At 37.1% G+C, this 69,262-nt stretch overlaps 1 protein-coding gene and 1 long non-coding RNA gene across 2 annotated transcripts in view; both read left to right on the plus strand.

The window, feature by feature from the left end:
* LOC309635301 overlaps positions 1 to 5,379 on the plus strand; it is a 24,127-nt gene extending 18,748 nt beyond the window's left edge. Inside the window, exon 2 of the long non-coding RNA XR_014248745.1 lies at positions 1 to 5,379. This exon is cut by the window's left edge and continues 10,465 nt beyond it. This is a non-coding gene — a long non-coding RNA (uncharacterized lncRNA).
* A 19,568-nt stretch (positions 5,380 to 24,947) lies between these two features.
* TMEM244 (transmembrane protein 244) lies at positions 24,948 to 48,715 on the plus strand (the record flags this gene model as incomplete). Its single annotated transcript, XM_082406077.1, has 6 exons — positions 24,948 to 25,213; positions 38,484 to 38,606; positions 40,783 to 40,856; positions 44,038 to 44,163; positions 45,792 to 45,836; positions 47,636 to 48,715. The coding sequence occupies 6 exons, from the start codon at positions 24,948 to 24,950 to the stop codon at positions 47,728 to 47,730; spliced, it is 729 nt and encodes a 242-aa protein (XP_082262203.1). The 3' UTR covers positions 47,731 to 48,715.
* Positions 48,716 to 69,262: the final 20,547 nt, after the last annotated feature.

The following is a 69,262-nucleotide window of genomic DNA, read 5'->3' on the forward strand; positions in this document are numbered from 1 at the left end:
AAGTAAAAGTGCAACCATATACCCTTTATATATACATATACATACATGCATTTGTACACATATACACATACAAATACATATGCATATACATTTTGTCTTACAAATGTAATAACTATATATAAATATCTATATGTAAACATCTATATAAAATATACTTTATAGGCCTCTAAGAAGCTTAATCATCTGTGTGGAAAAATCTAGCTCTAACTAGTATATACAGTTATAGTCATTGACATATCATGGTTTTATTTTATGAAACACTTCATCATAAATTAGTCCCTTCCATATTGAGGGAAGATTTCCCACATTGGTGACTCATGCTACTTTGGTTTTATAACCTTTTGAGTAATATGATAATAGTAATGCTTAATTTGTATGTGCCTCTACAGACCTCTAAAAATCACCTAGGCAGTGTGGAACAGCAAATAGAGGCTTTTGAATTTTAATTCCAGCTATACTACTTCTGAAGTATGTGCATTTGGGTAAGTGCTAAGCTTTCATCTCTCTCTGTGTAAAGTATCTACCTTAAAACAGCCATTTTGAGGATTAAAGCAGGTAATCAACCAAAGAACCATACTATGCTCTCAAATGTTAGAGGTATTTCTATCCTCCTGCTTTTCTTCTCAATGACAATGAAAGTGTTAGGAACTAGGCACTGACATTCAATTAAGTTAAACCATGAATTTATATATTTTGGCCTATTTTTATTGATTAGCAAAGTGAAGCTAAGATCGGTTGCCCAATTAGATGGTCTGTGTTGAAGTCAAGACTTGAATTCGTGTTGACTGTCGAGGGTCTTCTGTGCTGTATACTCTGACATTCAGCCTTCCCTGTGAGGAGAGGCGAGGAGAGGATGAAAGCAAGGAGCATTTTGAGCCTTGACATCTCACAACATCTTTGGGGGTAGATCATATTGTGTAGATGATAAAAGCGAGGCACACAGAAGTCAAGTTAACTTGCCCGAGGTTATAACAAAGTTGGAAAGCATGAGTGGATAAAATTGGAAAGCCGGTATTTTATATTCCAGAACTCTCTGTGGCTTCCTGTTATTGTTGTGACTTGTTTGACTTCCTATGGTTTGTATGCTGTAGCGATTTGCAACAATCCAGGGAAGATAAATTGAAGGCCTATCTGTGCCAACCTCCAAATATTTCAATTCAACCAACATTTCCTGAGCCCAAACAGCAAATGTTAACTCTCATTGTTTCCTCCATTCTACTCAATGCTCCCCTGCTCCCCTTACTCTTCTTCCTGATTACTGAAAATCTACCACTGGAAATTTAAACTTTGGATTAATGGTTAGCTCCTTGTTAAAATGCAGACATTTTTTCCCACATCAGTATCTATTTTTTTTTCCCACTGTATCAGTAATTTGTGCCTTAAAGTGAATTAGCTTGCCAGATCCTTGCCTGCATTTTTATAATGACAAGAAAGGAATGCCACAGGCCAGTAAAAAATGAAAAGGAAGGTTGTGGAAACACTGTACAGGTCTGCCTCAAAGGACACCCTGACTTGATTCTCTGCTCAAGTAGGCCTGTGTAGTTCCATAAAACATTTCGGGAAAGGATGTGGTGTGTGTACTTGGTAGAACATTGTGCAGTTGTTAAAATCATATTTTCAAAGAAAATTTAATGAAATGATAGAACACTCCTAATTATATCATTAACTGAAAAGAATAGAAACAAAAAATTGTGTTTACCACATGATCGTAATTTTGTAACATATGTGCATGTGTGTGCACATGTGTGTCTGGGCATGTGAGTGTGTGTGAACGTGTGTGTGTGTGAGTGTTAGTATTTTGGCTGAGTCAGAGATGAGACGATGTGAGCTTGGCTTGCAGTGTTCAACACACCACCACCTGGCAGAAGTCCTCTGTGAGTTCAGGGCAAACCAGTCTTCTGCCTGTCATGAAATCTTCCAGGAGCTGTTGCTGATGAAATAGAAATAAAAGAACTCGAAACTGTACAGATGGGTGAAGATTAAAGGGCTCTGAGACCATCTACCTCCTTTCCATATCCCAGAGGTAAACTCAACATTTCTTGGGGTGGCTTCCAGAAATGTATCCTCATGCAAGTATGGATCCCACCCCTATCATTTTTTTTAGATATATGGAATTATACTGTTCTGCATCATTTTACTTTCTACTCCATGGACTCATGGACTTTAATTTTTCATATCAGTATTTGTTTTATTTCACAAAAATTTATATAATGCTTTCTATGTGCCAAGCCGTCACCTAAGCACTTTGCAAACATTGAATCATTTAATCCTCATAACAACCTATGAGATGGGTACTGTTCTTGTGTCCATTTCACAGACAAGCAAAGTGAGACATATAGAGATTATGATACCTGCTATAGATAACTTCAGCTGTAAGTGGTGGGGCCAGGTTTCAAACCCAGGTATGGTTCCAGAGTCTGCACTGAGGCTCCAGAATCTATTTCTAATCACTAAGCTAAGCCTCTGTTTGGTATGCACAGTGTATATAAATCTTGGTGTATATATAGACGTCATCCTTCTTAACAACTGGGTGATATTTCATTGCATGAACAACCACAATCTATAAATCTAATCTCCTATTTATAAGTACTTGAGTTGTTTTCAGATTTTTATTATTATAAAAAGTGTTACCAAAAAATCGTTGCATTTATCATCTATCTCTGTATAAACATGCAACATAGCCTCAGGATAAATCGTTGGCAGTGATGTTGCAAAATCAAAAGGCAAATTGTTTAAACATTTGATAAATAATGCCAAATTATTTCAGAAAAATTTGTTATCAATCTTTCTCTTATTAACAGTCTATGAGGGACTTCCCTGGTGGCGCGGTGGTTAAGAATCCGCCTGCCAATGCAGGGGACACGGGTTTGAGCCCTGGTCCAGGAAGATCCCACATGCTGTGAAGTAACTAAGCCCGTGCGCCACAACTACTGAGCCTGCGCTCTAGAGCTTGAGAGCCACAACTACTCAGCCCGTGTGCCACAACTACTGAAGCCCGCATGCCTAGAGCCTGTGCTCCGCAACAAAGAGAAGCCACCGCACCACAACGAATAGTCCCCACGTGACGCAACTAGAGAAAGCCCGCGTGCAGCAACGAAAACCCAACACAGCCAAAAATAAATAAATAAATTTATTAAAAAAAAAAAGTCCATGAGAATGCTTATTTTCTTCACACCCAAATGCTTTGGTTGCCAGTTTATCAACAAGGAAGGGTGGAAGCTGAGATTGGTTTCTCACTATTTGTACTTGCATTTTAAAAATTACAAGTGAGCTGGGCATATTTTGTATGTTTATTGAACAGATAATATTTTTATTTCTATGAACTGCCTTTTATGCATTTTATCCTTTGCCAATTTCTCCAGTAAGTTCTTTTCTTATTGAGTATCAACTGCTTTTTGTTTTTGAAGGCTATTAGCCTTTGTCTGTCATACATAGTGCATATATATTTACCCAGGTTGGAGGAAATCAGTGTCAGCCAAGTGAACATTGTGGAATCAGTAGTTTGAACACTTCCAGCAACATGGCATCAAGATGGGCAGTAACACATGATGAAGAAGTCATGGTGGCCCCCAGCATGTAAAAAGTGCAGAGCTGAATATGTGCAGCAAGGCATCATGCCCAACCCTCCCAGAAGTTCCCAGAGGGGCTATGTCAGAGGTTCATCTCAGGAAAAGATTGAGCTTCCAACTAATCAAGTATATTGAAAGAGGTTTAAGTACACTGAACCTAGAAGGGTTTCTAATAAATGTGAAACTTGTTCTCAATGGTAGCACAGAGCAGTGGCAAGACACATACTTTCAAGTCAGTCTGCCTAGACTGAAACAAGAGCTTAAATATTATTAGCTCTGGGCCAGTTATATAGTCTCTCTGTGTCTCAGTTTCTTCACTCATGGTTGGTGGGCGGAGGGTAGTTCCCACCCCTAGATGTGAAGATGATGTGATAGTGTATGGGAACTGCCCAGGTCAGGGCCTGTATCTTGGGAGTACTCAGTAAAGGACGGCAGATGGCAGCAGGGGAGGCCAAGAGGTCCATCTGATGCATATTCTTCATGGACACAAGATATTAAGGAGAATGACACCAAAAGGTTAACAGCAGGTGTCTCCGGCTAGTGGGATTGTAGGAATTCCATTTTCTTTTTTTAACTTGTCTGCATTTTCATTAATGAATAAACATATACTTTTATCATCTGCATAAAATATTACTTTTAATAACCTTTTCCCTCCCAGTAGACTTTGTTTATTGACCTCAATCAACTCTGATTCCTACCATGTTCCTCAGATTTATCAATCATATCTTGCTAGCTAGCTGCCTCTCCAGCCATGACCTTTGTCTACAAATAATTTATTAAATTCTAAACTGAAAACAGGTCCAGGGGAGGAAAAAAGAGAATACAATGAAAAATACATGTAAGTATGTCCTAAGATCCAACAGAGCTGTTATATTTTGAGAACAGTTTTGGCTCTGAGCTTCCAGGAAGACAAAGCAAAAAAAGAAAAAAAAGATTTTATTGTCTTTAGAGGAGAAAAAAAAAAGTTCCCTGGGGAACTTCTCCCAGTTGAAGAGGCAGTAGGAGATAAAGCAGTCACTATTTTCAGAAATGGCAGTTCATACTAGTATTTCTTGAAATGTCTCTCAGTGAAAAGCAAAGTAACAACAAAACCCAGTTAAGACAATTTTGTAAGTCAATAAAATAGCATGGCCCAAGAACATGGCTTTTGGATGGTCAGAAATGATTTGAATTAGACTATATAGTGACATGGAGACATTGCTTGTCCTTCAAAGAAACCCACGTAATTAGCATATTGCAACTCCTTCACCATAATGCTTTCATCTTTCTACTCTTGAGATATTGGCTTGAACCATAAATTTCATATATGTATGAATTATCTTGAGAACAAAATTATATTTTCTATTTTTGTTTTGTTATACCACACATAATACATTCAGCAATTTATATCTCACTAACTGCTTTGATCCAGCATCATATATATATTCCTTTTCATCTTTAGCTGTCGATATATGAATTTCAAACAGTTTATTTTTAAATTTAGTTTGGAAGGAATCAATTTGACGGTTTGAATCACATAAAGCTTTATGAGAAAATGTTACAGGTAAGGTCCTTTTATTGCATGAAATTCAGAAACGCTTTACTATCAAAAATTGGGATTGAAATGTTCCTGTAACTTATGTCTTTTAATCACTTTGCATATTTAGAAAACACTTCAAATTGATGAGATGCTGTCCTCATCAGATGTTTGATGTTAAAATTTAGTTATTGCTCTGATTTCCCTACATTGTGTGTTTTAAATCTGAAATTTAAAATAATCCCCAAGTTTACTTAGATATGATAAGAAGGGAGTTAAAAATACACAGAATCACCTCTTTTTACTTTCAGTTTGAAGCAAATAATCATAAATTACAGCTATTTCAGTAATGCACCTCAATAATGAACATTACAATATTTTGAAGAAAAATCTATTCTTCCCTAACCAAGTCGGGGCAGGGAGGATTGATTTTTTTCCAGGAATGGTTTTATTTCTTTCTCTTGTTGATATAAATCCAAGAAAAACCACAACTTCCGAAAATACCCCAAATTTGGGAGAGTGACAGATTTATCTTTTTATCTCTGGTATAATTAGATACATAATGATAGAAGATAGATAGATATATAGAGGTGAAAGAAAGATGAAAGACAGAAAGAAAGAAAGATAGAAAGAAAGAAAGAAAGAAAGAAAGAAAGAAAGAAAGGAAGGAGAAAGAAAAAATAGATTTCTTTTGTATCTATTTTATTAGTTGTCACTCTTTCATCAACTCGAATAATGGAGCCTTTTAACGCCTTATATTATGGTTTTCTTTTTTTCCAAATAGGTCTTTAATCTGCTCTCTAAGATGTAGAAAGAAAGTTACAACAATGTACTACACCTAGTAAATACTTATTAGGTTTGTTAGTGCCTTGTATTGTTTTAACATATTTCCTCTTGACGTGGAAGACTATTCCACCATCAAAATACTATAACCTGTGCAGGGCCATATCTGAATTTATATTGACAGCTTGTTATTTAATTTGACTTTTATCATATGAGAACTGAAGTAATTTAAGATGTGGCATTAAATTTTGGATACTAATACAAATTCTTTTTACATTAATAAAATTTCTTTTTACACTAAAGCCTTGCTTCTTAGTCCAAGTGCCCTCTGAGAACAGCTGAGGGACCCCTTCAGGGTGAATCATGTTGTAATGAGGCTTCTCTGCCTTTCTGACAACTAACCTCCCTTGGAGGCTGACCCAAATGTAGTCACACAATGTTAAATTTCACTGTAGTAGACTGTGTAGTCTAAATTGTTATTAACAAAATGTCTGATATGAATCAAAGTAATTTTTTAAAACTAAGGTACAAATTTTAGGCTCTCATGAAATTTGAAGCATATTTTAAAAGCTAATTGAATAGTTATATCATTAATACAAGCAACTTTTTCAGTGTTTTTCTGAAAGCAGCTCTGAAACAAAACAAAGATGAAATGAAGGCCTCTCTACGTAGAAAATGTTAGAAAATGAAGCAAATTTAACGAGACATAAACAAATCATTACTGCTAGTAAAGATACCAAGCTAGACTAAATAGCGCTCAAATAGATGCAATAAAAACATTAGTCCAAATAATTCCTAAACTAGATGAATTGAAGGGTCTTATATAATAAATTTCTACCACACTATGATGAGTATATACTATTGACAGCTAACGGTTAGTGGGTGCTTGCCAGATGACACACAAGAACCGTATCATTGAATTCTCACATAAACTCTAGGAGGTAGATGCTATTATATTCATGTTTTACGGGTGAGGAGACTGACATACAGAGAGGGTAAGTAAATTTCCCAAAGTCATGTGGTTATTAAGTGGTATACAGCCAGGATTTGAACCTGTAATCAGGCATCGTCGTCAAATATCTTAATCACCATATAGGCTAACCTGGCTCCTATCTATATTAATTAGTGGTATTTGTTTGCTGTAAACATAAGTTACTACATGACAAACTAAGTAACTGTGGACCAGAAAGGTTAAGGGAATCATCCCAAGTCTTTTGATTAGTTAGTAGCAAAGCCAAGCATCCTGGTTTCCCTGTTCAGTGTGTTCCTCAAAACTGTGCTGCCTCCCAGTTATATGATATGTGAAGAAAGCAAGAAAGTAAATTTAGAAAGATAATCTGTAAAAATGACCACAGAATAATTAAACATCACCAAAGTGATTCAATCGTTTCAATTTACATTGCCTGTCTGGGTGCTTCCCCATGCCCCCCAATCCGCACCCTGGTTTTCTATTCATCAGGGCATTTTTAAAAGTCTCAAGATCTGACTGAATTTCTTAGACATGTGTAATTCTGCCACAGTCCTGAGTTATGGCCATGGAGCAGACACAGTTGCAGCTCACTCGTGAATGATTTTATTAGAAGCGTGTTATTGTTTGGATCATAGATTAAGAAGGTAGGAGGAACCTTCTGAGCTATTCATCTGACATCTTTTATTAATTTTAAATTAACCTAGAAATTAAAGTGAGTTGCTTTTATTAGAAAGAAAAATTGGTTTGGTAATTATCTGAATAGTCACTGGCTTGTGTTTTATTCTCAGATCATGGCTTGAGTTGCTTATATAACCTTCAGAAAGTCAATAAATCTCTCCCGGTCTAAAGATAAAAATTATGAAGCTTAATTTCATCCTGCTTTCTGCCACTTAGCACTGCCCAACAGTTCTCCTGTGTGTAATGTGTTCCCCTTATCAGATGATATGGGATAAGCAGAGATATCTGAGGAAGCATGATTGCACACAAGTTTAGCTGGGCTTTCCCCTTTCCACCCCAAATTCTAGGCCTTGGGTACTGTCCCTTTAAGACCCAGTGAGGCACAATTACAAAGAATGGGGCTGAGACCTTGAAAAAAGACCCACCTTGCTACACTGCTGGTTATCAGTCACATAATCTTTCTATGATTATATGATTATGCTCTAGATTTAAATGTGCAAACCCATAGGCCTAGCAATTCCACTTTTAGTAAGTCACCATATACAAAGATTTATTCACAATCATAAAAGATTTCAAATCACAGCACCACTTAAAATAGTACAAGAGCAACAATTCCAACCAAATCTGTATATGGTAAAAGTCTAGCAATAAAGGATTTAAGTAAAATGATACTTCCATACTATGCAGTATTTTATAGCCATTTTAAATATAGAATAGTTGTTGGCACATGAAAATGGCAATAAATAGTTCACAAAATATCATCTCTATTTTTAAAAATGTTATATTAATACTCTGAAATTTAATGAAGATTATAGTTGAGGGGTAAAATTATTGGTAGATTTTACTTCCTTCTTTGTGAATTTCCATATTCCCTTAATTTTCCTAAATGAATTTGACATATTTCCTACTCTTACCTCTAAGTACTAACTGAGTTACCACGAAATTCGGTTCATTTCTTGTCTAGATTCCCATCCTGGCCAGGTGCTACTGCCATGACATCTGTAATAGGTAATGGTGACCCATCGCTCTTTCCTGGTCTCAGTTTGGCCTGTTTTGTTTGGGTTTGGTTTTGGTTGCCATTGTTTTGTCAATGTTCTCTTGGTAAGGTCAACGGGAAGGCCTGATTGAAACCTTTTTTCCTTTCAGTAACTCTTGAGCATCTTACTCACCACTGTGAGTTAAGTGATTAATAATTTATCCAAAGCAAAACTTTGGAGTAACAGAAAACAGGAGAAATCTTTCTCAATCAATATTACTAACATTATGTATGTCAGAGTACATCATGTCACAGGGATGATCAGGCCTGTGAATGAATATTTATATAAACATTGACAAAGAAAGTGGTGTGTATAATATGATGACTTTCTCCAAAGTCTCCTTCTTACATAATAAATGTGCTCCCCAAACTAAGCAAGCATAAACAACAAATTGTGACCTTGTAATTGCAAGAAGGGACAAAAAGCTTCTTACAAGACAAATATCCATTTGTAAAGTTGCTAACTGATAATTTTAAGTCTCACATATACTAAACATTTAATGTCTTAGAGAAGGGTACAGGAGAGCTCTCTTGGAGGAAACTGTTTATCTGAATAGCTTCAGTTTTGCATGGGTTCAGTTTCATGCAATCAGGTTTCACTTCCTGTAAGAGATTGTTATTTTTTAACCCATGATGAAAAAACTATGTCAGTTTATATCATAGCAATTTGTTCAAGCTAGCCTAATTTAATTAACATATCAGACCTGATCACACCTGGGGTTTTTATGCAGAACTTCAGATCGTCCAGGAATGTCATTGCTATGTGCAAACATAAATGTCCTGTGTAGGCACAAAACTTTCTATGTAAATTTGTATATATTCAACTGTGCTCAAGAGCTATTATGATTGAATTTCACAAGAACACCAGGCTGGAAATGCAAATACAGAACTTGTGGACTTATTTATGGAACACCTGTCTGCAACGTGGCTGTCTCCAACAGTATTATTGAATGGTCCTTTCCATAAATTTTGAATATGCTCAATTCTGTAAGATAGTATCTATTATAAATCCAGTAGTAGTTTGGGCTCATGTATTTCCAGGTAGTTTTCAAATGCTTCAAATTTGGTAAAACTCAAAAGAACTTCACCAAACATCCCCTACTCCCACCCATCTGGAAATACTCTTACCTCGAAGGGTAACTGAATCCTTCTACAGACACTTGCTAAATTTGTAATCAAGTTATCAGGGTGTTGTTTTATCTGCACTATTTAACTTCTAAGAAGCTGCAGAACTTATTTCTCAAACTGCTGTTGCTGTTTCTCCTCCTCTCTTTCTTTCAAATTACTGGAAAGATGTTCTCCCCAGTGCTAGGCAAAGCAAAATCTGGAGAGATCTGGAAAGTTTGCTTTATTCCAAACTTAGATTCCATGAGGCTTTGAATGGGCCTAAATTTGGTCAAACCTGTTCTCTCATTCCTACCGTCAGCTTGTTTCAGAGTCATCTGGACTTGATTTTCAGAGAAGAACCTGGAGATCAAAATTCAGCTGCACAACTTATGGTCAACCCAGTGCTTTACAGGGTTGTGCATATGCATGTGGGGTGTGTGTGTGTGTGTGTGTGTGTGTGTGTGTGCGTATACATGCGAGGATGTGTCTTTAAATCAAAAGCAAACTATACATTAAAACTAGTGATTACTCAAATCAAGTTTTAAGGCTCCTATCCCACCTTCCTTACTAACTCTGGGTTTGCCCTGGAAGGAACAGTGGAAAACTGTCAGGAAATGGGTCTAAATGTTCCAGAATTTTTTTTGGAACTATTTTTTAAGGCAGCAATCTATGCAGAGTCATTCCTTTCTGTAATTTCTTGGTCAAAGCACCAATACCTTTACTGGCCTAAGTTACTTTTGAAAAGAGGATGACAAAAATCATTTTTTCACAGCTGCTTTTGCAGTACTATGTATATAGCAGTTATTCAAGAAAGTTTAGTAAAATGAATGCTTGGCTAAATGAATGAATGATCTTGTCTAAAAAGATACTTGGAATTCGTTATGATTAGTACAATTTTGTATTCTTGTATATAATTAGACATTTTCATTTTAAAAATAAAATTATATTTAAAATTTTAAAAAATTATACAAAATATTTTTCAAATTATATTATTGATTGCTACAAGTGATTCATTTTCCTTAACTTTAGTCATAGAAAAATTTTTTTTTGGTCCTTGGGCATCATCTAAGCCTATTATCTACCCAAAATGCTAATATTTAATGATATTTGCATTAGCAAGCCTCCAAAATGGCCCACAATCATCCACATCCCCTGGTATTCACATCCTTCGGTCATCTTCTCTTACAATGAATCCAGGCTGGCCCTGTTTCACCAACAGAGTTCAGAAGTGACAGTGTATAACTCTCAAGGTTGTCTGATCTCTTGGATCACTCACTCTGGGGGAAGCTAGCCACATATTATGAGGACACCAAAGCAGCCCTGTGGAGAGGCCCATATGGAGAGGAACTAAAGCACCTGATCAACTTGTCACACCTGTGAGGGAGCCACCTTGGAAGTAGGTCCTCAAGCCACAGTCAAGCCTTCAGATGACTGTTGCCCCAATCTGACTCCAGTTACAAAAGAGCTCTAAGTGAGATCTAACCAACAGTGCCTTTCTTGAATTACTGACCTAGAATTTGTGAGCATAATAAATCATTATTTTATGCCATTAACTTTTGTGGTAATCTGTTATACTGTCATAGTAACTGGAACAATATTTAAATGTATACATATTCAGCAAATTTATAGATTTAATTCTCACTTTTAAGAGTATAGAAAATCAATAGAAATTCCAAGATCAAGCACGCACTTTAATCTTTCAACAACCTTCTATCAAATTTCTCTTCTTAGAAAAGTTTCTATAGGAAATGTATTCAATTCTGGACCATTTAAGTTCCTGGATGGGCTTTTCTAACCTTTAACTGCTTTGGTGGACTTATGTCTTATCCCTCTCTGAAGACATGCCCCTTTCTCCATCAATATCTATTGGCGCCCTTGGGTTTGATGAACTACATCTACTGAGTGAATGAATAAATGGATTAGTGGATAATGGGTGATAATATATAAACCAATGAGCAGATTTGGGTTCCTAATATGTGTCAGGTACTGTGTTAAATGTTTCACATATTATGTTCCCTGTTTCCACTTCCATTACCCTTTTGTATATGTGCAGTCATTTTTGCAGTATTTCACATGCACTTTACCTTTCCAATAATCCAATGTATTCAGGGAACAAAAAGGACTCTCATGGACAAAGGGAGTTTGTTAGAATTTAGAATCTCCCTGACATGATTTTCTTTTTAAGGATGTAATAATCAGCTTTTGGTTTGTGGAAAGAAAATCTGAGAACTACCCATTAACCAATAGCTTCCACTTCCCCAAGAGACACAGACTCCTTCTCTCAAAGAGCTTCATGCTTATGAGGAGACTGACAATCAACAACCAAAAGGAAAATTAGTACAGAGCAATGACTTCCATGCAGAGATGCAAAAGAAGAGAGATGGCTGCGTTAGAGGACGGATAGCCTGAGATCTGAAAAAAGATGTTGGCATTAGTGACAAAAAGCATGGATCTCTTTAAAGTGATATCTCGAGACAAAGGTGGATATAATTAGGCATGCTGAAAGCAACACGTTTTAGCCTCAGTGGTTTCTCAATGAAATCTAAAGCGGTCAACGGTGTATTCAACATTGAGAATACAAGAAAATTAAAGATTGTATAAAATGGATTAATGTACTGTTGAAAATTCTTTCCGAGAAAAAAAGAGGAAAAGAAAACATTACAGGCAGAAGGAGCACAGCATTAAGGCCACAAGGTAGGAAAGAGCTTGGCATATTGGGGACAAAATGAAGACCAACAGGAAAGAGAAGAGTGCACAAGGATGGTGTGAGGTCAGAGAGGTAGACTGGCCCAGTCAGGGAGGCCTTTGTGCAACAGAATAAGAAATCAGAATCTTTTTTCTAAAAACAATGAAAAGCCAATGAGGACTTTTAAGCCAATGACATATTTCTAAAATATTCTTCTGGCTGCTCTGTGGTAAATGGGATACTCTGTGGGGGGCGGGCAAAAATCAAAGCAGGGGTTGTTATGAGACTCGTACAGCAGGATCAGGAGGGATGATGGTGGCTTGACCGTGGAGGCTGTAACACGGAGGAAAAGAAGTTGATCTATGCGAGGCATGCTTTGGAAGAAGATTCCGAGGAACTAGCTGATGGATTGCATGTGGGGGTCTATTGCTGCCTGCCAAACCTCAGCTGTTTTGGCACCGTCACCTTTCTGGCCTCTACAGCACTGTTTGTACAATCATTTAAAGCATCACTGACCTTTCCCTTATTATTTTATAAAATAAAAATTGGAAAAAATGAAAAATGTTGGTATTAGTGATAAAAAGCATGCATCTCTTTAATGTGATATCTCGAGACCAAATGGATATCATTAGGCATGCTGACAGCAACAAGTTTTACTCTCAACTGGTTTCTCAATGAAACCTAAAGCAGTCAACAGTGTATTCAACATTGAGGAATACAAAAAAAATTAAAGATTGTATGAAGTGGATTAATGTATTGTTGAAAATTGTTTCCAAAAGAAAAGGTACACTTGTACTTTTTTGACCTCTCTATCATGTTTAAGTCTATTGCTCAATATTTGTACATTCTTGATAGCATTCATGTTTTCATGCTTTCAAATGTATATAGCCCTTTAGTAAATATCACATCCTAGTAAAAGACTATATATATTGAGTGTTACCCAAATACATTTATTCATGTATTAAAACATACTGAGTTTCTGCCTTGTCCTGGGTACTTTTCTATGTACTTCAGTTATAGAAATGAATAAACGAGGTCAAACACAGTCCTTGCCTTCATGGGGCTTATAATCTATAAGATATAAAAATAAGTAAACAGGCAATCACAATGGAAAGTGACAAGAGCCATGATGGGCAATGTTCAGGTTGCCGTAGGAACACAGGTAGAAGCACAAACTAAGAAGGTGGGCAACTTGGGGTAGGAGACAGTATAGGAAAATCCCCCTAGGGGAGGTGACCTCCAGGCTGAAACCCCAGTTTTCATCAGTAAGAACTGGTCACCTCCTTAAGAATGAGTCCAGCCATTCATTCAGCAGCCACAACTCAATGTAGCATCTTTTCTTCCCCTAACATGGCACATGCAGGAAATCATGTTAGACACTTCTAACATGGTAAAGAGACAAAAACTGTATTTATTTTTAAAAACAGGCCCTGGAAAGAAAGTCAATTGTCAAGGCCAAAGATGGAGGTGCAGATGAAGCAAACTGGTATAAGAAATTCATGGCTTTTAACCAAGACAGAGAAATCTCTGCTATATTGAAAAGTGGTATATTGGGGTTCACAATGGCTCTGCTCTACAAGGCAACTGAGTTCCCTGTTGAGCTCTACATGGAAACACATAAAAGCAGACTGTAAAACAGATTCAGAAAGTACCAGAAACAGTAAAATGTACTTATCAAGTGAGAGAGATAAATCACTATGTGTCTGAAAAGGTACATAGATGTTCACTTGTGGGTTTGTTTTAGTTTTGTGGGAAAATAGTATATTATGGTAGAATTTGCAAATTTTGACATTCACAGAGGGCTCAGGCTCTCCTCCTTGGAACCAAAAGGCCTTTATCCCCTTCAACTGGACATGCTATTTTCTCTAAAGAAAGACTTATTGAAACCCAGCATTTGCATCTTCGGTCTCTCTTCCATCTTCTGAGTGAATCTACGTACTTTTGCATTGTTTGTCATCTCCAAGTTCCCCTTCCCTGCATATGATATGATATTACTAGAGTTGAGAAGCCAGAGGGACTGACTTTCAAATATTTCAAATGTTATTTATACAACTAATTTAGTTTGCCTACGTAATAATGTACACACCCAGCAGGATCTGCTCTGTAAATGACTCCCCAGTTCACGTTGGATCTCACTTAAAAGCTGCCCTTATTACTAGCTTATTAGTCAGAAAGTGAAGAGCTTATGATAGATTTTATTATGCTCACAGGAGCCTTCCTTCTGGGGAGTTAGAACCCATCTGCAAAGTAAGAAAAAGGGAGTGTACTTACCCGGGGTCAAGAGCAAATCTGGAGGAAGTGAAGGTTTCTAATGTCCTTGCTTGTTTCCATAGCGTTAAGTTTAAATTTTAGGTCCGTGGATTAAATACTACAAAGATTATCATCCTTTGTGGTCTCCATATCCATAAAAGCTCTCACTATGCATTCTATTCCTCTTCTTTACCTCTCTTTACAACTAAACATTGAATATTTAGAAAATGTCTCTCTTTATATAGTAGTTACTTCCTAAGCTATTATATGAATGTAGTTATTGAATAGGATCTTATATGAGTCCTGTATGAATGGGATGTTAGGATTTGATCCTCCAGAAAAAGGCATGGGGAAAAAAATGTTACACTAAGAACTTTGATAAGGCTGAAAAATATTTGATACAATGAAAACAACAGAACTGAGATTTTTTTAATGTATTTTCCTCGTAAATCATTTTGTTGATGACTTTAAATGCTTATAAAGCAACTTGAAGCTTATTTTGACTTGTTAAAGTGCCAAAGTTTATATAAATCTGGCTCTGTCTTACCTGATATTAGAAGTGCCAGAAAGCTCTTAACAGCGATCTCAGCCACAGAGTATCAGTTTACCGACATGCTGTGTAAGAAAAAACCAAAAAAACCAAATAAACAAAAAGCTAGTAATGCATACAAACAGGCATTACTGCGTGTTTTTCTTAAAATAATATTTTAGTCATTGTTGCTGTTGATCTTAATTTCCTTTAGGTGAGTGAGAAAAATGGCCAGCAAATAATACATTCCCTCCACAGCCTCTCCTTGTGCTCTGGCTGTATCTGTGGGCCGAGAGCATTTGTAGTCTGCAGAACTATTGCTCCTGTTTGATTGAGATTTGTTCTTAAACACCCATAGCCTGATCTCTTAAAAAGCTGGTGCTTATCTGCAGAGCTTGCTAGTTGCTGTACAAGCAGTATCCCATGTCTTCGTTAAATTACAGTTAGGTCATTTTCTTTCCTTTTCTTTTTTTTTTATTGTAGTGCAGTTTATAAAAATGAAAGAATTTGGCACTGTTTTGTGTCTACCAAAGCACCTCAGATTATTTCTCGAATGTTTTTGGTTGGATAAAATCTCAAATGTATCTTGCCAAGTGCCCTTTTCTCCATGACTTCCAAATCCATGCAAATTTCAGGGAAAATTTAATCCGTATGTTTCTGATTCATTCACTCTTAACTCATCATATTGTTGTTTTCAAAAAACAATTTTATGTCCAAGAAACTCTAGGGGCATTTTTTTTTTATATATAATCTGTTTTTAGTCAAATTTCTCCCCAATTGGAGCATGGAAGTTGTGTATTTTCAAGTATTAAGTATTGAACTTGAACTTCCCTCCACCCCCATTTTAACTTCAAATTATTCTTGTAAGAGGTAAGTTGCAATCAGAATATGGAGAATGTGAAATGACTGCACATTTCTGCCAGCAGCTGCCTTGCCAGAACCGAGGCTGACTCAATCAGCCAGAGCCTGCTGAACAAAGCCAAGTTCACCCCTTAAGTCTCAGGCGAACTTCCCTCTGCTGAGTCACCCCTTAAAGAGTTGCACTTGTGGATCTGAACCTGCCATTTTGTAAAAAGTGCGAGCTTAGGCACGTCTGAACACTTTTGGAACAATGGAGTATCAAACTTGGTAACCATTATCTCTGGAAGGCGGAAAAAGTCTTTTTATAAATCATGTACTCTGCATCTACCACAGTATTGTTTGTTTACTTTTTTACACACCATTTTAGGGTCATCAAATCACACTACAGAGGACTTTAGGTTTCATGCAAAAACACCAAAATGCTGAACACATTAACAAGTAAATAACAAATACATGTTTATGCATTGGTTTCTAGTTGAAGCAATCTGGTTGGCATTTTCTCAAGGGAGTTATTTAAATTTTAAATGGAACAACATCTCATTTAGATTTCTGCAAATATGCTAGGGCACAGAAGTAATTTATATGTACATGAAACTCTTCACTGAAGCACCTGGGTACTTGACAATAATTAAAATACAAAGTAGACTTATTAACTTTTCCTTTTAACTTTCTACCTTTTTGCTTCTTCGGGGAGAGTGAAAGGAAATTTCTAGAGTAGTCTGTCAAGTACCTAGAAGTCCTTTTTCCTACCACCACATAATGCCTGATGGCAATTTGCTCCTACCTCTCTTTCTGTTGCATCCTTCAAAAGCCCTGCTCTGATCTTCCCTTATACACTCATTGTCTATTTTCAGAATCAGTGTTTTTATTTCTTAAGCTATCAGTCCCTTTTCCCCAACCGCCAGAGACTGAACATTTATTTCACTTTAATGTCAGCAATATAATTAAGGAAACAGATGATAGAGGGTATAAAAATGATGGAAAGTGCTATAAATCAGAAATTTCCACAACATAGTTTCAACAATGACCTGGGTATGGATAATTCCCATACTTATATTGTTGGCCTCAGACCTCCACCCTTACCTCCATCATCGTTCATTGTCTATCCTCATAGACTTACATAAGTGGTTCTCAAAGTGCAGTACCCAGAAACACAAACACTGGGGTTCATCCCCAACCTGTGGAATCAGAAACTCTGGGAGTGGGTCCCGGCAATCTGTGTTTTATTAGCAAGACTTCCATGTGATTCTGATGCTTGCTGAAGTTTGAACTGGCCCTGAAACTTAAGGTGTTGAATCCAACAGTTTGCTTCTCATTTCCTATTTCCTTAACCTCACCATTTTTATCAGTAGTATCCCAATCACCTCAATTTGTTGCCATCAAAATGTTGAAGTCATTTTTACTTTTTCATTTTGCCTTCTTTTCTAGCCCTCTATCATGAAGATGGCCCACTTCTGTACCCAAGGTGTTTTTAAAAATCTATTCCTTCTCACTTATTCTAGGCCCACAAAAATCAAATCCCAAGCCTTCTCCAACAAGCTAACCAACATCCTCTCTGTGGTCTTTTATTCTATACTGCTATTAAAATAATTTTCCTCATATGATGATTTCATCTGTCACATCACTGCTCAAGAACACGGCTATTTTATTTTGAACCAAAATACAATTCTCTTGTCTGTCTTTTGAGGCCTCCACCAATAAGCGGTCCTCCACTACCTTAGTCTCATTCCTCAGTTTCTAGCAAAGCGGATCTCACTGGCTTGTTCTCACTTCCCTTATGCTTTACATTTCTCTTATCTGGAATGCTCTCCCTCTCTTTCCCACCACTCTCTGTTCTGTTCATATTGGAAATCCAATTTGCATTCTTTGAAACAGGACTCTAACTTTATCATTCGGTATTTATTTTTACTCTGTGATCATTGTATTAAATTTGCCCTAACTTGTATGTTTCTTTCCCAGGCATTGCTTCAAATTGGTATGATGTATATACAGCTCTTTTCTATAACCTCTTCATGTTTTTCCACCCTGTACTGCCCATTTCAGGCCCAGAACTGTGGCTAACTGGATTAAAAGTAGGTAAAGTGAGATACTAAAACTCAAGTGTCCACATTTGCAGTTATTAGTAGCCCTGGCTTAGGTTCATGGGAGGGACCATGAAAGTTACCATCTAATAAGGGTTTCAATATTCATAACTAATTGCCCGTGCCAACTGTTTTTCATTCTGTGCCATTACTGTTTAGATGTACTGTCCCTTATTGTGACTTTATCTTTCAAGACACAATTTATTACTCCATAAATCTGAAACAATGAAATCAGTGTGTACTTATATGTGTAGACATATATTTTCTTTTCAACACGGACCCAAACCTAAAGGAAACTCCATTAAGGCTATAAACAGAAAAAATTCACCTCAGTTTTGATTGGTATTTCCATGGCTCCCTGAAATAAAATAGAGCCTGTTTGTTCTTAATATTTTTTATGATTTAGTGATATCCTGTAGAGTACTATATTTTAATTTCAAAAAGGCAGTGAACAACAGATGTGGTAGAAGGCCATGAAGGGAGAAATGGGTTAAAAGAAGCAGTCAAAACTAAAAATATACAGCACCGGGCTTCCAAAGCAAAGCCAACTATAATAAGAGGAACAGAAAGCATTAGTGGGAACTGGTTTCATTCAACCCTGGCACAAGAGGCAAAGAATTTTACTTTTTTACTTCTTACAGATAATTTGACTTTGTTAAAGCACACCTTTATCTTCATCATATCATTTAAAATTTTATTTGGAGTTCTATCATCAACACCAATCTTCAGATTCTTATGATTAAATTTGTACATTTCCACAGTTTGTTAGCTATAGATCCAAAAATCTAAAAAGTTCTGAAAGCTAATTATTTTTCCAACTCTTATGGTGGTAGAAAATTACCTGACCTGAATTAATTTGGTGGCAAAACCTTACCTGAACTGACATAAAATTATTTACTCTTTTTATTTATCCCACTTGAAGTGACTATTCATACATTTTGCTGCTCAAACAATGCATTTGAATACAGAGTGAAGTTCCAGTCCTCTTGGGAGTGTGATGTAATATATTATATGGATACTATTATCTGCCTAAAATTCAAATTTTTCTAAATTTGGAAACATATCTGGCCCCAGAGACTTAGGATTGGTGATTGCGGACCTGAACTAATTTTCTCTTCTGAATTTCTCCTCTGATTTTCTCAGGAAGAAGTTTTAAATTATTTACTATTATCTTGAGAATATCTCTTTAATACCTTGGTTTTTTTTTAAAGTCTCTGCTAGGAAGGAAGTAGCTAAATTAGGTTTTAACAAAGAAGAACTCTGGATACAAGTTATACAAAGGGACTAAAAACACTTTAAAACAAGATCAAATGTCAAGGGGCACAATTTAGAACCCAAGAGTGTAAAGAGTTTTCCATATTTTATTTCTTAACTTCCATATGGGTGTGCTGAATGAAAAGAAATATACATACGCACATGTACATATATACACACATACATATACACATACAATAGGTACACATGCATATATTTTATCAATCTAATGGCAAACTTGAAAAACAGAATTAGGGCTATTAAATGTGTGCATATGTGCATCTATATAATGCCATATTCTCACAATAGATCATATCAGTAGTTCAAATAAAAGATATTTATTGTTGCAAATGCAACCACACACACACACACACACACACACACACACACACACACTTTCCATACAATGTACTCTATTGGTCACTTAATTTTTCTAATATACTTGTAAAAAATTAGTACTTTTCAATATTTTATCCAGTGGGATGGTTATAATAAAATTAGTATTGGCTCCCAATGTATAGTGCTAACCTCCTGAGGGGATAGGTTTGGGGTGGATACTACCGAACTAAATAATTCCGACGGAGTATGAGTTGTACACAAAACATTCTGAATGTGTTGGGAGTAGAGCAAGTGAGCACAGGACCTTTGCTCTGCACTGGGTTATGACTCCCTGCCCTCTTTAGGGAGAAAGGCTAGCCTGCTGCTGTTACAAACAGGGCAAAGCTCTGGATTCAAACAGTGAATCAACATTTACTGAAGGTCCACCATTTGTCAAAATCTGAAGCAGACACTGGCAGCTGTTACAAAGTTACCAGCAGGCAGAAGAGCCTTTCCCTGCAAGAACTCACAATGTAAGTAGAGATGCAGGGCAGTCACATATTAAAGGAATTATCTAAGGCATGTTGATAAGAGAGCACTGATAGTGTTAGTAATATGCATTATGAGAGTCAAACTTAAAACATTTCCAGAAGAAAAATATCAAGTACTGGGCTTGCTAAAGATACTCTTTTCACCTTTACCAGAGCCATACTTTTATGTATGGGGATATGTATTGCATAATGTGATCTATACAGAGGTTAAGAAGATACTGTAATGGGAAAAGAACTACAGAACGCAGCTGAATGCCCATCTACAAGTGAGCGCCAATCAAAAGATGGGGGGATGAAACGTGGTAAATGCAGGACTGGTTCTGGAGCTTTGGGGCACAGAGAGACATGGAGTTCCAGTACTGACTGCATCTTGGCAGTTCTTAAAAACATTTCACTGACTTTATAAAAGCCATTATTTTGGAGCATAAAAATCCTTCCGCTCCCAACAGAAAGTCAGAATTTTTATACTGCTTTGTCATGATGTGAAAGGGAGTAATGATTTCTTTCTCCATCAGTCTCTGATCTTTGCAAATGAAACAGAGAGGACAGGTCATGCTTTAACATGGATGGCAGCAGCCTCCTCTGGAGTCAACCTCAGGACTTCCTAAGTGAAAAGCCATGTCTCTAATCTAAGTATGAGACAGTAATTACTCTCACAGCCAGGGAGAATTTCAAGTCCCTACCTATTTGCAGCACTGTCTAAAAACAATCGACTCACCTTTCAAACTTGACCAAACTACAAATGGTATGAGAACTCAGTCGCCTAATAAAGATGTTCATTTTGGCACTCAGCAGCTTATGCGTGGCTCACAGATGGCTTCTGTCTCATTTTTTGTGTTATCCAATCATCCTGAACTACTGCGTCTCACAGTCTTCAGGAGTAATTGCAAAGCTCACCGTGACGACTGTCTCTTCTTCCAGATGTCGTCGATATAAGGAGTGTGGCTTTCACCACCTCTTTGACATAGAATGTGTACATGGCTCTCCAGGTCAGAGTGGCACCCAGCAAGGTAAAGAGAAATGACTTCTTTGCATTGCCTTTGAGTTACTGCCTAGCACTGGTATAAGCAAATATGTTCTATAAATGGCCTCTCTGTCTGTAGGCAACTTGTTTCACTTTTGGCTGGGTACCATGCAGAAAACATTCTGCAGTACTGCTCACATTGTGTGGTAATGGTGGCAACATAGAGGCACCCGTGCCCAAGAAAAGATTCAAAAACATTTAAATAGGGGCTGTTTCGGAGGTACCATTTTACTCACAGGCAAACTTTCTAGTATTAACACCTGCACTTCTGCTATCATTTTCTGAAATCATGACAGTTTGTCCTCAGTCTTTTTTTGGCAGGGGGTGGCTTTTACTTTTCCAACTTCTAAAGGATGTACAAGATTTTAAAGGCAAAATATTGAAACATTTTAAGCTGTAGGTTTGTTAGTTTCTTTTTCCCTTGAGGCTGGTATTAATAGTTGTGTTTTATTTCAGTATAAAAATGCCCCTTTAAAAAAAAATCAAAGCACCTAAAACAAGGAAATATGCAAAGCCTCAAAACAGCTGTGTAAATTCACATAGGCTTTGGGCCTATAAACATTCAGCCTTAAGGGAATGACACTCTGGAAAGTCTGATTTTTACTTAAAAATTGAATTATGATTATGAATTAGTGCTACATTCATTTTAGTAAAATATCAGCGCTGTGTGTATTTCCTTAAGCTTTTTCTGCTTACTGCCATCATCACAACATAGATCATCAGTAAGAAATGTTAAGTGTGGCAACAGCTAGGAAAAATTTTCTACGTCAGTAAAAACAATATTTTAGGCAAAGTATTTTTTAAAAACTTATTTTTAAGAGGATTTTAAACTGTTCATAATTTATGCATAGTTTTGGATTTGAACTAGCAATAATAACTTTGCTGTAGAGATAAAAATTAAGACAATATCCTTTCCCTTAAGTAGCTTACATAAAGAATGAAGACTCTACATTTAGTCTGGGCTTACACACACACACACACACACACACACACACACACACACACACACACACTCTCTTTCTAGTGGAAATATCCAGGTAATTGCTGCAGTTCTTCACTCTTTTAGAATCCCAGAGCTTTATACGTAGAATCACGGCCTTAGAACATTAAACCAATAGTGAATATGTTCAAAATGGAAGAGTTGTTGAAAATCTGAATTCTCATGATAGATTCCTGTAAATTATGAGTTAACTTTTCTTAAGTCCTTGTTCACTGTCAATATTATCAGCACAGGAATTACTGATATGCTCATAAATTAATAGCAATAGCAAAAGTGACCTTCGTCTAAAGAGAATTCCAAATCTCAACAGACATTTATGGAGTGCGTGCAATGTGCCAAGCATTGGGCTAATTAAATCCCTCCTATCTCTACACTTTAAATGAGAGAAAAGCTGACTCAAGGGAAAGAGTTATGGCCAAAGGCCATTTAATTAATTTGTTGTCTGGGGAAATAGCACAGGAACTGGGAAGAAAGCCCAGGTATGAGAACTGCTAAGTTGTTGTTCAGGATACAACACATTGTTTTTCAGTACTCCAGTGGAAGACACATTTCAAAACTATATTCAGCTAATGTAAAACTACAATTCTAAAACAAATGTTGCACGTAAAAAATCTGAGGCACAACACATGCCTGCATTTCCTTATGGTTGTTGACCTCAACTGGAGAATTTCATCCTTACAGACGTTTTCAGAGTGAACTACCATCAGTAGGCTGGATACTGTGCTTTGATACTACAGGCAAGAGAAAAATCTCATGATTTCTCTAGGAATTTTCCAAAGAACCAAGCAGCAGGCTTTCACATGGGGACAAGTTATTACCTGTTGAACACATATAGTACTTAATGCTAGGAATCTTACTTGTGTTACAATACCCCTATGAGATTTTACCTATATTTTACAGATGAGTAGAACATAACAGAGAGTAGCTGGCCAATGTAACATACGTGCCAGTGAGAAACTGGAAAAGAACCCAGGTGTATTTGATCCTAGAGTCTACTGCTTCCCACTGAAGTGGGCTTTCATTTTTTTTTTTTCCTTTTCTTCATTCATTATTATTCAAAATATATTTCTTGAACACTTACCAAGGGCTAAGCAATATTTTGTGGCTGAAGGATCAAACATAATTAGTGTCTCTGTCTTTGAGAGTCTAGAGACATGGTCACCTCCATAAATAAGTATGCTACAACACGTGATCAAATCTGTAAGACATATGCATAATGCTATGGATGTAAAAGAAATAAGGAGGGGACTTCCCTGGTGGCGCCGTGGTTATGAACCCGCCTGCCAATGCAGGGGACACGGGTTTGATCCCTGCTCCAGGAAGATCCCACATACCGCAGAGCAACTAAGCCCGTGCGCCACAGCTACTGAGCCTGCGCTCTGGAACCCACAAGCCACAACTACTGAAGCCCGTGCCCCTAGAGCCCGTTCTCTGCGACAAGAGAAGCACCGCAATGAGAAGCCCGAGCACCGCAACAAAGAGTAGCCCCTGCTCACCGCAACTGGAGAAAGCCCGCGTGCAGCAACGAAGACCCAACGCAGGCAAAAATAATAAATAAATAAATAAATAAATAAATAAATAAATGAATGAATGAATGAATGAATGAAAGAAAGAAAGAAATAAGGAGGGATTGATTCTGTCCTTGAGTGAAGGGTGGAGTGTGAATATGATATGAGTGAGACCTTGAAGAATACTCTGTAAAGCTGTTAGTTGGTTGGAACATTCTGCTTTGCAGAATCACATAATGTCTTCCAGTTTTCACAGAACAAATGGGGAAGGTTATTATAAGAGGACTAGGCCCAGTTTTCACAAGGGAATCCTCCTAAATCTGCAAAGATAGTATACTCTCAACTTACTTAAATTATTTCTGAGTATAGAAAAAGAAGAAAAGCCACAAGATATTTTTATGAAACAAGAATTATATTGTCATCTAAACCTTATAAAGATAGCACAAAAAATAAACTATAGATCAATCTCACTTATGAGTATGGAAGTAAAAATCTAAATAACATATGAGCAAATAGAATCCAAGAATTCATCATAAAAATTAAATAGCATGACCAAGTGATATTATTCCAAAAATCTAAGAGGAAAATCATATGATCATCTTCACAGATGTTAAAGTGACCTTTGACAAAAATTAACAACCATTCCTGATTATCAAAACATTGAACAAAATGTTGAATAGGAGCCGAACAATTTCTTCTTTAGTGTTAATATATGATTATAACTACATACACACACACACACACACACACACACACACACACACACACACACACAATGCAGTCCTAAAGTCAGTATGTTACTTACTAGCGAAGACCAGAGGCATTCACATTAAGGCCAAAAACAAGGCATGCATACCCACTAACTCCACTACTATTTAAAAATATATTAGAGGGCTTCCCTGGTGGCGCAGTGGTTAGAAATCCGCCTGCCAATGCAGGGCACACGGGTTCGAGCCCCGGTCCGGGAAGCTCCCACATGCCGCGGCGCAGCTAGGCCCGTGAGCCACAACTACTGAGCCTGCGCGTCTGGAGCCTGTGCTCCGCAACAAGAGAGGCCGCGACAGTGAGAGGCCCGCGCACCGCGATGAAGAGTGGCCCCCGCTTGCCACAACTAGAGAAAGCCCTCGCACAGAAACGAAGACCCAGCACAGCCAAAAGTAAATAAATAAATAAATAAATTTATAAAAAATATATATATATTAGAGGTGGCTGGTGTGTGTGTGTGTATGGCGGGGGCGGGGAATCAGTGCACCGCGTCGGTGGACACCCGAGCCCTGGGTCGGGCTGCTTCCCAGGCGGCTCTTAGGCGTCCAGCAAGGAAGGAGGAGGAAGAGAATAGGACCAACCTCTGCGCCTTTGTAGGAGCCGTGACTCAAGCCTGGCTGCGTGCTCTTCCGGCTCCGCACGGACCCTCCTTCCTCCAGGTGCGTGAAGGCGGCGCCCCGGGCCTTGCGTGCCTTTTACACGCGGTAAACAGAGGCTCGGAGCGCAGGTCAGCCGAGGTCACGCCCCGACCAGGGCCAAACGAATGGGGAGTCCACTAAGCTTGAAGGCCCCGCCCCAGTCCCGCCCAGTTCACAGGGTGGGCGGGCTGTGAGCTGGAAGCTGGTGAGTGGGTGGGCTTCGGGCTGCCAGCCACTGGGACCCTCGCCCTACTAGCCTCTGGGCCCGGATGTAGAGGATGCTGTCGTCCTAGGACTTTTCGCCTTCCGCTCTCTCTGCCGTAGAGTTTGGGGTACCGAGAGGTGAGTCATTCTTGGCCCGTGGTCCTCCTTAATCGAGACCAGGGATTGTGTGGAGCGCTTCTAATTTCTGGAACCCTACAGTAGGATGAGGTAAGGAGGGGTTTCCAGGCCCAAGAACTAGCATGTGCCTATGCTTGGGTGTGACACTGAACTGGGAAAGTTCTTGAAACCGCAAGTCTAACTGTGTCTCTTGGGACCAGAGAGCAGGTGAGTGGGCATCAGCTGTAGAACAGCACCTGAGGAGCTGGGCCTTCTGAAGGTGGTGGGAGCCATAGAAAGTTTATTACTGAGGAGGGAGGTGGCCCAACTCAGGTCTTTACAGGCTCTCTCTGGCTGTAGAGAGGAAAACAGACTGTGGGAGTGAGAGCTAATTGTTTCCCTAGTGTGCACGCAGCCATTTTTTCCTCTAACAAAATTCAGTGATGCATATTTTATTATTTTTACTTTTTTCTGGATTTAATTTGCTATATATTTTGTCAAGAATTTTTTCACCTGTATTAATTAGGACTATAATCCTGTAATTACTATTTTTTGTATTCATTAAAATTTTATATCAGTAAATAAATAATAATAAATAACAGTGTAGTAGAGGCACTAGTCAATGCAATCAGACTCAAATAAACAATAGAGCCAGGAGAATTGGAATAGAAGTGAGACTATCTCTATTTACAGATGATATTGCAGTATATTTGGAAAAATACAAGACTGAAAACACTAATATAATTTTTAGAAATTCAGTAAAAGTAACAATATTAAACTAAAAACAAACATCACAAGCCTTTTTATACACAAACAATAGCTGATTAGGTGATGTAACAGAAGATAAAACTTCAGTTTACGTTAGTAGCAAAAAGAGAACTCATTTAAGAATAACAATAGAAAATGTGTAAAATCTATGTGAGGAAAAATTAGAATACTTTTGAAAAATATAAAAGAATTTGCATAAATTTGGGGATTTTTCTTGTTTTTGGATAGCATGAGTAAACATTATAAAACTATCATTTACTCCCACCTTATTAATAAATCTAGCATGATCGTAATAAGAAAAACAAAAGATTACTTTATGTAGCTATTCAAGTAGATTTTTGAAGTTTATATGGAAAAATAAACATTAAAATAGCCATGAGAACCCTAAAAAATGAACAATGAGGGATGACTTTATTAAAACATACTATAAGCTTCTGTAATTAAAACTGTGATATTGATCCTTGAATAGATAGAAAGAAAGTAATGGGAAAGAGTAGAAAGCTCACAGGTAGATGAAAAATCACATGGAAATATAGTAATGAAAAAGGCAGTATCTCATTGGAATGTCAGATTGTGAGGGAAAGAAAACAAGTACAAAGAAAATAATGGGGATACATAAAATGAACACTGGAGATATAGGTGCTCAAAGTGGTCAAATTTGGGACAATTTTAGCATCAACAAAAATCATGGTATTAATGCATTTTAACATACTGAAAATATAAAAAAGAACATGTTACCAAAAATAGGTGAATAATAAATACATGAGTTCAAGGGTAAGAAGGGAAATTATAGACGAGTGTGCACTAATATGTAGAGGAAAAAATAAAATGAGAAAATCACCATTTTACAACACCAGTGTAAATAATTGATTCAGACAAGGTCTATCAATGGATGTGAAAAACTAATGGGTAGAAAGTTTTGAAGAAGCAGGGCATTCACATAGTCTCAAGTGCAGCCTTACAGATTACTTATCAACTGCAAAAGATTAACTGTACAATTAAAATGGGGAGATCTGGCAGACATCACCTTTACCAAGTGATCAAATTGACCACCACTAGTAATGAGACAAAGTGATATTATGTATCTCCTCATGAGACACTTGGGAAATACACAATGTTACCTGTGTAGAATTCTTCCCCAGAGACTCTAAACATGAGGAAATTATCAGACAAATTCAGAATATGACACTAAAGAGCTATGGCAACCAAATGTAACATGTGAAAATTTAATTGATTCTAGGTTCTTCAGATTTTGAGGAAAATTGGAGAAAGTTCAATGTGGACTCTATATGAATCATATTTTGTATCCATGTAAAATTTCTTGTGTATGATAATAGTTTTGTGGCTATATAGGAAATGTCGTTGCTCATCTGAGAGTTTGGGGAAAAAATACTTAAATTCTTTGAAAATTTTATTTTTACTTTTTACCATTGAGAAATAAATGTTTCAATTTCACTTTACCCTTGCATATTAGACCTAGTCATCTTTTTTACAAAGGCTGTAGTTAAGTTTTGAGCCATTTAAAGGGGAAAATATGAATATTAATATAAAAAAAGATTTATTTTGAAAATATATTTTTGTGTGAAACACAAAATACCTTGGTATAATATAGTTTGAAATCTGTGTACATAGATGAATGTTGCGCTACACCCCAGTATCTATTGTTTAGCATCTGAAATATCCCTATCAGGAATCTGCACTTGAAGAGGTTATCAGGCAGTTCAAAAATTACTATTAAAACCTATCCCAAAGACTTTGTTAATGAACATAAGAACAAGTTATTTTTTTCCACTGGTGAAATGAGTGTTGTCAAAATATGCAAAATTGAGCAGGACTCACTATCCTTACCTGAACAAGGTAATGGAATCTGGGAAGCTCAGTAACCTAAATACCATCAGAGAAGCACCAAGATCTAGAGCTCCATGTTCTTGCATTGTACCCCTACTTCCTGGAAGAATCTGTCAACTGATCTGGCCAGGGTAGGTATTCTGGCTTCAAGATGTCACTGTGACTGCCTCAGAGTAAACCCAACAAACCCAAGGTGTTTGTCAAAGAGACAGAGAGTGGAACTTCCCCAAGTTTTCAAAACAGGTTGCATAAATATTTTTTGTTTGTTTGCTAATGAATGCCAGTATATTTGGCAGTTTTAAGAAGGACTTGCTATTATTGTAACATACAGAAATCTGGTTATTTTCTTTCATTGGAAATTTATGAATACAGAAAAGGGAGAAGGGAATACCCATGATTTCCACATCTAAAGACAAACACCATTAAGACATTCACGTTTCCTATCAGATTTATAGTTTTTAGATACTGAATTGTATATATGGGAGAGAGGCCTAAAGCCTCCACTGACTTCCAATCACTGTAAGCTACAGATGTTGACCAAAGGAATTGATAGCAATTTGTTGTTGAATAGCAATTTAACCTAGATTTGCTTGAGTCATGAATTATGGGGGGGGGGTGTGTTTTTGTTTTTTTGCTTCATGTTATTGTTTTCCAAATTTTCCACAGTGACTCTTAGGTTGACAGTCAGATTTGTTTATATTTTTACCAAATACTTTGGGGACTGAATTAATGAATGTATATGATTTAAATAATCGCTAGAATTTAGAAAATCAAAGAGACAGCTGGGGCCTCTTTAGTATTTTAGAACTTTTTGAACTTGAGAAGCTAGGAAAGAAATTGCGAAGGCCTGAATTGACTGAAAACTGCTAACCAGTACATGAAAACAAGAGAATTTACTTCATCTTCCCCTACCCCCCAGAACTACCTCAATCTTGATAACCAACACTATCATATAGTTTTTAAAATGTCTATATCTAACCTTGTTTTCCAGATGTTTGTCTTACTAATAGTTTAACAGCAGCAAATACATGAGAGGCCTGCTGGATACTCTGCCTATTGCTGGGAAGTATTCTAGGTACTGTCCCCATTAGTGGGGTACCTTTTACATAGGTTGCCATGCTTCGTATGACGTGAACTCTATAACTGGACATGCCTGTTTGCTTTAGAGAAGTTCATTTGACTCAAAAGACAGCCCCATCCACAGCCCAGCCAACTACCCGCTATCCGTCAGCACCTGCTGATAACGCTCAATCCAACCAGGGTGCCATATATCAGATAGTGATTGGTTTATCTAGTCAGATTCTCTCTCTCTCTCTTTTTTTTTTTTTTTTTTTTGTATTTCCATGAGAGGGAGTTGATTAGTTGAGAGAAGAGTTAAAAGGAAAAACACAGAGAGAAACAGAGACCAGAAGAGTTTAGTCCTCAGTATGTATTGGGTCTCCAGTGCCACTGTATGCTTATCTTCTGAGTTGCTATAGGTCCTGAATGGTGGCAAAATATAGTTGAGCAGCTACTAAAGGTTTTCTCAATTGATTCTGAAATTTTTTCAATTATCACCATTAAAAGGGCATGCTCTTTCTGTTCCCTACAACTAGAGAAAGAGCCTAATGAACATATGGAAATTTGAAATATAATTAAAATACTAGTCCTACAAATAATATTTATATAGCTTGCAGCATCTGCCATAGTTGTTGATATGATGAGTAGGTTGATGCTTTCTTTAGTTCTCCAATGGGGATGGGGATGGTCTCTCCCTTACAGAATTTTAAATGCACTTGAATGACGCCTGTATAGTTAAAGTTAGAATTAATCCTTCAAGATTAGGAATTCTTAATCTGGGATCCACAGTGGGTTTCCGAGGTTCTTAACAACACTGAATTTGCACACATTTTTTGTGTATATGTGAGCATATCTATTTTTCTGCATAGTCCATAGTTTACATTAGCTCTTCAACAAGGTAATGAGTGCAAAAGGGTTAAAAACACTACCGCCTAATTTTACAGATAAAAATATCACTCTGAGTAATTTGCCACAATCTAGCAATCTGTAACTGCTAGAGACTAGGTTTCTTTCACTGTTTCATTAAACATTTATAAAATACAGTAAAAAAAGAAGAAATGCTTTGACCATGTAAAGACAAACACCATTCAGACTTTTTATTTCTTACCAGAAATATATATTTGGGTTCAGAATCACAGTATGTGTTTTGAAAATACGTATTGATATGTTGCTTTCTAATAGACTTGCACTAAATTCCACTCACATCAGCAGTCTAGAACAGTGAAGATTTTATTCACCAGAACAAGTTATTCTTTTTCAAAAAAGAAAACTACTTTGGCTGACTTGGTAGGAGCTCAGTATCGTCTCATTGTTTTAGTGTGCATTTCTTTATTGTTAGTGAAGTAAAAGCTTTTATTTTTTTATTTCCATTGGAAATTTGTCTCTCGCCCATCTTGTCCATTTACCGCAGGAACCCAGTTTTCTTAGCTGTCCATCCAATTCCCATTAAGAAATCCTGCCTCAGGAGGAAACTACAGGAGAAAGCTAGGTTTCTATTTATCACCTGGACGTGTTCCTATGTCCTCAGTAGATCTTTGCATTGGGATCATCTGAGAGATTTGTTAAAATGCAAACACCTGGGTCCTATCCACTATCTACAGAATCCGAATATATAAAGTATGGGGTATGAGGAATTTGTACTTTTCACATGCAAACACTTTGTATTTCTTAAGAACAATAAAATTTGAGGACCACTTAAAGGACAGGTAGGCTGATATTAAATATGAAGAGTGTGGACCATTATGATTCTTACAGTCTATATCTTTATGAAACCTAGGTCATCTCTCTTCTGTGAGGTAGTTTTGCCCTTATAATCATAACCATAAAGTTTAATTTCTGCCTCAGAGTTAATAAACTTGGTATAAAATCGCAACTCTACGAGTGACCAGCTTTGTGAATATCCTTAATTTCTCTGAACCTCTCTTTATCTATAAGGAGGTGATTATAATCCTACCTCGTGTGTTTATTTTGAAGGGTGAGCTAATCTATACAGTACAAGTATACTTTAAAGGGTCATATAAATGTTGGATATATTTGCTTGTTCTAATTGTTTACTGTATGATAATTTTGTCTGCCTCACTTCCTTTGTTATGCCAGAATGTCTGAAACAGCTTTGGGCACAATATCAACACTTGATAATTATCTGCTGATTGATTACTATCTCATTGTACTCAAAGATTGCTTTTATACGAGGTGGTGTTCTTTGCGGTCTGGGCTCTGACTAATAATAATGGATACTCCTTAAACAACTCGTGTGCAGACTGAAAGTCAGCCATGCTTCTATTAACCCTAAGACCGTAATGAGTCATTCAATTCATTTCACTGAGTACCTACTATGTGCCAGGAACCATGGCAAACACTAAAAATACATTAGTGAGCATAATGGACACATGCCTTCCCTCCCAATCCCTCCTAGATGAAATGGGGTATCGTAGAGCAATTAGGTATTGTATCTTTTAGCAATTCCTTGAAGAAATTCCATAAAACAGCATGTGGAAGACATCCCATCAGAGTGTTATCAAATGGACAATAAGAGACATTTAAGAGACAAATGAAGAGAAGAGTGAAAGGTAGCTATCAATCGGAAGGATGGAATGAGTAGGTTTTCCTTTTTGAATTATTCCCAGTCAAACCAGTATAGGATCTGGCAAAACAGCTGAGTGAGTTCTGCAGTTAGAGCACTCAGGCTCCACTAAAGTTCTGAGTCCTCAGGGAGCCACCTGCACATACTCACACTCTGCCTGGTCCCAGTCTAGTCCTTACAAAGACACTGGTCCTGGTCTGGGAGGATTCTGAAACCTCAAATGAATACGACTTTTCCTCTGATAAATCTCCAGTTACAATCAATTGCTACCCATATTCACACTAATGAGGGCTATGTTAGGGCCAAAAGAGTGTTAGAGAGCACCCAACAAAGAATAATAAACCAGAGAAAGCTTTTTGGAGGAAGTGAGGTCTCAGCTGAGACCTGACAAGATGAGTGGGAGTTAGCTTTCCAAAGAGAGGAGGAGTTAATTTTAGACAAGGGGATATCATTGGACTTCCCTAGGAACAGAAAGTATCGGTACTTAAGTATGGCTAGAGTGCCAAAGAGGAGGTGAACACAAAGGAAACAGCAGTACCTAAGAGTGACCTTCACAAAGGTACAAGACAATATTGAGAAATATGTGTGTGTGTGTATGTGTGTGTGTGTGTGTGTGTGTGTTTGTGTGTGTGTGTGTGTGTGTGAAACTGAAGAATTAGGTTTGCTGTAGCAGAAATGCAACCAAAAGGAAGATACAACGTTTAACTAAATGCCTCCTCGTTGCCCTGGAGAATCCAACAGAAAGACATGCCCTCCAGTCCCTGGGACTTTGCTGAGTCTGTGGAACTGCCCAGTGACCCTCTTCCCCACGTCTCAGTGGTCCAGAGTACATACTCATAAACCCCCTGAAACCGTGGTGTCCTTGACCCCAGAGGGGCACACAAGGCAAAGTGCCAGCATTTTTTTTCTTACCATAAATTATGGATAAGACTTCCTATTGGGCAGTGTTGTTGTGAGGATTAAAGGAAACGAAGTTTGCAAAGCCACTAGCTCGGCTCCTGGCACATATAGGTATTAAACAAGGGTGACCCCCTACACCATCTCCTAGGAAATAGGGATGTTCCTCAATTTTTTTATTAATAAAATCATATTTTAAAAGTCTGTATGGATGTTCACTGGTTAAATAAATTTATTGAGAACTTTTTACAAAATTATTATGAACAAATAAGTGTATTCATGCAAATGTAAAAATAGAATGAATTCCATTTATCCATCACCTAGCTTCACAATTATCAACCAAATTCAATCTTGTTACATCTACATCCCCACCTATTCGCCCATCTTTTACTTTGAGGCTAACTCGGAAATCATATTATTTCATCTGCAAGTATTTCTGTATATACCTCTAAAAATAAGGACTCAAAAAATAATCACAATACCATGATAACACCTTAAAATATTAACAAGAATTCTTTAACATTATCAAATATCCCGTCAACTTCAAATAGCCAAAAGTCACATAAATATATTTTTAATAGTTTGATTCAGGATCCAAATATATACTTTAAAAGAATAAATAAAAATTTTGGCACTAGCTATATATTGAGACTGCTACAAATTCTGGTTCTTATATATTGGATTTTCCTAAAGTGCACTAATAATATTTGTATCAGAATGAAGTTATGTGTTCAGTCATTTGGGCAGCACTATTAAGTGCCTTTCCTTTGGTAATTCAATACCATTTTTTTCCCTAACCCACCTCTGGCACTAAATAATGGTATGACCTTGGGCCATTCATTCAACCTATCCAAGTCTCAGTTTCCATAATTTTAAAAAGAAAGTGTTGAACTAGAATTGATTATTCAACATGCTTTTATTTCAAGCCTACCATGTGGAAGGCAGGACAGCCCAGGGTGAAGAGAGTTCTGATATCCAGCAAATCTGGACTGGAGCCCTGACACATACAGGCTACATGAGCTGGGATAAATTTAACCTCTCTTTGCCTCAGTTTCTAAATCTGTGAAATACAGATGATAGTCACCCAAATCCATAATGGTGGGGTAGGGGGAGGGGTGGATAAAATGAGAAAATATGGGTACAGTGCTTGGCACATAATAATCCCACAATAAATAGTAAGTGTAGTTACACTCTCAAGTGTTTGGGGCAGGGTTGAGGGGATAAGGCTGGAAGGAAAGGCAATGGTTAGAGCCACATTGTCTAATACAGTACCAACTGGCTACACGTCGCTATGGAGCACTTGAAAAGTGACTAGTTCAAGTTGAGATGTGTTGTAAGTAAAACCCACTCCGGGATTCTAAGATGTACTGTGAACAAACAAATATCTCAATAATAACTTTTAATATTTAAAATATGTTGAAATTATATGTTGGCTATATCGGGTTAAATAAAATGTTATTGAGATTAGTTCCATCCTTTTTTTTTTACTTTTATGAAAGTGGCTAATAGAAAAATTTAAATGACATACATGTGGCTTGCATTATAAATATCTATTTATTTATGGAAAATGTATGATTTATTTATAGAAATCTGTTGGACAGAATGGGGCTAGATCGACTGCCCCTCTCCCTTAACCTCCACAACTTGTTGATTCTATTTCCTCACTAGCTCGTACATTTGTCTTCTTCTCCATCTCCACCACTGGCTTAGAGTATTACAAACCCATTTACTTTATTTTATGTTTTGCATTTTTAATCGAGATATAATTGGCATACAACACTCTGTTAGTTTAAGGGGCACAAGTTGATTTGATATATTTATATAATGCAATATGATTACCACCAGAGCATTAGCTAACACCTCTATCATGTCACAAAGTTATCATTTCTTTCAGTGCTTAATGGCCCCTCTCCAGTCTATACTGCTCCTTCTTAAATCTTTCACAGTCTCCCCTTGGCCTTCAGAGACATTGGAAGTTCCTCATCACAGCGTAGAATTCCCTTCATGATCTGACCCCAACTCTTTAAACTTTCTCACTACCCTCCCCACCACCACCTCTTTGCAGGTACTTCTCCTGCCTCAAGCAAAACCCTTCACCCTCATCCCAGCATAACTGTGAAGAGTTAGAGAGCAGGCTTTGAATCCCAGCTCTGCAACTTACTGACAAACTTTGAAAAAGTAACTAGACCTCTCTGAGCCTCATGATTCTTCTCTCTAAAAAAAAATAATAATAATAGACTTGAACAAAATGAATAGATTTGCCTTTCAGAATTTTTATGAGGATTACATGAGAATGCATAGATGGTGCCAGGCACATAGCAAGCCCTCGATGAACGTTACTGCTGAACATTTTCTCCTGGAGAAGTATTCCTTGCCACCCCGGCTCCACACATACTAGTCTCTCCCTGGGGTTTCCACAGTACTCTGTACACTCCTCACCCCCAACTTTTCTCTCAGTGCTGTAGCTGTTCACCGTTCTTGCCTCTAGATCAGCGGTCCTCAAAGCTTCATCTTAGCCGCAGCAGCGCTAGCATCCCCTGGGAAGTTGTTAGAAATGCAAATTCCTGGAGCCCACCCCAGAACCACCGGCTCAGAAACTCTGGGGCTAGGGCCCAGAAATCTGTTTTAACAGGCCCTCAAGGTGAGTCTGATATTTATACATTTGAAAACCACTGCTACACTGGATATGTATGCCTAGGACCACGTCCAATTCATCTTACATTGCCACTCAGTCCAGTGACTATTTGTCAAATGAAAAAATGGATGAATGAATCCTGATGACAGGCTGGAGCCATCGAAGGATAGCCAGCAGGGGAATGTCATGGTCTGATTGCCTTTTAGAAAGTTACTTTTGTAGGCTGTGCAGAGTACAGATTATAGGCAGAAGTAACCAGAGGCAATTGAATTTGCTTATAGGAAAATTATGATTTGAAAATCTAGATTTATTATTCAGGCAGAAAAAATAATTATTTACAAAAAGAGTGCCTTGTTTTTTCAAAATATTCCTTTCAAAACAGTTTTAAAATACATTATTATATCATTCTATTTATATGTAGTGTTTTATAAATTTGTTGGGAAAAGTAGGTATATCTATATGTTAAATTTGTCAATAAATACCTTCTCCCACAAATTATGATTTCATTAAAAAAAATAGTTCCAAATATCTTACACATATTTAGTATTTGTGGGTTTTCAAAGTATGTAGCACAATCCTCTGCTTGGATTATGAAAGCAAAATTCTATAGCAAGTGAGTATATTTTAAAATTAAAATGTTATTTAAATTTCAGTATTAACATAGAAATAAGAATAGTTTCATGTTTGTTTGACCGTATATTAGTATAGAGATTATGTATTATTTATCTTATTTTGCATGGAAATGCAGTAAGCAATCATCTAGAAATATTTCAACTAGAGGCTATTAATGCCCAAATTAAAAGAAAAACAAATTGATATTAATGTACAGAATAAAGAGTAAAGCAAACCAAAGACGTGTGACCCTCCAGAAAATTATAAGGCTGCAAAAGCCCCAAGGTTGCTCCCTGTCATAATACCATATTCCTTCAGCAGATTCTCATCTCAGTAATTGGGCAGGAATTCATCCAACTTAAATAAGTGCACAGTATCTGGACTTTCAACTCAGGTAAAGCTTTCATATTTTCTCTTGACCTCTAAATCATCTTCTCTACAAGTGAGGGCTTTTTGTTATTTCCATTTTGATTCCTCTGCCTGGAGGACACTGTTAGTTGCCCACCCCACAACAGACCCCTCTCTTCTTTCTTCTTCTTTGCTAAAAGAACTAATTTTTATTGTATTAAGGCAGTAGGTGCCTATCTCTGAGAGCAAAGTTCCCATGTTCGAAGCCTATCGTGGTAAACTGCTTTTCCCTCTGCCTGTGGTAGTTCAGGAAGTGAGCACATGACGAAGTGGAGGTCACTGAGACATCATGGAACATTTGATGGGGGCTTCCAGGAAAGATTTTTTATCCTCTAATGAAAGACAGCTGTGGGAAGAAGGTCTCCTTTACACTCATTCTTTTACTTCTTCCCTTAAAAAGCATTGTGTCAGTCGATTTATCTCTTGTAAAAATAAAATACAGTGTGTGTGTGTGAAAAGAAAAAAAAAAAAAAAAAAAAAAAAAGCATTGTGTCAGCTATCATGAAACCACAAGGCTATACAGGTCTTAAAAAATAAATGAGTTATTGTTTAAGGGTACACATTTACAGCTAATAGTAAATAAGTCCTAGAGATCTAAAGCGCAGGATAGTGAACATAGAATCATATTATATTATAATTGTCATACTTGAAAAGAGACCAGGTATTAATTATTCCAACTACACACACAGAACTGATAATTATCTAACATGGTAGAGGTGCTAATTATCACGACAATGGCAATCACATTACAGTATGTAAATGTATCAAATCAACACGTATACACCTTAAATGTACACACGGTTAAATGTCAAATATATTTCAAGAAAAATAATAGTAAATTTTAAAAGGAAAGAATGAGAATAAGAGGAGACTAAGGATCATGAGGGAGGAAGGAATAGGGACAAGGAGTGGGAAATACTAAAGAGCAAAGGGAGGATGAGAATGATGGGCAGAGAGAGAAGGGACTTGCTGAGCAAAGGGGAGTCTACAGGCAAAGGGTAGGAGGGGCTAAGAATGACGTGGGGATGGGGAGAATGGGAGTGGGATTCTGAAGGTCTCAGAACCCTGGAGTCTGGGTTTCTTACGGCCCTCTTAGGCCTAAGAGACAACCCATTTTTAGATAGTTGGAAGAAGTGAGTTCTTGGTAAATCTGTAAATTTAGTCCATTCAGCCAGTCGGTTGTGGTGTACTCTGTGCTAACTTTCTTCTCTTCTGGCCTTTAGTGGAGGGCTCCTTCTGTACCCCGGCCAATTAAAAGACTTGGTAAAGTTGGTGAATTGGTTATTTAGAGAAAATAATCGTAAAGTGTTGACTAAACAAGATGACTTTTTAAAAGATTCAAAAGGAAAAAGAGTAAACTGAAAAATTCTGATGTGAAATGCCAACATATTTATTATAGTCACAAGACTGTATTTTAAAAGAGTAATAGTGAGGTCCAGCACATTTTCAATTGCTCATTGGCTTTTAAAATGTTTATTCACATGAACTGCCTATTTATATACTTTGTCACTTTTTTCATTGGTTTGTCTGTCCTTTTTATATTCGTATGTGTTTATATATGGTATTGAATAGATATCAATCCTTTGCCTGTGATGTATGTTGCAGATATTTTCCCCTGTTCTGTTTCTTGGCATTTAGGCCTTAAATTCATTTGAGGTTTATTTTGGTGTCTCATGCAAGACTGGAATCTAATGGGATTTTTCTATCTGGAAGTTAGACAATATTCACAACACTATTTGTTGAATAATTCCTCTGTTCCCCATTCATCTGCGACGTCTCCTTCTTAAGTCTCATATGTGGTAAGATCCATTTCAGGACCATCTATTGTGTTTTAGCCAATTGCTCTGTAAATTCTTGCACAGGAGTTTAACTGTTGCTGTGTAATTTTATGTTTATACTTTTCAAAATTTCTTAGCCGTTCTCATATTTTTACTATCATGGCAGCTGAGATTTAGAATCATTTGGTCAAGTAAAAATATAAATATTGGCACTTAGGAACTTTGTTGTGGTAGATGGAGAGCAGGTGGTGTGGATTTATGTACTGCATTAATCCTTGCTACAAATATGTACTATGCCAGCCTCTCCCGTCAGCAACACTTTCATTGTGTACTTTGAAGTTCTTCCCACCCCATGGGTCTCCAAGCAAAACAAGCCTAGCCAACGCTATCTAGCAGTCATTCATCGTCTTTTGTTTGTCAGACTCATTACCAACAACCATGTGAAAAAGCCCAGGCTCTTGGAGCTCACCCCTGTGTTCTCTTCAGGTTGTTTTGCAGAAACTTCTCATATGTGTCATCCTCTTCTACACTGTGTACTACGTGGCTCTGGGCATGTACTGCGTGATGCTCAAGTAAGTAGCACATCGCCTTCAAGCAATTCAAAAGTTCAGATCCAGTATGAAAGGAGTTCATACTGAATACTCAACATGTCTTTATAGAATAAATGATGCAAATTTTTTTAATGGTGTATTTTCTTAATTTTTTTTTAAAGTAAAAATAAGCAAATGTGTCACCTTTGAAAATGGTAAGAGTAACAATCATGAAATGGAGTGAATAGAACCAGGCAGGATTGTTCCTCTTACCTCTGGAGGATGATCACAGAAAGAAAGTGAAGCTATTAACTCCCTGGGCTGATGTTGAATCAGAGCACGTTTGAACCAGAAGGGAATTTAAAGATAATCTACATCCAGTTTAAATATTGTCTGATATATATTGGAAATAGCTTTGGACTGAGAGTCAAGAGATCTGCATTCCGGCCCAGGTTCTTACTAATTTCCTGGATTATCATGACTAAGCCAGAGAGCTTCTCTTACTTCAGTTATCTTCATTTGTCAAATGGAGGTTAATAATCCAAAAGAAGGTTATCATGAGGACAAAGTAATACATGTATTTTTTTTTAAATAAATTTATTTATTTATTTATTTATTTTTGGCTGTGTTGGGTCTTTGTTTCTGTGCGAGGACTTTCTCTAGTTGTGGCGAGCGGGGGCCACTCTTCATCGCGGTGCGCGGGCCTTTCACTGTCGCGGCCTCTCTTGTTGCGGAGCACAGGCTCCAGATGCGCAGGCTCAGTAGTTGTGGCTCACGGGCCTAGTTGCTCCGCGGCATGTGGGATCTTCCCTGATGAGGGCTTGAACCCGTGTCCCCTGCATTGGCAGGCAGATTCTCAACCACTGCGCCACCAAGGAAGCCCATACCTGTATTTTTAAAGATATTTTTATGTGTGAGGCATGTTTACAGGTAATTTTTCTTGTCTTGCTATGGTTGAATTTTATCTTTACAAATTTAGCTTGCCAATATGTTGATTTCCTTGAAATACATTATGTATAGCTACAAAGAGTTTCCTAGAAGTCGATTGTTTATACAATTGAATTTTATTGTGTAAGCAGGGAATTGGGGCCTTTCAATTTCAATGTTCAAATTAGGGCCCAGAAATGATGATACTGACTTTCGCAATGGGAATAATGTTATGAAGCTTGCTTGCAGGCAGACCCACTGAGGAGGAGTCCGGTTTTCACCCACAGTTTCAGCTATTGCCTGGGACTGGAGATGGCAAAGACAGTACCCGGAGCAGGGAGGGGCTGAGAATATTCAGGGTTCTCTGAACATGGGATTTCAAGGGTTTGTAGTGAATGGAAATCAGAGGTGAGGAATTTGAAGTAATCGGACCTTAAAGCTCCAGGAGGCAGCTGACTGACCAGCTGCACGCAACTACAAACTCGGGCAAGGTAGGAGATGTGTAGTTTACAGATTCAGATTTAATTTGCATTTTCCTCCATTCTGAAATCGTTTTATTTATTTTTTTATTGAAGTATATAAAGTTGATTCACAATGTTGTGTTAGCTTCTTGTGTACAGCAAAGTGATTCAGATATATATATTTTTTCAAATACTTTTCCAATATAGGTTATTACAAGATATTGAATATAGTTCCCTGTGCTATACAGTAGGCCCTTGTTGTTTATTTTATATATAGTGTGTGTATCTGCTAATCCCAAGCTCCTAATCTATCCCTCCCCCACACTTTCCCCTTTGGTAACTATAAATTTGTTTTCTATGTCTCTGTAGACTCAGATTTTAGAACAGGAAGGGATCTCAGAGATTAATTGCTTCAAGTTATAGATAAGAAATTGAAACCCAGAGAGGTTAAGCAACCTGCCCAAGTTCATAGTTAACAGCACTGTCAGGATTAGAACCCGGGTCCTGTTGCTTCCCAGTCTATGCCCTCATCACAGTATTAGTTTTTTCTCCCACATTTGATAGAAGGTCCCTCCAAGACTACAGCTGAGACCTCAAATACAATGAAGTCCACTTGGAGAACAAAGTAGACTTAATTGGACAAAGAAGACAATGTGGATAAAGAGGTTATTTGGCTGCCATTCAGGTCGGCCAGTTTTCAGATGTGCCACAAAGTGATTAAAGCTGATGACTTACCCTTGTGTGGGAAGACTCGACGTGCAAAACCTTGACGTGCAAAGTTACGAACTGCCTCCTCCAGAGTAAACTATGTTCATTTGTAACATCTTCAGGGTGTATGAGTTGGATGTCCTGGCACCATCTGATTTCAAAACAAATCCCTCATGGTTCAACACAAATTATAAAGGTAATTGGTTTTAGTTTTCCATCTTTGTTAGTTAGTGAACTAAATGCCTCCAAAAATCAAAATAGTTTTTGTTTTATAAAAATTTTAAAAATATCAGGCCTTCTTCTCAGCCATCTGTATCCTATATCTGACTCCAAAAATGTGGAAACGTGCCATCAAAATTTTTTAAGTGACTATTCCTAAAAGATGGAATAGTATGAAATAAGTGGATAGTTTTACTATATGAATTTTTATTTGGTGATATTATGGGTAAATTTTTGGTGCATTAAATATTTTTCAAAGGAAAGGAGGAAGAATGGCTTAATATACTGATGTAGAAAGATATTTGTGAGATATGAAATGGAAAATGAAGACTACAAGACAGTTTGTATAGTATAATTATTCATTTTTGTAGAGTAGAGTAAAATACATCATGTCAGTGGTAAGAAATCTGGAGAATTATGCAACAAACTGTTATCTCCCAGCTGGAATGACAGAGGACTTTCATTTTCTGCTTTGTACATTTCTGCTTAGTTTGATTTTTTTTCCTTCCCCAAAATAGTATAAAACTTGTTGCAAAGGAAAAATGATCAGAAAGAATATACTAGGAAAAAATTAATGTCTTTTAAATTTACCATTTTTGTTGAAGAAATAATTATTCTTAACATTCTGTTAAATTTCTTCCCACCTTTTAAAAAATGAATTGTGGATTCTTCAAACCGTGCAATTCTTTAGAAAACCACTGGGCATCATTTTTTGGAACAAATATGCAAATATACAAAAATTGCCTGAAGCCAAATGTGACTTGGATAGGAAACTTGCTCAGCTAAAACTACTGAATTTAAATAAAAAGCTTCAGAATAGCCTCCTCAAATGGGTAACCCTGTTTTGTGCCATTATTGACTCAATTTGGGATAGACGAAGAACATGTTAGGACAAGAAACTTTCATTCTAATGAGATACAAGAGTTCTAACATTATATCTTAAATTCCTCTTCATGCATTTCCCTGTTGAAGATTGAATTAACTTTTTTCTTTCAAGCCTATTCACAAATGATAAAGAAATAGTCACAGGAAAGAGTTAAGTATGGGTTGTGTGTGTGTTTGGGGTAGGGGGACAGATTTAAAATCCAACTGTTATTATTTAACTCTTGCCTTTGAGTCAGTCAATGAAAGATAGGACAATGACACAGGCTTATTGGAGAAAGCTGTGTTTTGACATAGCAGAGATTAGTGAAGATCCTCAGGATGCCTGGCGCAGTTTATGTCGTTCTTTCCTCTCTCAAAACAACTAACATTTGTACAAAGATATCAATAAACTCTTAGCCTATTAGATCTTTAGTTTGGGGCTTGAAGAGATAAGTGCTATAACTCTTCAAAGTTATTACTTTGAGAATCCAGACTTGTTTAATCTTGGAGATAAAATGTAAGAGTAATCTCAGAGCCTTGGGCATGTATTGAGGGTCAGCGCTCTTGTCTGTTTCAACAATTTTGTTACCCAGGAGATCAGGCTTAGCAAGGACACTGGAAAGTATGAGTCCACTTAAGACATTTGACTAGTAATATCTTTCCCGTGCATCACAGAGAATAGATTAAAAACTGCTTTCATCTTAAAATAAAATCCTCTCAACAATTTTTTGAGGTAGATGAGATTGTACTCCATTTCCCAATTTATAGAGGAAGAATCAGACTAACCCAAAGGTTAAAATCCTGCTCAAGGTCATATCACTCTTAAGCTATAAGGTGAGACTAGAACACTGGTATCCTGACTTCAAATTTTATACTACATCCTTTAAATCATGCTGTCTCTCATATCATAGACAAAGCATAATGCTTCTCTATCCATATATGCAAATACAGCTTGTTCAAGACTTGTTCGCTATCTCTAAGCAGCTGCAAGTTAACCTATACAATCTGTAAATACTGGTAAAAGAGGCATCTCTATTTCCCTATAATAACATGGAAGTTCTGTGAACCACTGGTGGAAGCAGGAGTGGAAATGTGAGGGGAAGAGCTGGTGTCGATATACCACCATATAATTCCTTCCACAGCCTTGATCTTAGAGGGTGGACATACTGAAATTGTATTTCCATACGGTAGAAAAGGAGCTAGTATGAGTTCTCCATTCAACTTTTGAAACCTGTTGAGTTGAATTAAATAGAATTGAAGAGGAATAAGTGTGAGGTCTTTTATAAGGCTGGCACCTGAGGCTTGCTTACTTGCTTCATGTCTTGCTCACCCACTAGGCAATTGCTGGCATGCCATTCATAAATTACTTATGCACAATAAAACATAATGTGACTTTTACTTTTTGCGTTGAAAAATATGGAGTTTGCCTGCCTAGATTGATCAATTCCTAAATTATACGAACATACCAATCATTTGCTGTGTTTTAAAAGGAAGGAAAGGTAATTTTTATGGAAAGTGATATCATTATAAAGGGACCTTGGTGGTATATCACATATATTTGTCATTTTAAAGTTTGATGGATCTCATCTTTGGAACCACCATAGTCTTAAAGATCCATATCAAAGTACATGACTCTTCACATGTTCAAGGCTCTTAGAGATCTGTGGTACTGACCTGTAAATAACTAACTCCTTATACATGTTCAGGGACAGCACTCTGAAACAACTGGTGGATTTAGAAGGGTACCTCCATTCACATGAGTCATTTATGAGACGTTCTTTCATCCATGGTTATCCGTTATGTTTCCCAGATGACTATCTGAACATACCACTTTATTACAAAGACACAAAGGAACTCATTTCCAAGTTAGGCAATATCTGGTACCAAAGAAACGTTATTGTTCAATAAGCTCTTAACATTTTTTTCTGAAAACCCAGAGCTGAATTTTTCATTAGTTTTTAATATATCTTCAAATGAGATTTGCAATCTAGTTACAGATCGGCGTGCATTGATTACATTGTAACTTTTCTTTATTGTATTTTACCTTCTAAATGCTAAGCATAAAAAATATAAAACAAATTATATAGTTATTTTTCTATAAGTTCAAAAATTATTTAGAGATGGAATATTTTAAAAGTTCTTATTCAAATATGAGGAATGTTAAGAGATGGAACATTAAAAATTTCTTACGAAAATATTTTTGCAGAATAGGTTGTAGTGGTTCTGTTATTAATTGTTTTCAGAATTATTAGTTGCTCTAATCCCAAATAATTCTATTGTTCCTTTTATTGCACTTCTTTTGGTCTCATCAGAGGTCACCTATTTTGTTTGTGGATTGCTTTTTGTTCTGGTGGTAGAAGAATGGGTTAGGGAGTATGGTATTTCAGTAACTATTCTTCATGTTGCCATCACTTCAACTGGTGAGCAAAATAAAATAAAGGAAACAAAATATTCAATCTGGATGTTATACCTAAATCGATTCATAAGAGTAGAACTTTGTTGCATGCATGTACTCAATCTGGATGTTGTACCTAAATCGATTCATAAGAGTAGAACTTTGTTGTATGCATAGTGTCCTCTGATGGCTAAGTAATAAAAACGAAAGATGAAAGTTCTTCACCTACTCCCCTCACTCCTTCTCCCCCACCAAGTTCTTCTACCATTTCCTCAGAGAGGTTTTAATTAGCTACATCTTCCAATTCAAAAGGGTACTGAAATGTAGCAGTTTACTATTCTCCTTTCTCATTCAACTCATCATCAGTTGTACAGGGTTTGCCTCTGTTAGAATACTTTCCCTCCATATCCTTTCTTGAGGCAGAAATTGGCCAAAGACTGGGAACTGGGACCTGAGGAAACGTGTATTTACAGGCTTGCAAACTTCCCAACAACTATTTTAACAAGAATATAAGGTTCTAAGACTAAAGCGTTTTTGTTTCTACTTGTGATCTTTGGAGTCAGAATAAAATGGATTCAAATTGCAGTCCTAACTTTTTATCAGGTGTGTAGTCTAAGGCAAGGCACAGCATCCCTTCCATTAGTTACCTCCTCTACAAACTGAGGCATACCTAGTGAAGTTTCAGTGACAGAAAGTGTCTGACACGGTGTCTAGCCTGTAATAATTACTGACTAACAGGTAGTTTCATCCATTCCTTCATCCATTTATTCAAAATTTACCCTTCTATTGTAACTTTTTCTCTCTTACTGAATTCCATTATTAAAAAAAAATACTAGTCAAACTATAGGTAGTAATCAAGCACAAGTTATAATTCAAAGTTATTATTTATTAACTACTTAAATATCACGCATATTTTCAGTGCCTTGATCTACTGATGGGTATAATCAGTCTCCAACTTAAGAACACACAGTTTTCAAATGAATTGCCACGTCTCAACATCAATGCTATTAGAAAATGCTGGTGTATCAATCTCCTGGCATCAATTTCCTCAGACGCAAACACTTCTAGTAACTTGGAGAACCACTTAACCCCATCTCAAATTCTCTATTTTACTTTGGGGCTTCAGTATTCCTGGAAGACAGCCATGGGATATTTGCAAAAAGGTTTGGGAGCCTACTGTGGCTCAGTCTTCAAGGTCAAGATAGGCAGTAGGTTTTCTGGATCCAGAAAAGTTACAAGTTGATTGTCTAACACCTGGCACATAGGAAATGCTTAACAAATATTGCTCAATAGATCTGATATCAGAGTGAAGTCGCTGAGAACTCCGAAGAGAGCCAGGCACTGAGGATTCAGGGCGGTGTTAGGATTATTCCTGCTGCATATTACTTCAAGTCGACTTTGTGAGCTGGTCTGAGAACCTGACAATTCTTTACCTCATTCCTAGGAGAGGAGTTTCAAATACCTGACTTAACAAATGACCTTTCTAGACAATGACTTAGGTACAACTTTGGAGCTACTTGATTTCATGAATATGGGTAAGATTTCTCTTTGTTATGGAGATATGATTTGACCAAACATAAGTATTTCTTCATGAGTAAAACAATAATATATGTTTCGAAAGTGAACAAGACCTTTTTTTTTTTGCTATTGCAGTTATGTTGGAATTCCCTTTGACATCACATTGGTGGGCTGCTTTAGGTGTATATATATATATATATGTATATGATATCCATATGTGTTATATATGTATATATGATACTTATTTAATATAAATATATATTTATATGTAAACTGGGGGCATAAAAATATTTTTATGTGGGTCAGATAATTGGGCCAGAAGACTACTCAAGGGTTTTATCATTCTAAAATTACAGGGAATAAAACACTGGATATATATTTGTGACATATTCTTTTGGTTCTCTTTCTACATGAATAGTATTACTGTCTTTATAGTAGTACAATAAGAAGGGAGACTATTTTATTTCATTAATTCTTTTCTGTCCACCAGTTGAATAACTGAATTCATCAATCACATATGTAGTAAGAAAATTAAGCAAGTGAAAGTAGGCTTTTCTAAAGCTTTTTCTTTAGATTAAGCCAGACACTGACCACAAAATATTTTTAGATTTCCTCTTTTCAGTAAACTTGGCAGTAGTTTTTATCTAATTATTGTCATGCTTAGTGATGAGAAATGGAAATGCAGCACTTTACCACATTGTTTTCCTAAAGTCGAGTTATCTGTTTTTAGTACCAGTATTATTTATATTACTAGCCTCCTTCACTCAAGTTTAATTCTCCACTTACCTTGCATATCCATAATTCTCCAATATTGTTTAGTGCATACAGAAAACACTTGTGAAAGCAGATGTTTTATTTTTCATAAGCCTTCCCAAGATGTTGATTTTTAATAAATCAGAAAAATGATACTAAAGAAATGCTTTATGAGCCCAAGTGGAAATCATCTTTTCTCTATGAAAAACAAGAACTTCTCTCTTTTGGGTTTTATTTACAATACCACAAAATTTATTGAGGCCTAGCCAACTAAGTCACATATCAAATGCAACCCTGATGACAAGGCGAGTTAACTTTGGCATAATGAAATAGCTAATAGAATTTGCTAAAATAGTTGGGTAACAATTTCAGTTTCAATAATCAAGTTTGGATTCCTCAGAGGACAGTTGCCAAATGATATCTGAGGTAGCCGCCTTTGATTTTTCTTTTGAGTTAACAATGTAAAAATAAGAGAATAGTGGCTAAACATCTTGGAAATTCTATCTTGTGGTCTCACATTGGATGTGCGTCTTTGTGTGAGGAAGTTCTGTGGTCCTGTCAGGCCTGATTCACTAAGGGCTCTTACCTCAGGGACTTTTATCTTTCATGGGAGTTATGCAGTTACTACCATGCAAGGAGCAACAGATTTATGGAAGCCCTGTTAAGGCCTGACTAATATTTTAAAACAAACAAGAATCATTGGGCCAATGAAATCAGAGCTAAAGGCATTTTTATAAAACCAAATAGCTCAGGTAGGTGGAATTCTTGTTTTCAAAATCTTTTCGATACTCAAAAATATTTTCCACATTAGTAAGCATGTTTTCCTTTTATAATTAGAGGGGGAAAATACCTTATAAAGAATATTTTAAAATAGCAACAACACAAACAAATGGCAGGTCTCAGGAGCTAAAAGAATTGAAAATTGTAAATTCCTTGGCATGTGCTTTGACTCCTTGCCTTTGAATTTCTGAGTTTTAAGAGCTCCTTACTATTAATTTGAGAGAACCATGCACCTATTCCCGAAGGAAGTTTTGAATTTCAATAATTTACCAGCTCAGAATATATACCTACTCTCTTTTAGCTGAATCTATAAACTCCTCTATTTCAAATGCTATGTCAGTTTCAGGAACATTATTTTAGTCATGACGATTGTTCTTATTCATAATCTCACCAATGAATTATTCATTATTAGTAGTTAACCAAAACTTCCCTTTCATTACTTGCAGGGTTTGGCTTAATTTCAATGATATGTGGAGGCCAGACTTTAGCATACTGTTTGTTCAAAGATAATCTTATCTATGCAGATCTGGATGATTTTTAACAGAACAGCTGATTCTGTCTATGTTATTACATACATTGTATCCAAGCTAAATTGTATTTTTTGTTCATACCTATATTCAAGGTTGAATTTATTCTGGATACTTTTTAACTCTAAAAAGAAACAAGAGGAATTAATGGAGGGCAGAAGAATCCTAGTAAAGAATTCATGAGCAAAGTCATAAAATACAGTGTATCCCAAAGTGTGTTCCATAGAACCCTAGTTCTAAACAATGTTGGTAGTGCCATGTAAAGAAACTAGAAGTTACATGTCTAAGTATTTTAGTAAAACAGACTTATTTATTTAGGACTTCTTAGAATCTTTAACATACTATTGTGCACGTGTCACCTCTGAGCAGTAGTATACCTTGTGCGCTGTTTCTCAAAACATATTTGACCAGAGACACACTTTAGAAAATGGATGTATCGTGTGGAAACTATAACATAGAAAAGGGCAGATTCAAAACTACTGCAAATCCCTGTAACCAGAATTAGATTTTATTATTGTCCCAGAGTATCTGTTAGAGCATTGCTTATGAAATTATTGCCTTTTAAAAAATATTAGTGTCTATGTCTTTCCTTATATTATGGTGTTTTAACATAGTATTTCTCAAAATTTAATGTGCACTCGAATCACCTGGGGATTTTGTTACAATGTGGATTTTGGTTTAGAAGGGCTGGAGTGGAGCCTGAAATGATGTATTTCTAACAATTCCTGGGAAATGCCTGTGCTGCTGGTCCACGGACCACACTTTAAGTAGCAAGGTCTAAGTGGTTGGAGTGATATATTTTTTAAGGTTGTATAGCTCTGTACTGCCAGTCCTATGTTTTTTATATCATGGTTATTCAATAAATGCCTGTTGAACGGTGTTAAAACTGAGGTGAGTTAAATTTATATAACTGTCAAGTATTTCCCACTTTTTAGTATAGTTAAAATATCTCCAGATATAAAAGAAATGCACAGCATGGTTACAACTAAAATATAAGTATAGGAAAAACGACAGGAAAGTGCAACTCTCCCCTCCCCTCCCACCCTACCCACAACACACACACGCTCCCACACAAATATTTTGGGAAACGGTTAGAAACTATCTCTAGAATTTTTTCCAAAATGAATCTTTTTATCCTAAAAGTCTATTTCTCCATAAAGACATGCATTCAACCACTAAGAAATGTTATGCTAATTGTATGTATTCCAGGTAACCTTCCAAAAACTACTTTGTGTTGATCAGTTACTGGTTAGATAATTTAAGCTTCTCGTGCACATGTAAGTATGAAAATAATGGTGCTTGCTTCTGTCTCACCTTTACTTATTCGCACAAACTTTTGTTTTCCATCCATTATTCCCATTCTTCCTGTTAATTTCCTTCAAAATGTTTGGTTATAGAAGTATCAAAATCTGTAACTCATTTAAATCAGCCAAGGGACCGTAAATTTCAATTACCAGTAACGATTTTTTTCGTCTTTAAAGGAAGGCAGGATAGGGTAGCTAGGAAATGGTCAGCATTATGATATTTGATTCCCCGATTAAAACCCCATCGACAAGCACAAAGAAAGAGTGTCTTGTTAGTGATACAAAAAACTGAATCTTGCTCTGTGAAAAATGCAAGTATCGAACAAACCATAAATACACTGATGAAAAAGACTGCCCCATATTAACTCACACTTGGAAGAAATTTACAAAAACATTAAAACTGCCTAAGTAAATTTGATAATTAAAAATGATTTGGTTGATTAAGCACTTTTTAATATAATGAGAATTAAGTTACACTAGTAAATTAGAATAAGAATGTCTCCAGATTCAGAGGACCTTAATATCTCGTCATTCTGTAGTGTAGCTTAATTAGCATGTTTATTTCTAGGATTAGGAATCCGTCTGCTCAGGTAATTACTATTATGTTAATCTTTCTCTCTTTTTTTCCTCCTGATCACAAGAATAATCTGTGGTTTTCTTCTTTTACTCATTAAAATGATTCTCATTATCTATTTGACAACACCACTTAACACACAAAAATTAAAAATACAATTAGGATGCATATTTTAGTTAAAAATACTATGCATCTGACATATCAACTAAATATTCACTTTAGTTTTTATTGCTTTATACTATAAATAAATTTCTCAAAGGTCAAGAGTCATGCTCATTTACTTCTCCAGTGTTCCACATAGAATCATAAGTTGGTAGAATCCTATCTTATATTTTGATGCATATTTTTCAGGCAAGACTGATACTATTTTCATATTTTCAATACAATATTTTCTTATAACATTTTCATAAATATGATCTAAAGTTATTATACCATGGTGATATCTTATAAATTAATTCACATATTTTAAAATAATGTTTTACTTTAAAGAATTATTTCTTAAATGAATGAAACTATCTTTACTTTTGCTGACAGTGATCCCAAAATATATATGAGGACTAGTTTCACATCTGCAGTCTAAAGATTAAACTCCTATCTAAAATTTTATGGGTTTTGTTCAACTGATTTACCTTAGTAGCTGAACTGATAAATTCAAAAGCTGTTCGGTATCACTGTAAAGCTGCAGAGATTATCCTATAGAAGTGAGAACACATATACTGTATGATAGAGAATTTTATAACAAACATCTTAAGGTAAAATAAGGGCACTTCCTAAAGTTGTTGCTTCATAAACTTTATATAACTGAATTGCCAGGTAAATAAATCTATAACAAAAGCATCCATAGATGCTTTTTGTAAAAATTATCAGAAAAGAGAGGAAATAGTTTGGTTCATATGAAGATAATGTATTCTTCTATAGATTTCTACTGCAGAAAAAGGTCTCATAAAAGATGTAACATTTGGGAATATTCCACATTTTTAATAGAGGACAATACAGTTATAACTTTTCCAAGTACTATGCCTTAACTTACGTTAGCTCTTTCGTTTCGATTTTCCTTTATTCTATTTAAATGTTCCTGATAGTTTAGTAAAACTATCTCTAACCAAATCTTCTTTAAAATCAGAGATAATTACCATCTGACATTCTTCTTGGTGAAGAATATTCACCCTTCCCCATATGCTCAATACTTCAAACAGGAAGAAAATATTATTCCAATAACTATCTTAAATGACAACTGCACAAAATATCGGTTTGTTAATCTAGCCAGTATTTTCAAAGCTGGTATCATATTTGGTTGACTATCACAATAATATGTTTAAACATGTTGTTAATGGCTGTATATATCTCTATAATATAAATGCATTACAACTTCTTTAACCATTTCCTTTTATTGATGCTTAAGTTTTGTATAATTTTTTCTCACATTAAGTAGGTAGACATTAGATAGCTCTTCAAATTCTCAGATAAAATGGATCACTAGAAGTGAAATTATTAGGCCATATGGTATCAATATCTTTTAATTATTTAAAAATATTTCCAAATTGCTGTCTACAATGTTTGACCCAAAGTATTCACCCAACAAAAGTATGAGAGTACCCATTTTACCATACCCTCCAACACTAAGAACTATCATTTTTACACTATTAATATGCATCTATTAAAATGATAATTTTATAGCGCATATCAACTCCTAGGCACTAGAAATGTTCAAGTGTAACATAGGTAAAGCATCATACCTAGTAGTTGTTTCATCTCTAACTAGCTGTTGTTGGGTAGATGTTGTTGGGTAGGGCATTAAAGGGTAAGGGATTTAAGCTATTTGAAAGCAGGGATATGGTTTTGTTCAATGCTATATAACCAGCTCCTAGAACAGTGTCTGGGTTGTATCAGACATATCAGATGCACAATTAAATGAGGAGGAAAAGCAAATACATTTTTTTTTCTTGCTTCAAAGCAGTTGGCTACACTCCTTCAAATTAGTTGCACATTGGAAGACTCCCCTGGCACACCTGGAAAGGGATTGATTGTTGTACTGATCCAACCAAAGTCTTTAGTATCATAAGGAAAAGAGGAAGCATAGATTGCCCCTGGAGAAAGAGGATACCCAGTAACAAGGGAGTAAAATGTTAAACTGAATATACTTGGACACACTGTACCTTCATCATACTCATATTGAGAGCGGACTCAGCAAAAACATTTTCAACTCCCAAAGCACTGGTGAGTAATGCATATTTTACACAAGATTTGTAGAGGAGATGGTGGAGAGGGTTGCACTGCACTCACCACAGCACACTTAATCTCCTGATCTCCTCACTAGACATCCTGGCTTTCTTCTCTAGCTGCTGCCAACAGCCGGGTCTCTGTTCTCTTCCTCGCTTTCTCTCCATACAGCCTCTAAAAATACCCTATGTGTTCCCAGCGAATCAGATTCTGACCACAGCTAATATATAATAGTAATCTAAACAAAATCCTTACATTGCCTGAAGGACACCCATTCTTTGTTCTCCAATTATGTCCCTTCAGGGTATCACCCTAACTTATCCCAAATGACTTTCCAAAAATATTTGCCTCATCAAAAGAGATCTAGTCTCTTCTCAGAGCTAAATTTTGCCATTGGAATGGAAATAACTTTTTGTATGTTCTAGAGCATTTCTATCCAATAGAACTTTCTGCAGTGATGAAAGTGTTTTGTATCTGTGCTGTCTGATACAGTAGCCACTAGCTATATGTGGCTATTGAGCTCTTGAAATGTGGCTACCATGATTGAGGAACTGAATTTTAATTTAACGTTAATTAATTTAAATTTAAAACTAGCAGCTACTGTATTGGACAATAGGGGAGGATCTCCTCATTTACCAGGGAAAAATGGTACCACCTGCAGATATTATAATTCAGCCCATCAGGCTGAGTTCGAGGCTGAGTTACTTAGTGCAAAAAGATCCACCCTCAAGGAAAGGAAAAAGTGCATAGAAAACCCAGAGATTGTCATCCCGGCCATGATGCATAAAGGCTGTGTGTACATTGTCTAGTAATGCACAATGTGTTGGTGTCTTTATTTTTTTCACATAAAAAAATGTAACTTCTATCTTAGAGCTATGACTGAAACTTGATTTATCTTCCCTTCATGAGTGTCTAGTATCAACAGATCTTAAATGTGAAAATGTGCTAGTCATGCTTTAAAAAAAAAAAGAAAAAAAAAAAAGAAATTTTTAATCTTGAAACCTAGCCAAAATTTTGCTCATGGGACTCTGAGAGGGTACTTAGTAGTTGGATATGGGATTAGAATATTTAATTCATTAAAATATACCATGAGTCATGAAGGTGTCTCACAGTGTAGGGTTTTAATAGAAATTAGCTAATAGAAGAATACTGAGGCAATTAGTGGCATGACAAATTATATTGCAGATACTATTTGGGGGACTTGTCAAAGATGGCTTGAGATTAGAAAATTTCAAGTTGAAAGTGCAGGTGACAATACTAAACGTTGTCAAGGATGTGGTGGAAAGAGATTGCTCAAACACTACTGAAAGGAATTAAATAGGCACAACCTCTTTGGGAAGCAATATCTAAGAAGTGTGCCTGTGTGAGATCCAATAGCCTAGCAAGTTAACTTGCATGTGGATACCTAGAGAAACTCATGCACAAGAACAAGTGTACTAAATTATACACTGCAACATTGTTTATAATAAAGTAGAAGAAACATAAATGTCCATCAATGAGTATTGATTTTTTTAAAAATTATTAAACGGTGAAATATTATGTAGCCCTTTAAACCAACTAATAAGAGTTTGATAAGTGAACATGATAGATCTCAAAAATGTTTGTGAAAATAATAAAAATACATGTTGATTCCCTTGTATAGATTTTTAACATGCACACAAATATTACTACATATTATATATGGGTGCGTATATATATGACAGGAATGATGTAGTGATTCACATCAAATTCAGGATACCAGTTGCCTGGACATAGGGTTATGGTGTCTAGGAATGGAACACAGAGAGAAAGATTAGTTTAAGTATTGGGCATGTTAATTTTGAGCTAAAAATAGGATTTTCAAGCAGAAATATCCATTTGGAAGTTGGACATATGAAACTAAGTCTCAGGCAGCCTATTCCAAAGAGCACTTCTAACATGTCTGTGAACCTAAAGTTAATGAGTGATCAAACTATTATAATAAGAAGACAATTTGCAGATGTCTATCATAATTTGAAAATTTACTAGGGTTATAAATTCATTGAAGATTCTAATCCTTAGGAATTTCAGTTCCAAATGTAGAAAATATTGTAGTACAAATAAGATAAATTATATATAATATTGTTTAAAATAAACATAGGTGAGATTCATTTTCTGAAGTGCGAACATCATCACGTGATTCTTTTTTGCTGTGAGGATTAATGTGCTGTTGACCAGTGTACTTTTTTCTATAAAGTCAGTCTTAAACACACTTCCAATTTTTACAGGATATTTTTGTATAATAAGAAGGTGTAATAATTTTTAAGCTCAGCTATTTTTCTTACCACTTATAAAATCCAGACAATCTGATTTGATAATTATATGAAAGTTGAACTCACTGTGTTCATTTTTCTTTTTTGTGCTTTCATTTGTATAGTGAAAAGGACAGCAAGTGGTGCAGAGTTTTGATTTTGTCATTTGGACTGGTAATGTGAATTCATTTTTGTAGTTATTAACTGATGTTTTACCTACAAATGAGTCCTGCTAGTCACAAGGGAAATGGTCTCTGAGAAATATTGGACTAGCACATAGTTGATGCTCAAAAAAGATTTTTTGAGTTTAGTGAATGAATAAATTGTCATTTGTAGAAGACTACTAGAAAAATAAATCCAAAACCATGTTAATGGTAGTTCAGTTCTATAGTTTTTCTGTATGAATAACTTTGTATCAGTGGCATTGTAGATGCTCAGTAAGTGTGTACTGAATGAATAAATGAATGGATACATTGTACTACGTTTATATTTTTCATAAAAGCTCAATTAATGATTTTTTAGCCTACCTCTTTACTACCAATGAGGTACATCAGATATATATATAGCACTACCTAAATTATATCAGTTAGGACCTTTGATTGAAAATGACAGAAACTGATCTTAGGAATAAAGGCATTTATTGACTTATGTGTTTGAAAAATCCAGAGCTATGTTGGTTTCAAGTGAGGTATAAAATGACAGCTCAAGATTTGGTTTGTTTCTATTTTCCAATCTGCTCCCTTGTATAGGTTCATTCCCAGCAGGTTTCACCATTTGTGTTTCCTGTTTGGTTGCTCATGTTCCTTGTTAGGTCCAGTGGGAAAAAGCAAGGATGTCTCTTCCCCAGAAGCCTCCAGTCTTATTAGCTCACTCTGGGCCCTGAGCCAATCACGGTGGCCAGAGCAATGGGATGTACTGATTGGCCTGAGACAATCTGAGCTCTCCCTTTCTGGAGGGTAGGAGGGTGGAAGAGATTGCCAGCTTCCCTTGAAACTCATGAGCTACCTGAAGGAAGTAGAACATAAGAATAAAAATTGGGTTTCTGTCAGTAAGAAGTCTAAACAGCAAATGTGTACTCTACCTATCAAAAGGAGCTACTGTTTCAATAGTGGTGCTGGGAAAACTGGACAGCTACATGTAAAAGAATGAAATTAGAACACTACCTAACACCATGCATAAAAATGAACTCCAAATGGATTGAAGACCTAAATGTAAGACCAGACACTGTAAAACTCTTAGAGGAAAACATAGGAAAAACACTCTTTGACATAAACCACAGCAAGATCTTTTTTGACCCACCTCCTAGAGTAATGAAAATAAAAACAAAAATAAATGGGACATAATTAAACTTAAGAGCTTTTGCACAGCAAAGGAAACCATAAACAAGATGAAAAGACAACCCTCAGAATGGGGGGAAATATTTGCATGTGAAACAACAGACAAATGATTAATCTCCAAAATATACAAACAGCTCATGGAGCTCAATATCAAAAAAACAAACAACCCAATTAAAAAATGGGCAGAAGACCTAAATAGATATTTCACCAAAGAACACATACAGATGGCCAAGAGGCACATGAAAAGATGCTCAACATCAATAATTATTAGAGAAATGCAAATCAAAACTACAATGAGGTATCACCTCACACTGGTCAGAATGACCATTATCTAAAAATCTAGAAACGATAAATGCTGGAAAGGATGTGGTGAAAAGAGAACCCTCCTGCGCTGTTGATGGGAATGTAAATTGATACAGCCACTATGGAGAACAGTATGGAGGTTCCTTAAAAAACTAAAAATAGAACTACCATATGACCCAGCAATCCCACTACTGGACATATACCCTGAGAAAACCATAATTCAAAAAGAGACATGCACCCCAATGTTCATTGCAGCACTATTTACAATAGCCAGGGCATGGAAGCAACCTAAATATCTGTCATCAGATGAATGGATAAAGATGTGGCACATATATACAATGGAATATTACTCAGCCATAAAAAGAAATGAAATTGAGTTATTTGTAGTGAGGTGGATGGACCTAGAGACTGTCATACAGAGTGAAGTAAGTCAGAAAGAGAAAAACAAATACCATATGCTAACACATATATATGGAATCTAAAAAAAAAAAAAAAGAAAAGGTACTGATGAACCTAGTGGCAGGGCAGGAATAAAGACGAAGATGTAGAGAATGGACTTGAGGACACGGGGGTGGGGGGGGACGGGGGGGAGGGGGAAGCTGGGGCAAAGTGAGAGTAGCATCGACATGTATACACTACCAAATGTAAAATAGCTAGCTAGTGGGAAGCAGCCGCATAGCACAGGGAGATCAGCTCGGTGCTTTGTGATGACCTAGAGGAGTGGGATAGGGAGGGTGGGAGGGAGACGCAAGAGGGAGGAGATATGGGGATATATGTATGCATATGGCTGATTCACTTTGTTGTACAACAGAAACTAACACAGCATTGTGAAGCAATTATACTCCAAAAAAGATGTATTAAAAAATATTCAGATCGAAATTTTAAAATTTTTTAATAACAAATCCTTAAATTATAAAAAAAGGAGCTACTGTTTATTTGTAAAGAAAAACATAAATGAAACAACTAATGGACAATATGGTATTATACAAAACAACACTACACATTGGTAATAATTATTTAATTATATACACAAAAATAATAGAGGAACAAAAGGAAGTGCAAAAGAAACAAAAATTGATTGTGGCTTTGTATCACCAGAATTCCCCCGAATATATATCAACTGTTCCCAGTTCTGTGCTGGGCTCTGTCACCTACTTGTGAAGTCACTGCCCTCTCTGACAGTAAGATGCAAATAACACCAATCTATATTCCCTAAAGAATGAAATTAATTCATATACGTAAAAGTGTCAAGTGTATATCACTACTGTATATCATGAAATTAGTAAATTTTAAAATCATGAGCTTTAAATCTTTACGTATGCTCTTTCCTTTACCTGGAATATTTACTTCTTAGTTCAGTAAAATCCTATTCCTTATTTGAAACTTTACTAAAGGATAATTTCTATGAAACCTTCTTAGGTATCTGTCCCTTTTCCAATTGAGGCAGATTTATTTACCCATTCTGCCACACATTTTGTTCTTACCTAAATTGTAATAATTAACATGTAACTAGTGCTATTTGTAAAGCATTTCCAAGTCCATCAACTCAATTGATCTCACAACTTCCTGGGAAGGACATATTGTAACTGTTCTCATTTTATGCTAAAGAGCTGAAAATCACTATCAAAACTTAAGATATCACACGGTCCCAATGCTCCATTGTTAAAACATGTTACAGAGCACTGAAAATGAAGGAAAACATCCTAATAGTTTATGAAGCAAGTATAACAATACTTAACCCTGTTAAAGACTGTACAAAAAGAGAAAATTGCAACTCAATGTCACTTATGAATAGTGATACAAAAGTGGTAAATATTAGCAAAAGAATCTATTCCACTTTTTATAAAGTACAGCATGACCGAGTAAGATTTATTTCAGGAATGCAAGGTTACTTCAAAAGTAGAAAAATTAATTACTATAATATGCCATGTTAAAAACTGTAAGAAGAAAAGTTGTATACATGATTATCTCCATAAATGCTGAGAAAAAATGCTCTTGAAAAAAGTCAACACCCTTTCCTGATAAAAATGCTTAAGATTATAATAACTGATACTTTCTTAACATGACAAAATGTACATTCCTTGGTTCTAAAGCCAGTATCTTACTTAATGGCAAGACACTAAAGAAGAGGAACAAAGCTAAAGTTGGCCATTGTTTCCATTACCATCAACATTGTACTGGCAATGTCAACCAAGCAATTAGACAAAAGAAATCAGAGGCATAGGAACTGGAAAAGAAGAAAGAGAATTATCTCTATTTGCAGACGTTATGATCTTATACTTGGAAAACCCTAGAGAATCAGTGATAAAACTCAAACAATCAAACAATAAGTATTGTAGCAGGCCTTAAAACTAACATGTAGAAATCAATAGCAGTTAGTTACAAAATGATAACAGAGAACACAATAGTATAAAAAACCCCATTTACATAAGCAACAAAGAAGATAAAGTACCGGGAGTGGCCAAGCTGTTGGAGTAGGAAGACCCTGAGCTCCCCTCCTCCCACAGGCGCGCCAAAACTGCAACTATTTACAGAGCGACTAGTGATGAGAACAACCTGAAGACTAGCCGAAAACATCCTCTGCAACTAAGGATAGAAAGAAGGAACTGCAGTGAGATGGGTATGAGGAGCAGAGATGCGGTATAGTCAAGACCCACGGCCCCGGGTGGGTGACCCACAAATGGGAGGACAATTACAATCGCAGAGGTTCTCCCCAAGGAACAAGGGGTCTGAGCCCCACATCAGGTTCCTCAGCCTTGGGGTCCTGCACTGGAAAGATGAGCCCCCAGAGCGTTTGGCTTTGAAGGCAGTGGGGCTTACTTTCAGGAGAACCAGAGGGATGTAGAAAATGGAGACTCCACTTTGAAAGGGCTCACACAAAATCTCACACACTCTAAGACCTCGGGCAGATGCAGTAATTTAAAAGGAGCCTGGGTCAGACCCACTTGCTGATCTGGGACAGCCCCCCAGAGAGGCAGGAGGCAACTGGAACTCACCCTGGGGATACAGACAATGGTGGCAGCCATTCTGGGGAACTTGTTCTACCACAAGGACGCCGATGCTGGTAAGTGTCATTTTGGAATCCTCCCTCTAGCTTATTAGTGCCAGGATCTGGCCCTGCCCACTAGCCAGTTGGCAACAGTTTTGGGATACCCCAGACCAAGCAGCTAAAGTAGCTAGCTGGACAGGGACCACCCATCAGCAGACCAGCTGCCCTGTCATCTCCTGAGCCCCCAGCCACCCCAGGACGTGGCCTCACCAACCATGGGGCCCAGGACCCAGCCCCACCTACCAGTGGGCTGGCATTAGCCCTGGGATCCTGCTGCCAGCTTTTTGGACCCAGCCCTACCCACCATCAGGCTGATGCCAGCCCTGGGAACCCCAGACCCTGCAACCAGAGACCCCAGGACCAAGGTCCACTGACCAGTAGGCTGACAGTAGCCCCAGGACTCAGCTTCACCCACCAGTGGGTGGGCACCAGTCCCGGCACCACAGTGACCCACAGCTAGCCATTTTTCTATAAGTCTGATAGGTCAAAATAGAGAAAAATTATTTTTTAAAAAAGAGAGAGAGAGATGGAGGAACGAGAATTTAAGTGACTTGTCCATACAAAAGAGGCAAAGAAAGTGTCTGGGGTTCAAACTCCTGCTGTTTTCACCACATCTCCCTCTCTCCATGACAACTTTTTCGCATTGTAGTAATGCACGTTTAGAAGAGGGAATGATTCCTAGAGAACTTTCTTGAACACTTCTATGAGTCCTGCTGGGATTCTAAGGCAACCAGCACAGGAGGCAGTAGAGTGGCCTGTACTAGAGACACTGTCTTGGCAGCGTGACTTGGCCTCTAAGAACTTGTCTAGCTGTCCAAGATATGATGTCTAATAAGGAACAGTTGGACTGTCATTCTTCTCTCTAAGAACTCTGATCTGCTAGAAGTACCTACCTCTGATCAGGAGCAATATCCACTCATGGTCATGATGGTGGCAGTGCCTTGATTGATGAGGAGTTCCAGATAATGGTTTGGGGTAGAATGACATGGTTCATCTGTAGGTAGAGAGGAATAGCAAAGATTGAGAGGTTGGCAGGCAGTTTGAGCTCAGGCTGGGCCCCAGTGCTATTTGGGAACCAGAATACAAACCAAGAACCCCAGGCTGAGGAAGGTGTCCCCCTGCTGTGATTCCTGTGCAATTTCTCATAATCGTACTTGCCACATTGCACCACAGGTGTCAGTGTATATGCTTGTCTTGTACACACGATTCAAGCAACTTAAAGGCAGAGTCTGTGTCATTCATTGGACAAAAATCTGTTGAGACCTGCACTGTGCCAGGCACTGTTTTCGGTGCTGGGAATAATACATCAGTGAACAATTTTTAGACAGAAATCTGCATCCTTATGAAATGTACTTTCAACATCACATATTCAGCACCTAGAACAGTACCTGGAACATAGTAGGTGCTCAGCAATAAACAAGAAGATGTTCAGTTATAATGGGAGTTGTGGTGATTAGCATCATGGGCATTTAGGGATCTGTGGATCTCAACTCAGACACCTTGGAAACTAGGCATAGGTCAGAAGGCTAATTCCAGTCCCCACTCTGGAGGTGATGCAGTTCCTGGGTCTGATATATTTGTAACTGCCTCTGAATCTGGAAGCTGAGTGTCTAGAGGATGAAATTTTTACCACCAGTAGTTGGGCAGAGCTCCAAGAAAAAGGAATTGAGGGACAGTACTCAATATATAATAGGATTGCTGTAGTTTGCAGAGTTGAATGTGACGGACAGGAGGGGATTTTCCAAAACATATGGTCAGTCCTTTCCTCCTCCATTCCCCCCACCATGTTATTTTTTACTCTCCCTTGCAATAGCTGTTGTGTTCATTTCAGTCATACCTATGACAGGGATCTCACAATTTACTGACACAGCATTCCATTCTGAGGAGCTGTCATCATTAACAAATTCCTCCTAAAGTCAAGCCAAACTTAATCTTCCTCTAGTTTCCTCATTGGTCCTGTTTCTGTCCTTTGAGACAACTCAAGAATTCTAATTGCTCTTTCTTATAATTTAGATATCAGAAAATCATTCTCTAATAGCTGAAGATGAGCCTAAATTTTCTCTTTATGAAAACATAAATGTATCCATCCTTTCCTCATTTCCTTCTCTTGCAATGGAGCAAGTTTCCTTTCCCACCTCTGCGGTTCACCCTTCCACTTGTGCTCTGAATTTCATCCCTTCCCACTGGACTCAGTTCCCAGTTACTTTTCAGCCTATTCAGGTCACACTTCCACCCGCATCACACTCTTGAAACTATTCTAGGGAAACTCAAGACCTCCTTCAGTCATACACTCAAGAGACATTTTTAGCGATGGTTTTATTTCAGCCCTCCATGGCATGGCATGGTATGGTATGGCAGAGGCGCTGCTGACCACGTCCTCACACTTGGCTGCCTTTCCTGTTCCTTCCCCAGCAGCTCCTCTTCAGCCTCATGGTGGGCACCTCTTCTTTTATTCCTTGCATAAGTAAGTATTGACTTCTTCAGGGTCCTGTCCTAAACCCTCTTCCCACTCTACACTCTCTCCCTGGGGGATTTTATTCTCTCGCCTCACTTTGCTTCACACTTAATGAGTATAAGCTAATGACTCATAAATCTCTATCTCTCTTCCAAATTACTTTCTGGGGCTCCAGATCTATTTATGCACCTATTTTTTAGACCTCTCCAAGAGAACACCCTACGAGTGCTCAAACTCAACACTTGCAGGATGGAAGCCTCCTGTGTTCCTTGTCAAGCCGGGAATCCAGGTGTCATTCTGGATTCCTCTCTCTCCTTGCCATCCCCTGCCCCACAGATCCACTCATCACCAGCCCTATCAAGCATGGGAGCTAAACATCTTGTCAGGCCATTCCACCATGATGGCTCTAGCTTTGATTCCTGCAATAGCCTCCAATGTTGTTTCTTCTCATTGGTCCTCCACTTTCTGTACAGAGCAATTCTTGTAAATGTGAATGGGGCTTCACCCCAGACCTACTGGGGTGTCTCTGCCTGGACAGGAGAATAAAGAGGAAATGCCTTCCTAGGAACAGCAATACCCCTTAAGACCTTCAGCCTCATTTCCTTCCATTTTTCCATAGCATTTTGTGCTTTATCCATGGTAGTTTCCCAAATGTATCCTAATGTCTCACTTCTAGGTCTTTAGAAATGATGTTCCTTCTACCAGGATGATTCTCAACAAGCCATGCCTCTTATCTTTACCCCACCCCTTCCTAGGCAGCTACGAAGGCTTCTCCTTCCTCTGCTTGGTCTGAGCTTGGATGTTCCTTCAGAACGATTTCTATTATGCCTTCCTCATATCAGATCACTGACAGTATCCCTTCTGTGTATCCACACAGTTCCCTAGTCTTTTGCCATCAGAGCATCTGTCACATTCCATTGGTAGTGGCTATTTTCCTTACCATTCTATAACCTGTGAGGGCAGGAATAAGTCTGCCTTGTTTATAGCTGTGTTCTGGAGTCTAGTACAGTAGTGATCTTAAATAGGTACCGATAATTACTACTAATTGAAAAATACATTTTTTAAAGATCCAATTTATGAACACATTCTCAAATCACAGAGGAAAGTTTATTTAATTTTCTAAAGGAGTAGTTTTCAATTTACTTCTTGGAACGCTGAGGGTTCCATGAAGATGCTTAAGGACTATGACAGTGGGAGAAAAGGGTAGGTGGGGTGGCCAGCTCAACTTTTTACTGCTTTGTGTACTAAAGGATTTTTGGTTTTCTAAAGCTATGCTCTCATATATTCCAATACAGGCTATGCGCCCATCTAGCTGAATCCTCATTTGGGATGCATGGTTGATGTATTAGTTTTCTGTTACTGCTGTAACAAATTCCCACAAACTTAGTGGTTTAAAACAAGACAAATTCATTATCTTGGTTCTGGAGGTGAGAAGTCTGAGATGAGTCTCACTGGACGTCTTTGGAGGGCCACTGTTCAGTCTATCATAGATGGACTTCCTCTAAATGGATATGCACACATGCATCTTCTGGATTGTACATGATCAGAAAGATGAAAGTCTACATCTTTCAAAAATTATCACGGAAAGTCATGGGCCCTGCTAAAACATAAGTCACATCTCTAGTGAATTTAACTTAAAGAATCTATTTCAAATAACTTATTTACATACATGTTTTTCAGGACCATATCCGAATGCATGAATACTACTAGAGTAAATCAGTGTAAACTTTTGGGAAGGTAATTTGGAAAAAAGTATCAAAGTAGAAAACACATGTATACTTCAATTCAGAAATTCTACTGCTAGGACTTTTTCTTACAGACATAATAGTAAAACCAAAAACTGCAAAAGAAGATCAGTTATATGACTCATAGTACATTTATACAATGAGACATGACACAGTTATTATAAAGAATGAGGGTGATATATAGGTGTGCATAGAGAAAGACACTCAAGATAAGTTAAATGACAAAAGAGCAAGACAGGGTGCAAAGTCTGATCTGTCTGTGTAGTTTCAGAAAGAGTTGTATATATGCTGGTTCCCAAACTAATTTGGGGGCAGAACACAAGAGAAACCATTAATAGAGAGAGGGGATGGCAGAGGCAAGGAAAGAAGGCTCTTCATTTATGCTTCTCCACCAACTAAATTTTCTTTTGTGGGTATGTATTACTTTATTTCATAAAAGAAGGTTAGAGGCAGTTAATACTAATAAATGATAATAACAGTGGAATCAGTAGTAATGTTGCCAAGCTTGTCTATGTGCTTCACACAGTTATAAGTACCATACACAGATCATTTTATTTAATTCTCACACCTCTATGAGATAGGAACCATTATTATACCCACATGGCGGATGAGGAAATTCATGCTCATGCAGATTAAGAAAATTGTTCAATGTCACACAGCTAGTAAAGGGAGAGCTCAGACTGAACTGAGGTCTATACGACATAAACCTGTGCTCTCAACTGTTGCCCCTGTTTTCACTTTCTTGCTTATATTTTTTCACATTATCACATATGTTTTAACACAGGTAAAAAACTTTCTCAAATGTCAAAATTAAAAACTATCCTTTTCCCTAACATGTTGGACATCAAAACAGAAATCACTGTATCACGAAGACCCCAGATTTTTGAGGCTTAATTATGTTCAAAATGTGAAAAATATTTGAAAATTTTTAATGAGAAGCATTACTCAAAATGACAACATGGATAAACACTTATAAGAAGGACAATACAAAGAAATAAAGAGGGGGAGAAATGTAAACAGGGAGAAGAATAGAAAAAGAATGAGAAGAAAATTTAAGAGATTGTACTAACACTGGTGATTTACAGCTTTAAGGAAATGCGTTATAAAAGTAGTCTAGGCTATCATTTCTGACAGCTGTAATTTTTTTCCATTATATGCACTAAAGAAATACTCTATTTCCATTACAGACAGAATGAGGTTGGGGTGTTTTTCAATGAGAAGATGATGCCGCTAAGTCGTATACAGCATGCTTTATTGCAATTGCTTCCACCCACCAGCACCGCTATCACTTTTTAGGGAAAATAATAATGAAAATAAATAAGCAACTCATTACCACTCCAGATTTGCATATAATCAAAACTAATTTGCCCAAACCTTTTCCAGGTGAAATTTTTAACTATCTCTGCCCACTCTATTCAATGTTTCATGAAGTTTCCAGTGTGAGCCAGTGTTTAGAGATCATTTTACTTACATGTGCCCTTCCTTTCTGATTTCTTCTACTCTGGCTGAATCTCTTAGGTTAATTTGCTTGCATTGTTGCTTTCCAAATGATCCCAGTGGGGTTTTAAGGGTGGTTATCAGGTAGTTCTCCGGAATCCCTTGGTTAAATTAAGTCTACGCGTGGTTAAGTTAATGGGTTCTGATTTAACAATTGTTGGCTAGTCTCTAGTCCATGGTTAACTACTAAACAGTCTGTGGGAAGAAAACAAATGGTGACCCATATACCATGTAACTCAACATTTAAACAATAAAATCTATCAAACTGTTAAATAAAATATGTTTATCCCCCATCTTGACAAAAATATCTTAACAATAAGATTTTTACAAACATGTAAAACATGGCTTTTAGATACCTGAAGAGAACACGATTTCAAGAAAATGTAATTTTATTATTATTGTACAAGTTTGGGTGCTTCATTGATGGAGCTGGTGATGTTTCAGTGAGTAATAAAATGGAGATGCTCCATAATTATAAATTATTATATAATTATTCCATACAATTTATTTTTCATGTCTTTATTTCAGGAAGAAAAATGCCAATTATGTTAAAATCAGGATTTTCTTACAATTTGTGTTCTATTAACAGTAACGTCAAATTGAGTCACTACAGTTCCATGACTACATTTAATTAATTTAAATTTGGAGAAACTACCCAGCTGAAAAATAGCAAAAAAAAAAAAAATTAATAAAATTTACAATATACATACTTAGAAATGAAACAAAAATATTACAAAATTTAAACATTATTAAAGAAAATTTTATGAAATATTTCATTTTCATCATATAACTTATGCAATGACTTTCACCATCTCTTATAGTAATATTTTCATTAAATCTTAATTTATATATAATTGCTGAGATTTTATTTGATTTGTTCAAAGTAAATCTAATAAAAATAATTTTATTTCGTTTTCAACATTTTGGTCAGTAATTAAATCTGTATTTAGTAAAGAATTTATAATGTCCTGTTTGCAAATTTTCTGTGGGTCATTGTCAATAAAAATCTCACTTTTATTTTGAGTTTTTAAAAACTTAAGCAAGTTGCCTCTTTGAACATTTTCTTTTTTTTATTATTTTATTTTTAAAATGTATTTATTTTTAAATTTATTTTTGGCTGCATTGGGTCTTCATTGCTGCACACAGACTTTCTCTAGTTGCGGTGAGCAAGGACTACTCTTCATTGCGGTGCATGGGCTTCTCATTGCGGTGGCTTCTCTTGTTGCGGAGCATGGGCTCTAGGCACATGGGCTTCCGTAGTTGTGGAGTGTGGGCTGAGTAGTTGTGGCTCACGGGCTCTAGAGTGCAGGCTCAGTATTTGTGGTGCATGGGCTTAGTTGCTCCGCGGCATGTGGGATCTCCCCGGACCAGGGCTCGAACCGTGTCCCCTGAATTGGCAGGCAGATTTTTAACCACTGCACCACCAGGGAAGTCCCTGAACATTTTCTATTTATTTATGCTTTTCACCTTTTTCTCCCTAAGTTCTACTTTTGTATTTTCTATTTCTAGCATACTAGAAACATAAACTCATTCTCTCTAGCCTAAAGGATTAAGAAATGTCATTATATTCAAACTAAACTCAGCTTGACGTGTTTTCATTAAAAGTGGAAATTAAAATTTTGTCTATATGTTTTCAAAAATGTTATGTTCTCAAGTATTCAAAATGGCATATAAAAACTAAAATGCAATATAAAATTATCATGATTAATACAAAGTTTAGTATAAAATTATTTAAATGAGCCTGAAATTATTTATTTGGGGGAAAATTAATAAAATTGCATTTAATAGTTTCACGAAAACCAAACTATTTGCAATTGCAGCTTTTAATGTTCATCTAGTCATCATTTTAAAAACTTAGATTATGCTTTACTCATGTTCTGTCTAGACTTATGTATATGTAGATATAGATATGTACACAAACAAATATAAGAGTGACATAGACTGTTTAATACTGCAAAATGTTCCCTGGGTGCCACATGCAATAGCGAATGTAGAAGATGAGGAAAGCAAGAGCATGGATGCTTGATACCACTGGGAAGGGCTATTTCATTCTGCAAGAGTCTAATGCAATAATCTTATTGGAGAGGAAGGATTTAACAAATTGGTTAATTTGCCTTTTCTATTTTCTACCTGCTTCCACATCCAAAATCCTCCCTGCACTCAGAAGCAGTGTCAGCGACACGACCCACAAACCTTGAGAGCATTCAGTGGTAGCCAGCATTTGTCTAGAGGATATAGGAAAAGAAATGTGCAGTGTTTCTCCGAGGATGAAAAGTGTTACTTCCAGGAGCAGATGTTTAGGATTATGGATTCTACCATGTCAGCACTGAGCGCTGCACAGATGGCAAGTGACAGAAGTGCCCATGCGCTCGTTCACAGAAGTTTGTGAAGTGCCAGGCCGAGGCCTTTCTTGCCCAAGTCCTAGGGGAGGATGGCTGGGAATCCTGTGCCCATGGTCTGACCCAACCATCACTGTGTCCCTAGGGCCTTTGTCAGGGCTGCTGCCCCCAGAGATACACCAATCATCACGTAGAAAGTGTTTAGGACCAGACGCGATGACATGAGCAGCTCTTTCATAGTGAAAAGGGCTTGACTGGGGTTACATGTGTCTCTGACACACCAGAAATCATGCTTTTTCTATTATGGTAACTGTCTGCCGTTTCCTGCTGAGAGACCTCGGACAAGTTAGTAATGCTCCAGTCTTGGTTTCCTCAGCTATAAAATCAGTTCAGTAAAACTACTTCCTAGCGTTGTTGTGAAGATTAGATTTGTTGCTGAATAATAAATTGTCCATTGCCTCATAAATACCTATTTTTATTACTCCCAATATAGAATGTATCCCTCCTCTCTCCACCCCACTGTTCAACCAATAAACTCCATCAATTCTCCCTGAAATACCCTCGGATAAGAAAACTAGATGGGTTGTTTTCTAAAGAAAGAAATCCTATGCCCAAAAATGTCACTCTGTTTCTCCCAACTCTGTAGGAAACAGTGACTGCCATTCTATGTCAATCCTAGACAAACTCAGCCTTCCCTCCCTGCCTGCACCCATGCTATCCCCTCACTGCTTGAGCAACTCCTTCAACTCTGCAGGGTACACCCATTTAAATTCCTGGACACAACCTGATCTAGGCCCTCAACCCCACCGAACAATCCAGTGTTATTTCACGTGCTGGCCCAGTGACTATTTCAGGTCTTGCCTGCCTCACTCAAATGTTCCACATCTCCTTATTCTCAGCAGATGACCCTGCCTCTTATTTCACAGTGCAAATAAATTCGTAAGATAGGAAGTCTCTCAACCAAGCCTATAAAGTCAATTTCACTGTATCCATCGACACGGCCACCTTCTCTCTTCCTATGTAAGGGCATTCCTCCACTGTGCTCCTGATCCCATTTCCCTCAGTACCTCGTGGATTTCCCATGATAAATTATTAGACTTCTCTACTTCAATTTCTCCCTTTTCACTAGGTCCTTTTCATCAGTATTTAATTATACTCATGCTTCTCTTTCCTTAAAGCTGAAAAAAGAAAAAGAAACTTTCCCTAGACCCGTGCCCTGGTAGCTTCTATGTGATCTCTCCTCTTCTACAAACTCTACTTCTTAAATGATTTGTCTCCATTTATTGTCTCAGTTTCTCCAACTCCCACACATTTTCCAAGCCATTTCTACCAGGTTTCACTTCACTAAAACTGCTCTCACCAACATCTTCAAGGTCAGCCAACTTTTCAAGGTGTTGATTGACCTTGGGCAGCGTTAATATTGTGGATTCCTTTCTGCTTCTGGGAACATGGTCTTCTCATGTCTGTCATGGCTTTTCCTTTCCTTTTTTTTTTTTTTTCTCTATATACCCAACAGTTTCTTCTCTGTCTCCCCTGCTGGCTCCTCCTCTGCTCACAGTTGTGAGGCATGTAAGGTACTCTTCTAGATACTTTCTCTATTTACCCCTCACACTCTGACATGGCAAACTTATCCACTTCCACTCGCAAGACAGAACACTGTCAGGGGCAATCCAGACCATCTTAGGAAGGGAAATTATTGGCTCACATAAGTGGGGAATTCAGAGAATGAAACTTGGCTCAATCCAGGAAGGTGACTAATCATAGTAAGAATCTGTCCTGTTTTCTCTGTCCCTTAGCCCTGCTTTACACCGTGTTGTCTTCATTCTCAGCCAGGCTCTCTCCCCGAACAGCCAAGAGAGCCACAGGCAGCTCCAGGCTTTCCTGGCCCAGAATTAATTCTAGAAGGAAAAAGATGAACATTCTTCTCATATTCCCACTTTTTCTAAAAGGCGTCTGATAAACTCACCTCAGTTTACATGTTCATCCTGAACCAAGCACTGTGGCCATAGTGAGGGGGTATGTAGAGGGTCAATCGGGGTCCCATCCTTGCAGTGGCAGTAGAGCAGACTGAGTCCCAGCCAAGACACATTAAGTGTCCTCACAGGAACCCTGAGGAAGGGAAGGAGTTATTGGGCAAGGAAACAAAATACATATCCATGGCCTTATTTATCACTTTTTATCAATTTTTTGGTCTATAATTCCTAGCTTAATTATGGGTCTTGAGCTATAGAACTTCACACCCAACAACCTCTCAGGCCTACCTCTTTTGGGGAAATGTATAGGCAAATTAAATGAAACAGTTCTAAAAGTGAACTCAGTGTTTTCTCCCCTAAAATTTGCTCCTCCCCCTCAATCCTCTCCTTCAGCAAATGGCACCACCATCTATCCACTTGCTCAAGCCAGATACCTAGTGTTCATCCTGGATGCCTCACGCTCTCCAGCTGGATATCTAT

Source organism: Balaenoptera borealis (genome assembly GCF_965194805.1).
Source record: "Balaenoptera borealis genome assembly, chromosome: 9".
In the NCBI taxonomy this organism is placed as follows: Eukaryota; Metazoa; Chordata; class Mammalia; order Artiodactyla; family Balaenopteridae; genus Balaenoptera; species Balaenoptera borealis.